The sequence below is a fragment of the Oryctolagus cuniculus genome (assembly GCF_964237555.1).
Source record: "Oryctolagus cuniculus chromosome 17 unlocalized genomic scaffold, mOryCun1.1 SUPER_17_unloc_1, whole genome shotgun sequence".
Classification (NCBI taxonomy): domain Eukaryota; kingdom Metazoa; phylum Chordata; class Mammalia; order Lagomorpha; family Leporidae; genus Oryctolagus; species Oryctolagus cuniculus.
In genome coordinates, this window is record NW_027208202.1 from 1,276,994 (window position 1) to 1,349,082 (window position 72,089).

Below are 72,089 nucleotides of genomic sequence, written 5' to 3' on the forward strand. Positions count from 1 at the left end.
AGTCTGTCTGCTTCTCCTTGGGCTCCTGCAGCTTTTCCATAAGAAAACCATTCTGTAATATGTTGATGGTCATGAGGCACATTACACCCTGGGTGGTGAGGGGCCCCCAGAAGGGGGTGATCCCTAGCTTGAGAAGTGAAGAGAGCAACCCGCACCTCTGCTTGGGGCAGGGAAAAGGAAAATAGGACAACACGCATGAGTGTGAATGCTTTCTCCTTGAGTCCTTGGCTGATGGAGGGAAGGACACTCAAAAGCCCTGCTGCTGGCAGTGCCACACTCAGACTGGCAGCCCTCAGCCTCCAGAGCCTGGTGCACTCACCACCATTATCAGCCTGGAAGAGGGGCCAGGAGCTCTGGTTCTGGAACTCTCACCAGGTATTGCAGAGCTCTCTGACCAGTGGCTCCTTCAGCTGCCCCGTGGCCGTGTCCAGCTCATAACCAGCAGGATGCAGCACCACTGCTTCTTCCCCGCCTCTCATGTAGTCACGGCACCCAGGGGCTGCCTGCCCAGTTCCACTGTAGCATGGGCAGCTTGGGCAGCGTGGTCAGCAGCACTCAGAGGTTCCTCTCCTTGCCCTCTACCCAGCTCCAGGGCTTGAGTCAGAGGGCATTTGTGCCTCTGGTCAGGTTTGTGGTTTCTGGCCACTGCCTGTGGATCTTGGCAGCAAAGCCATGATTAGAGGTGGATCTGCAAAGTGGCTCTGAGATTTTCATATTCTGGGTGGTACTGGGTGCACAGAGGCCCTCTCCTCTTGGCCACATCAAAGTGAAGCCCAATGCAGGGTTGGGCTTCAGTGGTGCATTGGCTTTGGGAGGTGGGTTGGCCTGGGGAACACAGGACACGCCCTGGACTGTCAGCCACCTTGTGGGCCAGCCACCTCAGAGGCTGGAGCTGAGGCACCAAGGTCAGCAGTGTGGTCCAGGCTCTGAGATTAGATCCAACAACTCTCAGGTCTGCCATGGTATCTGGGCCTCCCAGCAGGTCCCTGCAGCTGGGGGATGCCTCATCTTGCCAGACCCTGCCTACAGATTTTCCTATGTGCCAAAGTCTGTGTTGCAAGACAGGGTCCTGGTGTCTCCCTGCTCCATGCCTGGCCATTTTCTTGAATGGATTTACTGATGTGTACATGGCTCTTTAATTTTCTGGTTTTGTGTTGATCTGAAACCATGTGCTATGGAATTACAGGGATTTATTATACTTACCCAGAGTAACTGAAATGCAGATTGTAAAAATTCACCCAAATATTTATTTTAAACACACAATTCAAGATTTTAGATGGTTTCCTTTTTAGATATTTAAGAACAATTTTGGTAGCAACTTTGTTTTGACAAAAATACACTTTGAAATTTCCATCCCGCACAAATTGATATAGTATAAAATGGGTGTTGTGGCTGATGTTCTCATTTGTTTGCTGCTGACATTGTAAGTTCATGAAAACTGAGCATTTCAAGTGGTAAAACCCACTGGATTCTGTAAGAGATGGAACTCACTTGTGCTTTTCATTCCTTTCCAGCAGATGTCTCCCAGACTTGTTTCCATTACAGAAAAGATTCCTTTCATGCTTCATTTTATGTTTGCAGGTGAGAATTCAGCTTTTGCTTTACAAATACATCGCTCCTGGTAAGGGCCAATAAAGGAAGGAATGGATAAATACTGAGATCCCTTTCCATGCCAGCTTAGTAAAATAGAAATAAACAGAAAATCAATGTCAGTTAAGAAATTTTTTCCCAATGCAATGAGGTTTTTATATATATTACATAAATATACTTATATGCATATATATGGTATATTTTATTTATACACATATATTTACACACATAAATTTATATACATGAATTATATTTTATATATGTATATACATATTATATATAATAAGAGAACAAGCAGTTGGCCAAAGCAAATACAGTGCTGATCTCAAGTGATGGGTTCAGAGTGCTAACTTGTGCTTTATATCTCAACATATCAACTGTACTCTTTTGTATGCATCAAATGTTACATAAGAATGTAAAATTAAAGCAACAAGAAAACAGTTAGTTTATGTGTTTGGTGTTTACAAAACAGGAGTAACTATAAGAGAAGTAAGCATTAGTAATATGGAGAAGTACAAATTTATTATTTATGAATGGTTCAAAGAATTATAAAGCCCACTATTAATAGGATAACCACACATGTGAATTATCACTTAGCTACATGGAGTGAAATGGAAGTTACATATTTATATTAAAATACACATTCAAACACTTAATAGTCTCTCTCAAGTGCTCACCATACACTGCTTCAAAAGCAGGAGGCATGAAGCTGTACAATTTAGAATACACATAACACACATAAATATCTCAAGCATAAAAACTGTACCTAATTTGCCATAATAAATTTTCTTTCTCCAAATATTTAGGTTTCAACTCAAGAAAAGCAAATATTGAACACCAATGATTTCATACTATGAAAATATAAACAGGTTAACAACAGTTGTAAAAATCCTGAAAAATGTGGAGTTTATGGAATGAAAAATTCATTTCATAAAAAAGGTCATAGCAGTTCTATTTCATTATGGCTCTCAAGTTTTAAGAATTAAAATTTGCTACATGCAAGCTGCAAGTTAAGCCAGAACAAACATGTGAAAACATCTAAAGACATTTGTAGTTTGTACTATGAAGTTCACAATTTAAAGAGGTTTAAATTGTTAAAAATACAAACATAAAGGAGAGGTCAACTTAGTGTCATAGCAAAGCCACCATCTATGATATCTGCAATGCATATGGGTGCCAGTTTGTATCTTGGCTGCCCCAGTTCTTTTTTCTACATATTTTTAAGATTTATTTATTTTATTTATTTATTTTTTTGACAGGCAGAGTGGACAGTGAGAGAGAGAGACAGAGAGAAAGGTCTTCCTTTTGCTGTTAGTTCACCCTCCAATGGCTGCCACGGCCAGCGCACGGCAGCCAGTGCACGGCGCTGATCCGAAGCCAGGAGCCAGGTGCTTCTCCTAGTCTCCCATGGGGTGCAGGGCCCAAGGACTTGGGCCATCCTCCACTGCACTCCCTGGCCACGGCAGAGAGCTGGCCTGGAAGAGAGGCAACTGGTACAGAATCCGTGCCCCAACTGGGACTAGAACCCGGTGTGCCAGCGCCGCAAGGTGGAGGATTAGCCTAGTGAGCCGTGACACCGGCCAAGATTTATTTATTTATTTAAGAGGCAGAGTTACAGAGAGAGAGGTCTTTTGTCCACTGGTTCATTCCCCAAATGGCCACAATGGTCAGAATTGGGATGATCCCAAGCTAGGATCTAAGATCTTCCTCTGGGTCTCCCAAGTGTATGCAGGGGCCCAAGCACATGGGCCATCTTTCATTGCCTTTTCTGGTCATCAGCAGAGAACTGGATGGGAAGTGAAGCAGCCAGGAATTGAACTGGTGCCCATATGAGATGCCTGTCCTGCAGGTGGAGACATAACCTCCTATGCCATATCCCCTGCCCCCTGACTACTCCACTGCTGATTCAGCTCCTTGATAATGGCTAAGGAAAACAGTAAAAGATGATTCCAGTGATTGGGCCCCTGCCACCCATGTGGCAGCCACTCATTCTGAAGGAGATCTTGGCTCCTGGCTTCAGCCAGGCCCAGCTCTAACCAGTGCAGCCATCAGAGGAGTGAAAAAGTGGGTGGAAGCTCTCTCTCTCTGTCTCTCCCTCTCTCTCTCTGTATCTTTCAAATAAACAAATAAACTTTAATAAAAACATACAGATGACCAAAATTAATTATTAATCAGTTATCATTGTTTCATATTGATAATGATATTGGTCATAATGACCATGCTTTATTGAAAAACAATAACTGGGTTGACAAACATGAAGAAGTTTATTCTCATACACTGTTGGTAAATTAAATGGGTGCATTAGTAAGATATGCTCAAATTTGAAATATATCATCCTTTCTACCTTGTAACTATTTCCCTCGAATTTGATCCTAAAGAAAATAAGAAATATTATGCATTAATATTCACATCTATGTTAAAGCCATTTATAATGTATTATATATAACATAATGGGACAATATATGTAATATAAAAAGGCCTACATTGCTTAAAATATTTCATACATATATTACATGTGTAACTAAGAACATTAAGGATACTGCAAAATCATTAAGTTGTAGGTAGTCTAATAGCCAATCAATAAAATAATGTATAATGCATTCATTTTCAAAATGAGGATAGATCTACAGTATACTGATTATTACACCATTACCATATATTTAAAGCCTTTGGTTTGATGACACATCTTAATAAATTTAGTTAATATTTGAGATATCTATTGATGTACAAAGAAAAGCCCCATGCTACTCTGGCTTTCTGATCTGTTTGTAAAAAGTGACTAATCATGAGATTTTTGGGTTTGGCTCCCAGCACATTAATGCTCAAATGATAGACACTCAAATTATTGTGACTATTGTTGAGGGATTGTGTACAATGTTCCATACTCTGTAACATTTCTGAATGATGGATAAAACCTTTTAAAACATATCAAAGGGTCTTTGATCTTCTAAGCCTAGTTCTGGCAAACCTTTTTGTAAAGAGCCAGAAAGTAAATACCTTATGCTTTATGTACCATAATATCTCTGTTGTTGCCTAAAATATGTATAGGCTATAAGTAAATAGATGTGGTTATATTCCAACAAAAATTTATTTATAAAAACAGCGAGGAGCTGGATTTGGCCCACAGGGATTATTAATGAAGTGAATCTTCCTGTTCAGAATACCATGCATGCATGCCATTACCCATTTCAAAGACAACAATGTGTGCAACACAGCATTTTTCAAGAGGGAGTTGAAGTAAAATTTCAAAACTCTAATTACAAAATAGGTTACTTTTTACATTTTCCTCTTATTTTATAAACAATTCAAAATTTGTTATGATTAAGAACTTTTATCTTTGACTAGTATAGAATTATATGATGTGTACCAAGCCTTTGAGATTTTTCAATCTTTCTGTGGTATTAGAAGTCTAAACAAAATGATAACTAGTACACATACTACATATATGGGAATTGTCAAGAGGTCCTTTTTTTCTCTAACTTTAGAAATGTATCATTTAGTGCCTTGGTCTGCCTTTTAGTGCTACATATTCATTTCACAGTTTAAAAACTGTGAACTGTTGCAAATATAATTCATAATTATTATTTAAGGATTAGAAAACACAGATGAAGGAAAATTTGATCATGTATGACTATGTCACTCAGCAGTAATACCTTTACTCACTGCCTTAAATATCACCTCCCTTTACTCCAGTAATTTCCAATCCCAGGATCCTGTCAAAGCTTGTTCTCTCCAAGTTAACACTTATTTCTATAAAACTAGAGGTCATTTCTTCAATGTCATTTTATGTAACCTGTCAGTAGTGTTGTTCTGAACACAAAATTCTTCTCCAAAATAGCTTCCTCTTTCATTTTTCAAAATATCTTTCTGTCTAGGGAGTGATTTTATTTCCCTTGTCAAATATTAGTTGGTTGCCAATATATGAGTTCATTTCTGGGGTTTCTCTTCTGTCTCATTGGTCAACATGTCTTTTTTTGTTCCAGACCAGGCTGTTTTAATAATAACAGCCCTCTAGTATGCCTTGAAATCTGGTATTGTGATGCCTCAAGCTTCACTTTTATTTAAGATTGCTTTAAGCATTTGGGGTCTTCTATTTTTCCATATGAATTTTAGGATCATGTTTTTTATAATTGTGAAGAATGTCCTTGGTGTCTTGATTGGGATTGCTTTGGATCTATCAATTACTTGGGGTAGTATGATATTTTGATATTAATTTTTCCAATCTATGAACATGTGAGATTTTCCCAATTTTTGTGTCTTTTATTTCTTTTTTCTTTTTTTTAAGACTGTGTTTATTTATTTGGGATGTAGATTTATAAATAATGAGAGGGAGAGACAGAGAGAGGTCTTCCATCTGCTGGTTGACTCTCCAAATGGCCACAACAGCCAGAGCTGTGCTGATCTGAAGCCAGGAGCCAGAGTTTCTTCCAGGCCTCCCATATGGGTACAGGGGCCCAAGGACTTGGGCTGTCTTCTACTGCTTTTCCAGGCAATAGTAGAGAGCTGGATTGGAAGTGGAACAGCCAAGACTCGAATCAGAGCCCATCTGGGATGCCAGCACTTTGGGTTGTGGCTTTACCTGCTACACCACACTGCCAGCCCTTCTAATAGTCTTTTGGTTTCTCTATATGAAGAATTATATCAACTGCAAACAGGGATTATTTTACTTCCTCCTTATCACTTTGATTTTTTTCTTGCCTAATGTCTCTGACTAAAACTTCCAGAAGTATATTGAAAATAATGGTGAAAATGGTTGTCATTAGCTCCAGATTTAGTGGAATTTCTCCCAGCTTTTCCCCATTCAATATGATGCTGCCTGTGGTTTAGTCATATATTGCTTTGATTGTGTCAAGGTGTGTTTCTTCTATACCCAATTTTTAAAGATTTTTATCATGAAAGGATGTCATATTTTGTCAAATGTTTATCTGCATCTATTGAGATAATCATATGGCTTTATCTTTCATTTTGTTGATTTTAAATAACACATTTATTGATTTACATATGTAAATCTGCATCCCTGCAATAAATTCTACCTTGGGTAGATAATCTTGTTGATGTATTGCTGGACTCTATTTGATACTATTTTATTGAGAATTTTTGCATCAGGATCCACTAGGGATATTGGCGTATAGTTCTTTTTTATTGCATCTCTCTGCTTTTGTAATTAAGGTAATGCTGGTCTCAAAGAATGAGTTTGGATTGATTCTATCCCTTTCAATTGTTTTGAATAAGAGTGGGGATTGGTCCTTCCTTTAAATTTTGGTAGAATTCAGTCTCTTCAGGGCTGGCACTGTGTGTGGCATAGAAGGTTAAGCCTTCACTTGCAGTTTATGCATCCTATATGGATGCCGATTCAAGCCCCAGCTGTTTCACTTCCAATCACCTTTGTGCTAATTCACATTAGGCCCTTGCACCCATGTGGAAGAGCCAGAAGAGCCTCCAGGCTCCTGGCTTTGATCTGTCCCAGCCCTGGCAGTTGCAGCCAAACAATTTGGGGAGAGAATTAGTAGATCTCTCTCTGTCTCTCTCGCTGTGTGTATGTCTCTCTCTCTGTCTCCCTCTCTTTTTCTCTCTGCATCTCTGCCTTTTAAATAAATAAATAAGAAAGTACTTTAAAAATGAATTCAGCCTCTTCTACAATGGTATTTGGAAAGTTGGATTTTCACATGCTGAAGTTTGAAACCAGTTTGATCCAACTCACAATGGATCAAGCATCTAAACCTGATACCCAAAACATCACATTACTAGAGAAAAACATAGAGGAAAGTCTATAACACATCAGCCTAGGCAAACAATTCTAGGGTAAGATCCCAGAAGCAGATGAAATTACATCATGCAAGAAGTTGCTGTGCAAAAAATGAAATAACAAAATGAAGAGGTAATCAACAGAATGGGAGAAAATATTTGCAAAATATGCATCCAATAAAGGATTAATATCCAGAATACATAAGGAGCTCAAGAAATTTAACAACAAAACACACTCTAGTTAACAAATGGACAAATTGCATGAACAAGCATTTTTCAAAGGAAGAAATAAAAATGGCCAACAGACATGAACAAAAATTCAGGATCACTAGTCATCAGGGAAATAAAAGTAAAAATCACAAAGAGCCTACATGCTAGGGTAATTTATCCTTTTTGTTCAATTATAGATTATATTTTTTGTCATATCTAGGAAATCTTCACTTAATTTAAACTCACAAAAATCTTCTATGATTTTTTCCTGCAAGTATTATAGTTTTCATACTGCAGTTAGATATGTCATGAATTTTTTCCATTTTTGTTAGTGGAAATTTCTTTTGGAAATTAATATCATATTGTGCCAGCACAATAATTGAAAAGACTATACTTTCTCCCCTGCATTGCAATTGTGACTCTGTAGAAAACCTGTTCACTGTGTTTCAATCTTTTATGGATCTTCTTTTGTGTTCCATTTTTCTGTCACACTTTAGATTAGTATAAATTCATAATTCTTGTAGTCATCTCTCCAATTTTATTATTTTTTTCAGAGTTACTTTCCCATGAGCTGATATCAGCATGTTATTTTAAAAAATAATCAGATTGCTTGCTGGGAAGGGGATTGAGATTTTGTTGAGTCTATAAGGTAATGTTAAGATAAATCCTGATTTTTTTTGAGTAAAATGTCTCTTTCCACTTAGAAATATTTAATTTCATATGAATATTAAGTTGTTTTTGTAGATCTGTCAATATTTCATCAGATATATATTTTATATTTTAAATGAAATAGTGGTGATTCTAAAATTTTGATTACTATTGCTGGTATATAGAAATGTATTTTATTTTTCTGTATTGATTTTTTTATCTTCTAGTTTTACTAAACTCATTTGTTGCTCATTACAATTTTGGCTTATGCATCAGAATTTTTGTATAGAGCAAAGGTTGTCAGTTGTTTCCTCTCTTAAACTACTGTCTTACTAATGATAGTAAATGTTTCTGATTTGTAACAATACAATTTTTGTGACAACTTTTTTATCACTTTAGTATTAAAGCATCCATAGATAAGTAAATTAATGAGCATATCTGTGTTCCAATAAAACTTTATTACTAAAGCCTAAAGCTGGCCTACAAGTGAGAGTTTGAAGATGGAGAATTTGCACTCCTATTATGTGGTCATTGTTGTGAATAGAGATCCTCACTTCTTCCTTTCAACTTGATTGCTTTTATTTATTTTTATTGCCTCAGCATACTGACTAGAATCTTAACTACAACGCTGAATAACAGTAGTGAAAACAAATTATTATCTTGTTTCTGATATTAAAGGTAAAGTATTTTAATTTCTGTCATTAATTATGTTTTCTGGAGTTTGTTATCCATGCTCTTTCTTATGCTGATGAAGTCCTCTTGTATTTTAAGTTTCCTGAGATTTGTGAAGTCAGGAAAGATTAAGTTTGTCAAAGGCCTCTATCCACTGAGGAGTTATAGGGACTGGACACCCCTACCCAGCCATGGATAGACTAGGAAAGCTGCCTCAGGCCTTGGGAAGGGCAGAAACCAGTGACAGGAACTCAGATTCCATCTTGAGACCTACCTTTACTCTGACTGAAGTTATCCCATCTCACAGGCACTCACCTGCATGTTCAGGACATGAAACAGGATGAGGTATTTAATATTGATGGCTCACATGAGCCAAGTCCCACCTACGTTAGCCACAGAAAATTTTTTCACCAAAAAGCTCGTGTGTTCAGAACCTTAAACAAAGACCCCCTGCCTAGCAACCATATGTCACAATGTGGGCCAAAGATGTTCTGCCCTTTGGAATACAGGCCAATGGTCCAGCCAAATGTAGACCCAAGTAGAGGGTGCAGTCCTAAAACAGGAACCTCTGCATGTCCCCCACAAAAAAAAAAGCATCCCATGGATAGTGGTAAAGGCTAAAACTGAAAACTCAAAAACAGGCTCACTCCTCTGGTAATGGACTCCCAGCTTTGAGCCCCTCCTCTCTCTCAGGAGTCTGTACTCCTTTCTATGCAATAAATCCACTTGTGCTTTGCACACTCTTGGACTCAGCCCTTTATTTCTATACTGAGAGAGAGTCTTGCACCAGGGTGTCCGGCATCCCCAATAGGAGTGAAATAACAGTAACCCTGCAGTTTTTCTCTTTCATATTATTAATACCATAATAAATCTAATCATTGTGTTAGTGTTAAACAAGCCCTGCATTCCTGGAATATATCCCATTTGTTTAGTCATTTATTTAGCTTATTGATTGAATTTGATGTCCTAAATTTTTTTCTTCATATTATCCTTTATTGATCAAAACTTCCAAACAAAGGTAGCCTCTCCCTAAAACTGCCCCCCTCTGCTGCCATGGCACCTGCCCTTACCCCTGTCTCAGCTACCACAGTGCAGAGCAGAAACTGTCCCAGGGCCCTGCAGCCCTATGAGTTCGTTAAGTAGCAGCTTAACAATGTTAGCTGAACGAGTAGGTGGTGCTCCCAGGGCTGCCTGCCACAAGCCAGCATCTCCCATGATTATCTTCAAAATCCAGAAAATGAGCACTCGCTCAGGTCTGGCGAAGGGCGAGGACTCTCCTCCTCTGAGACAAGCGTGGCATCTGGGTCTGCACACCAGCAGCTGCCCCACTGCCTCGGTAGCATGCATGGGCTGCTCCCCACCCCAAGCTGGAACTGCACCTCTGCCCTTCACCCCATCTTCAGAGACCACACACACATAACCACTCAAGTCTGCTGGGGGCAACTAATAAGGCAGGGGACTCGCTTTGGGGCATCAAAGGTCAAAGAGGAAGAGCATCATATCTGGTTGGCTCATGCACTGCTGGATACTTTCCAGATGGGTGACAGCCACGGCGCAGGCCTCCTCGGCAAAGCGGTGGCGTCCCTCCTCAGTCAACTTCCAGAAGCAGGAGCGGGATGGGGTGATGGCCGCGACCTGCATACTGACCGGCACTTTCTCAAAGCTGTCTCGGAAACACAGGTTGTGGCGGATGGTGTTCTTCCAGCCTTCCGGAGCCATTCGGAAAAACGGAAAGTGTTGTCGAGTGAAACTGTAGATCTGCTGCATGTTGAGGCCACGGGGGGAACTGTTTCTTAATGCCAGGGCAATTAGGTGGAAGTAATTGAGAGGGGCCAGGGCCAGAGCCTCCCCTCCTGGCTGCTGGCTTGCTGAAGCCTCCGGCTCTGGAGGGGGGCCCTTTTGTGAGGGGACAGGAGAGCCACACAGGAGCTGTCATCCTGGTCCTCGGCCTCCTCCTCTTCCATGAGCTCCCAGCTGCTGGGGGAAGATGAAAAGTGCTTTGGTGACGGAGACTGCTCGGGGAGGAAGGCGACAGTGCGCTGGCCCCGCAGCCTCTGGGGAGCAGGCATCTTCCTGATGGCAGGGCAGCTGAAGGCGAGGGACCACGCCTGCCGGTTCCTCCTTCTCGCTAGCCCCTTGGGCTTCCAGTTTTCCCGGTGGGTACACGATGTTGGGGTTCACCCACATCCACAGGTTGGGCTCAACCTCTGGACCATCTCTGTCAGCATGGGGCTTCTTCTCCAAAGGTAACCTTGGTGGTTCGACTATTTGAAGCCTGTACCTGGCAAGGTTCTGCTCGGCCACAGGCAGGTGCGATGTGGTGAAGGCCAGAAAGGCCTTGTTCCTCATGTCCCAGTCCAGCAGTCCCGGAACCTGGCCATGGAGGCTGGCCAAGACGTCAAGCTGCTGGAGTTTGAGGTCCACCTTTAGGAGAGTGCGGCACGCCCAGCCACGCACGAGGCGAGCCGAGAGAGACTGATGTCCCAAATTTTTAACACATTTTATCTTTAGCGATATCTTAGGTTCATATTAAAATTAAGAGGAAGGTACAGAGATTTTCCAAAAATATCTGCTGCCACAGTGGCATAGTCACTCCTCTTATTAATATGAACCTGACCAGTGTAGTATAGTTGTTATGATTACATTTGATACATCATTAACACCTCAAATCCATAATTGACACTAGGATTTTGTATTGAAAACTTTATGAATTCATGCAAAGTTAGAATAATGTGTGTCCATCATTTTATTATGCAGCATTTCATTACTCTAAAATCTTATCTGCCTAGTCACCCATTTCTTCCCTCTACAATCCTGTCAACAACTAATCTTTTTACTAGATTCATAATTGTGCCATTCTGAAATGTCACATAGTGATGAGCATGTATAATTGTTCGTGTCAACTTCTTTTACTTGGTAATACACCAAAGATTCCTCTGTGTGTTTTCATGATTTGTTAGCTCATTTCCTTTTAGCAACAAACTATTTTTGTATGATACAACACAGTTCATTCATACATTCACCCATATGAGAATATCTTGATTATTTCAAAATTTGGTTGGATTTTTACATTATTGCTCATGAGGAAAGTTGATTTTTTCAATCACTGTGTTTGTTTTTCAGGATAATATTTTCATTATAGGATTAGTTCAGATGTATTCCTCCTCATCTTTTGAAAAGCATGTAGAATTATATTTTTTATTTCCTTCTAAAACACTTGGAAGAATGCATCAGTGTAGGTATCTGGGCCAGGTGATGCTTTCTAGGAAGATTTGTAACTCTGACTGTATTTTGCTTTATAGATATTAGTTAATACAGGTGGTGAATTTCTTCTTGACTGAGTTTATCTTTCAAGGAACTTGTCTATTTTATTTATGTTAGCATGATTCTTCATGAAAATCTGTATTAATATCTCAAGAATTTGTACTAATATCACATTATTTCATCATTAATAATTTGTGCATTTTCACTTTTTCTTGATCAACCTGAGTGGATAGATGTTTATCACCTTCACTATTTCCACACATGGTTTTGTTACAGTGGCTTTTCCCATTTTTTCCTCAGTTTTACTGAAGTTTTTCTTCTGTCACAATGAAGTTGGTCATGAAAGCAGGCTGGTGTGCAGGTGTTGAGAGAGACAAGCACATTTAGGTTGCTTGGCTCAGGGTCAGTGGTGCGGCTTTTTGACCTTCATGACCTCGAGGCCATGCTCGCTGCCATGTCCTGCACCGTGCAGTGCTGTGGGTCATGCTTGGTGCTGAGATTAATTCTAGGCAGCCAAGGGGTGAGCTGAGTTATGCATGAGGCTGAGGCCTCACAGCCAGCAAGGTTCAGGAGGCGATCACACGTGGGCAATCTTCTGATAGCAACAAGAAGTACACCAGAGGTGTACTCGCTGGCCTTGGTGGACATGGTCTTTCAGGGAGCCACCTGGACCTCACAGCCACAGGTCCCTTTACCCAGGAGTGACTCCAGCCCCAGGCTCCACCTCTTTCCCTGTGGGGCTGGCTTTGTTCTTCTCAGTGGTACTGGTGACCCTGTTCCTGGAACAGAGCTCGGGGAGCTGTGCCAGGGTTGAGGTGGTTAAGGCCAGAGGTGCCTTGGGGTCCCTGTGGGAGGTGTTGCAACTCCTGGGGCTAAAGTTTACTGATTGTATCTTGGTTGCTGTAGTTGATTGGGATGGCTCTAGGAAGTTATCATAGCCTTTGCAGCTTATAAACCAAAGAAATCACCACAGATCTTAAAGTAAGAGTCTCAGGATGCAGCCCTGACAGGGTTGAGGGCCTCTTGGGTGCCTGCTTCCTGGTTCCTAGATGGCTTTTCCCAGAATCCTCAAGTGGATAAAGGGTAAAGATTCTCACTGTGTCTGTTTTATAAGCCTCTGATCCTGCCTGAGCACCTTACAGCTTTATCAGGCAATAACACCATCCATGATTATGTTTTGGCATTTAAATGGTATGTTCAGATCACAGCAGATACTTGTTTTCACTCTCTACTTGGTGCTGAGACTTTAAGTTGCTCCTCTTTTTCTAGTGTCTTTAGTTGGAAATCAAGTTCATTGATTTCAGACTAATATCACGGGCTTCAAAATTTTTCATTGTGTTTTTTCTTTAAAAAAGCTTCTGAACCCCTTTCTACAGACATTTAACACTAAAACTTTTCATTAATGTGCCCTGATAGCTACATTAAACAAGTTCTCTTATGTTGTATTCAATTCAGTTAAATACTTTCTGTCTACTTGCTCTTGGACTCAGGTTTATTGCAATGTGTGCTACTTACTTTCCAAGTATTTGAATATTTTCCTGATTCCTGTTTGTGTTATTTCTTTCTGATTTGACTGGTTTGTATTCATAGAGCAAAACATATCATTTGATTTTATCCTTTTATTAGTGTATGTTTTATGCTCTGTGACATCCACTTTGGTAAGTGTTCTATGGTTACTTGAGAGTAGTGTTTTGAATTGGATATTCTTACTGCATTTCTTCTTGTTCTGTCATTTGCTGAATGAGAAGTACTAGAATCTCAAATGATATTTCTAATTTTTTAAACTATCTTACTTTATAGCATGCATTTGACTTTATTAGATGCATAAATATTTAGAATTATTATATCTTCTTCAGCATTTAAATGGTATGTTCAGATCACAGCAGATACTTATTTTCACTCTCTACTTGGTGCTGAGACTTTAAGTCGCTCCTCTTTTTCTAGTGTCTTTAGTTGGAAATAATTTTGAAATAAATTTTTAATTGCTTATGGGAGTATGGCTATGAAATTAACCTTGGTAAGGCTCATGTTCTTCACTTTTCAGTTTTTAAGTGTTAGTGTGGTACTTACATATTATTGTAGTTCAGCTTATCTGAAATCAAACTGGTGTAATTTCATAGTTTATTATTCGATTCTGCCTTATTTAGATTAATAAATTATTTTATGATTTAGTTTATATCTAATTCAGAAGGAATTATTAACTACAACTCTTTGTTTTGCTATGATACAGCTGTTTTACCTATGATAGTATATGATTTTAATTCATTAGAGTCCATCTGGAAGTAACTATACTACATTATATGTGATACAATAAAAACATAATATACTTTAAGTCTAGGAAAAGTTGCCATTTTTTCCTTCAGAACTTTCCTATGTCTCCATTTGGCAGGCTATCTGTATTCACTTGAAGTTTTATCAAAGATCGTCACAGTCTCAAACTTATGCATTTTTGTGATATATAATTTACATTAATGCCTATCCAGTACAGTGACGATTTCTGACACTGTAATTATCTTTATGAGTGTTAAGTTAGTTTTAAAAAAATATCTTCCACACTTCTACTTATCATTTTTGAGATTTACTTTTTGATCAGTTAAGCACCTTAAATACAGTTTGATCTTTTCTAGTCTTGCTTTCATGATTTGTTGGGTGGAGCAGAACCACGCTCAGCCTATGTCTAAATTCCTAGTCCTAAGGAAAAACCTTTTCTCATTACTCTAATCATTGTCCCATGACTTGGGAGTTTTTCAGTCTGGCTGCTGAGAATGGATGTTTAATCTCAGCTCTCTATGGGCACAAGGAAGAATTTCCTCTAATCTTTATAGATGTCACACCCACAGTCTTCATTTTTTTTTCTAGTGGGCATGCACTGTTTATGACTCCACTAAACATCAAACAAGGCCATCCAAATGTCTCCAGTGTTCGTTCTCATTACTCTGTTCCTCTCCAGATTTCCCTATGATAGCTCACTGACATGATGTTCCAGAATACCCAGCTTTATCACATCAATACAGAGAGTCTGTACACTCCACCTCAGTTCCCTCTCCCTGTGACAGGGCATGGAATCTCTCTGTTAGGAGCTGCAGAATTTGAGAGTTTATTTTTCTTTTATCTTTCATATATTGTGTTCTTTGCCTCAGGCCCTTTATTATGAAAATCGGTGATAAATGCTGGTTTTCTCTTTAGTGTCTGATTGTCTCATGTAAGGAGTTAAAGAACAATTTTTACTTCATCTTGGCTACAAGTAAATTTCAGCTGAGCTTCAGCATGTGGTATACACTGGTTGGAATATTCTTCATTTTTTTCTTAACTGCTATGTTTTAATCCTTTATGTCTCAGTCTACTCATGTTATCTTCAGGAAAATGTTCCCTTGACCCAGTGTGGATTGAATTTTATTATGTGATCATTAAATTGTTATCTTACTAAATCCATCTAAATTCAGAGTTGTAATTATATTTTAATTTCCTCTCCACTAGACTCTAATCCAAATAATAACAGAAAATTTGTTTTATTTGCAGAGCCTAGTACAATAATGTCTTACACAGTGTGGGTTTTCAATATGTATTTGTACACTGCATGAATTTGTGGGAAAAAGAACACATGTTTATATAAACATATTCATACATATTTCTCTCATTTTATTCTTCATATTATTTCAGAATATTGAAAATCCAGGCTGCATTTTTTCATATGCAATATTATAATAACTTTCTTAAAAATTGCTATAGAGTGCTTACTGTGAAAATTAAATTTATTAAAAATTAGAGAAATACAAAAATCTCTACATTAAGATAAATGAAATTACTTAGGCCATCAAGAGTTAGGTGGGATCAAAAATGCTATATTTTGAGGTATTATCTCTTTGCATTTCCTAAAATATCCTGAAACAGAGTGACAAAAATGTAGACACACACACACACAGAGAGAGAGAGAGAGACAGAGAGGGAGAGAGAGGGAGAGAGAGAGCACTCATCCACTGATAAACTCCCCTAAATACCTGATGCCTGCAAAATGTTGGGGGCAGAACAAGAATCAACAAAAATAATTGGGAGCTCAATCTATGTTTCCCACATGATGGCAGGAACTCAATTACTTGAGCCATAACTAGTATATCCCAGGTCTTTATTGATAGAAAGTTGGAGTCAGGAGACAGAGCCAGGAATTCAACACATTTTCTTCAAATTTGAACATGAACATTTTAACTACAGGTCAAATGCTCACCCTTGATGTATTCACTTTATATTAAAAGTACTTAAATTTTTATCACTAATATGCATTTTGGTAATTTACAGAGGAGAAAATGTTGTGTTCAGGGATGTGAAATTCTTAAATTGTGACTACAGTGAGTAAAACTGTCATTTGATAAGAACCATAATAAAGTGACTATGTATATATATTATATATAGTACTGTATATATTTTTTATTTTTTGACAGGCAGAGTGGACAGTGAGAGAGAGAGACAGAGTGAAAGGTCTTCCTTTGCCATTGGTTCACCCTCCAATGGCCACCGCGGCCAGCGCACTGCACTGATTTGATGGCAGGAGCCAGGTACTTATCCTGGTCTCCCATGGGGTGCAGGGCCCAAGCACTTGGGCCATCCTCCACTGCACTCCCTGGCCACAGCAGAGAGCTGGCCTGGAAGAAGGGCAACTGGGACAGAATCTGGCACCCTGACTGGATTTAGAACCTGGTGTGCCGGTGCCACAAGGCAGAGGATTAGCCTAGTGAGCCGTGGTGCCAGCCAGTACTGTATATTATGTACACATATATAATGGATTTTAGAGAAAAGTAGTCCATTTCAGTTACACAATAATGAAAAATTTAACAATTTTCAAATAAACATAAATGAATTTCATGCCAATTCCAATGATAATGATAAAGTAAATGTACTATATCTAGAGTTATATTTTTGAAATTCAAAATTAAACAATTTTAAAATCACCTGGAGCTCCAAAAATGGCAAAAATATATCACCTGAAAAGGGAATTGAATATGGTGGCAAAAGAGTGTTCTGAGAACCTATGAACAGGAAAGTTGCCAGGAGTTCATAAAATTTATGATGAAGTTGATTATGTAACAGTGAAAAAGCAAATCAAGGTAATGTGATGCTCATAGTATGATGATCAGCCTATAGGAGAATACTGATAATGTATATAGGTGATAGTAGTAAATGAAAATAAGTTAAAAGGAATGCACACATTATGATATAAATTATAGTATTTTACTATAAGTAGTATTCAGCATTATAATATAGGAGCCATAGTAGGGTTTCCATCAGATATAAAGGAACTTATTCAGCAATAGTCCAATCATTACAACTGAAAAAATAAGATGTAAAAGTAAATGTTGGGTCAGCACTATGGTGCACTAGATTAGTCCATTGCCTGCAGTGCCAACATCCATATGGGCACTAGTTCTAGTTCTGGCTGCTCCTCTTCAAGCCCATCTCTCTGCTATGGCCTGAAAAAGCAGTAGAAGATGGCCCAAGCACTTGTGCTCCTGTACCTGTGTGGGAGACCTAGAAGAAGCTCCTGGCTCCTGGTTTCAGGTTGACCTCGCTCCAGCCATTGTTCTTAGCAAGAGATGATTAATTTTAGAAAGGGCAATGGTGACAAAGTTATTGTAGGGGCCACATGTACAAAGGCCTGTGGTTGGGAGGAAGTCAAAAGAAGACTTAGAATTTTTTTTAACAAATAGTTATTTATTTATTTGAACAGCAGAGTTACAGAGAGGCAGAGGCAGAGAGACAGAGAGAGTTCTTCCATCTGCTGGTTCTCTCCCCCAGATGGCCAGAATCCAGGACCTTCTTCAAAGTCTTCCACACAGGCACAGGACCGCTAGGACTTGGCCCATCCTCTACTACTTTGACAGCCTGTAGCAGAGAGCTGGATCAGAAGTGGAGGAGCTGACACTCAAACTGGCACCCACATGGGATGCTGGCACTGCAGGTGGCAGCTCTACCTGCCATGCTGTTGTGCCAGCCCCAAAGACCTAGGATCTTGAGTGAGTAAAGAAGACCAGCAGTAGTCAGCGTGGGAAGTGACCAAAGTGCCAGGGATGCCAGCATCTCTGCCAGGATGCCTGCCCAATCCTCTTGTCAGGGCAGCAGGACACCTAGAGCATTGGAAGATTTTGCAAGGACAGAGGTGGCACTCTCACCACAGACAACTGCAAGGTAGAACCGCAGCTCTGCAGCCCAGAGGGTCTTGGAGCACATGCCGGCAGAGCTGTGCTTTTGACATCTGCAATAACAAGAAACGTACAAAGACAGAGTGCCTGGGGTCCAATGGCTGACACCAGGAAAAAATCAAGCAGGACACCTTCAGAACACACCAGAAACACCATGTCTATTATGGGCTCCCAGAGCTATTAAAAGAATTGAATACAGAGCCAGAGAAATACTGCTTTGTGACTGTTCTACCCATTAACTGGAGCTCTCTGGAAACACAGGTGCATCCAGCCTCAACAACCCTGTTGAAAAGCTACACATACTCCCATCTTCTAACACAACTGGTTTGTTTGCCAAGAACAGGACCTGTTTGGGTCCTGGTCCAAGTGAGAAAGGCTCTCAGTGTTTCCCTGATTTTTGCCCCATGCGTTAACTAGGAATCACTCTAAACTCTGGGCCCACTCATGTGCCTCTTTACCATCTGGCTCCTGCATTCCTTCCACTATTCAGGGCAGGAGTTTTTATATGCAGCATGGTGGTCACTAGAATTGCTGGCCACAGTTTTCTATCTTTCATTTATTCCAGATATGTGGGATACTTTCTGATCTCTGTATGGAGGTGGGACACTGTGAAACCTGCTCTGACCAATAAGTTTTAAGTGGGAATGTTATGTGACAGGAGGGAAAAAAGGAAACACACTGTCCCATAACTTATGGGATTCAGCCCAAACTTTCCTGAATAGGAAGTCCAAGGCAATGAGAGTCTGCATAAAAAAGAAAGACTTCGAATAGACAACTGAGCATTACCACTATAGGAAGGAGCAAAAAGAACAGTCAACAAATTTAGCAAACAATTAACAGCAAGGATTAGAAAATGATAAAAGAAACATGAAAAACAATAGAAAGAAAAGATTGACATAACTAAATGCTTTTTAAAACATTTATCTAAAATGCAGATATGTGTATATATATGTGTGTGTATATATGTATATGTATATGTATATGTATATGTATATGGGGAGGGACAGAACAGATACAGAAATATCATCCAACTATGATTTATTCCCTTAATGTCCATAAATACTAGGGCTGAGCCAGGCCAAAAGCAGGAGTGAGAAACTCATCCAGGCCTTCCATGTGGATGGTAGGTGTCCAATTGATCCATCACCTGCTGTTTCCCATTGTGCAATTAGCAGGAAGATGGAATCAGGAATACACCCAGGACTCAAATCCAAACTTACTCCAATATAGGATGAAGGCAGCTTTTTATTTTTTATTTTATATATTTATACATATATATACTTGTTGACAGGTAGAGTTATAGGCAGTGAGAGAGAGACAGAGAGAAAAGTCTCCCTTCCATTGGTTCACTCCCCAAATGGCCACTATGCCCGGCACTGCACCAATCTGAAGCCAGAAGCCAGGTGCTTCTTCCTGGTCTCCCATGCAGGTATAGGGGCCCAAGCACTTGGGCCATCCTTCACTGCCTTCCTGGGCCACAGCAGAGAGCTGGACTGGAAGAGGAGGAACCAGGACTAGAACCCAGCACCCATATGAGATGCTGGCACAGCGGGCAGAGGATTAACCAGGTGAACCACATCGCCGGCCCCTGAAGGCATCTTAAATGGCATCCTAATTGCTAACCAAAGTACCTGATCCAAAGTTTTTCTTTCAAAAAGATAATTAATGAAACCTTATCCAGAATAACAAAGAAAAGAAGTGTGAAGACCAAAAAATATTCATAAGTAAGAAGGGTGACATTACAACTGATGCCACAGGAATACAAAAGATTATAAGAGAATGCTATGACTCTGGCCTCAGAATCAGCCCTAAAGGCACTCGGATCTGGCTGAAAAGCCCATGAGAGTATTTCAGGCATGGAAAGCCAAGACACTCTGGCAAAAAGATCTCTGTGAGTGAGATCCCAGTGGAAAGAACAGGTCTTCAAAGAGGGAGGTGCCTTTCTCTGAAGGGAGGAGAGAACCTCCACTTTGACTATGACCTTGTCTAAACAAGATAAGAGTCGGAGAACTCAAGGGGCTTCCATAGCCTTGGAAACTCATGACTGGTGCATAGGGAGATTACTGATGCCATAAACAGGAGTGTCAATTTGTAAAGTCAACAACAGGAGTCACTGTGCACTTACTCCTCATGTAGGATCTCTGTCCTTAATGTGCTGTACACTGAGGCTTAATGCTATAATGAGTACTCAAACAGTATATTTCACTTTGTGTTTCTATGGGGGTGCAAACGATTGAAATCTTTACTTAATGTACACTAAACTGATCTTCTGTAAAAAAAAAAGAAGAAGAAATTATCAATTCCCAACTTGACTCTCACTGGGATTAAACATGACAATAGGTCTGATCTGATTTCATCATCATTTAAAAAAAATCATCTATTATTTTTCACTTTATGTTTCTGTGTGGGAACAAACTGTTGAAATCCTTACTTAAGGTATACTAAGCTGATCTTCTGTATATTAAGAGAATCGAAAATGAATCTTGATGTGAATGGAAGGGGAGAGGGAGTGGGAAAGGGGAGGGTTGTGGGTGGGAGGGACGGTATGGGGGGGAAAGCCATTGTAACCCATGAGTCGTACTTTGGAAATTTATATTCCTTAAATAAAAGATAAAAAAAAAACACTAAGAGGAAAAAAAAAAAAAGAGAATGCTATGGATGAACATGCACAGACAAATCTGATAATCCAGAGGAAATGGATGAATCCCTAGGAATATGCAAACTAACAAAACTGAGCTAGTTAGAAATAGAAAATATCAACAGACACTAACCAGCAAAGACATTAAACAAATAATAAAATAGATCCAATTAAAGTAAATCTAAAACCTGTACACTTACCTACTGGATTCTACAAACTACATAAATAAGAAATTATAACAATTCTATAATTCTTCTGTGAGACAAAGAGGAGAAAACACTCCAAAGCTCATTTTATGAGACCAGCTATTCTGATTCAAAACCCAAGTTACAGGCTGATATTGTCATGTAGCAAGTTAAGCCCCCACTTGCTGTGCTGATATTCATAAGAGAAGAAAGCTACAGGCCAGCATCCTTGACAGATACAGAGGGAACATTCTGGACAACGTCTGAACAAACCAAATTCAACAGCACATTGAAAAAGATGCTCAAGCCAGATTTCCAGAAATGCAAGGATAACTCACCATGTGTAAATCAATTAACATAAAGTTAGCATAATAAAGACAAAACACATGATTACCTCAAAAAGGCAAAAAAAGATATATTTAGCAGAATTAGTTTTTCTCATAAGAACTTTAAAAAAATTAGCTACAGAAGTACCTTAACAGGTTCCACTAGCTCCACCTTCCCTGCTCTCTGGACATTCATTCTCCCATACTCACCATTTCTTGGTTTCCTCTTCACAGAGAGAGAGACACTGTGCCACCCCAGACTGCTCTGTGCAACTGAGCCTGGTTACACCTGTTACATGAAGATCCCCCATGGTTACATAATATGCCCCCACCCCTTCACACCTGATTGGACAGTTTGAAAACCCAATGGCCATGTATGACATCACAAATGCTGTAGCCAATCAGCAACCACCCTAGCAAGGTAGTGGGGGCAGTCATTAGGAGTTATGCCAGGTTGGAGGAGTGAGCCACCAGCCCTCAAGTCTGAAGCTGGCTCAGACCTGAAGCTGATGTAGGGGACTCAACAGTTCCATGTTCTGGCATGTATCTTGTGATGTAGAGCTTGCAATGGACTTGCAATAATCCTGCTTTGGTCGAGTTACAATGTACTAGCCATGAACACTTATTATTTTTTAATTGGTGCGTATATATTGTCATTTTAGCAATTGCTTAAGCATGAAGTAGGTTGTTCAGCTTTAACAGATACTGTTCACAGATTCCTAAATAAGTTTCACCAATTTACTGTGCTACCGGCAGCACTGCATTGTTCCAGTTGCTTCATCCCTACAATACTTCTAATATTTTCATCATTATAGTGGTATCTTTTTGTTTCCATATTTGCTTTATTCTTCATTCAATGTAATAACACAGAAGTTTGTACAAGCAACTATTAAAATGTTAATACTACTTTAAAAGAACAGGTCTTCAAAGAAGGAGGTACCTTTCTCTGAAGGGAGGAGAGAACCTCCACTTTGAATATGACCTTGTCTAAACAAGATAAGAGTCGGAGAACTCAAGGGGCTTCCATAGCCTTGGAAACTCATGACTGGTGCATAGGGAGATTACTGATGCCATAAACAGGAGTGTCAATTTGTAAAGTCAACAACAGGAGTCACTGTGCACTTACTCCTCATGTAGGATCTCTGTCCTTAATGTGCTGTACATTGAGGCTTAATGCTATAATGAGTACTCAAACAGTATATTTCGCTTTGTGTTTCTATGGGGGTGCAAACTGTTGAAATCTTTACTTAATGTATACTAAACTGATCTTCTGTAAAAAAAAAAAAAAAGAAGAAGAAATTATCAATTCCCAACTTGACTCTCACTGGGATTAAACATGACAATAGGTCTGATCTGATTTCATCATCATTTAAAAAAAATCATCTATTATTTTTCACTTTATGTTTGTGTGGGAGCAAACTGTTGAAGTCTTTACTTAATGTATGCTAAACTGATCTTCTGTATATAAAGAGAATCGAAAATGAATCCTCATGTGAATGGAAGGGGAGAGGGAGTGGGAAAGGGGAGGGATGCGGGTGGGAGAGACGATATGGGGGGAAGCCATTGTAATCCATAAGCCGTACTTTGGAAATTTATATTCATTAAATAAAAGTTAAAAAATTTTAATACCACTTTAATTTTTTTCACTTAAAAATATAAACTAGAGATTACTGCATAATAGTGTAAATGTTCCTTGCTTTTTAACAGTATATTTGAATTAACAGAAACTCCAAATTTAATGAAATTCAGCTAATCATTACTTTTCTAACTTAGCAATCTTTATTTTTTATTTTTTAACATTTATTTAGTAAATACAAATTTCCAAAGTACAGTTTATGGATTACAATGGCTTTTCCCCCCAATAACTTCCCTCCCATCTCCCACTCCCTCTCCCATTCCATTCACATCAAGATTCATTTTCAATTCCCATTCCATTCACATCAAGATTCATTTTCAATTATCTTTATATACAGAAGATCAATTTAGTATATATTAAGTAAAGATTTCATCAGTTTGCACCACACAGAACATAAAGTGTAAAATACTGTTTCAGTACTAGTTATAGCATTAATTCACATTGGACAACACATTAAGGACAGAGATCCTACATGAGGAGTAAGTGCACAGTGACTCCTGTTGTTGACTTAACAAATTGACACTCTTGTTTATGGTGTCAGTATACACCCTAGGCTCTAGTCATGAGTTGCCAAGGCTATGAAAGCCTTTTGAGTTCGCCGACTTTGATCTTATTCCGACAGGGTCATGGTCAAAGTGGAAGTTCTCTCCTCCCTTCAGAGAAAGGTACCTCCTTCTTTGATGGCCCATTCTTTCTACTGGGATCTCACTCACAGAGATCTTTCATTTAGTTTTTTTTTTTCTTTTTTTTTTTTTCAGAGTGTCTTGGCTTTCCATGCCTAAAATACTCTCATGGGCTTTTCAGCCAGATCCGAATGCCTTCAGGGCTGATTCTGAGGCCAAAGTGCTGTTTAGGGCATCTGCCATTCTATGAGTCTGCTATGTATCCCACTTCCCATGTTGGATCATTCTCTATCAATTAGTATTAGCAGACACTAGTCTTGTTTATGTGATCCCTTTGACTCTTAGACCTATCAGTATGATCAATTGTGAACTGAAATTGATCACTTGGACTAGTGAGATGGCATTGGTACATGCCACCTTGATGGGATTGTATTGGAATACCTTGGCACATTTCTAACTCCACCGTTTGGAGCAAGTCAGCTTGAGCATGTCCCAAATTGTACATCTCCTCCCTCTCTTATTCCCCCTCTTATATTTAACAGGGATCACTTTTCAGTTAAATTTAAACACCTAAGAATAGTTGTGTGTTAATTACAGAGTTCAACCAATAGTATTAAGTAGAACAAAAAATACTAATACTACAATATATATTTTTCTACAAACTTTCTAATAATCACAATAGCCTTGGGATACGTTTGCTTAAAACTTTCACATCCTTAACTACTTAAAAATTCATAATAACTAGGACCAGCATCCTAGTGTAACTGGAAAAGCCACAGCTTGCAACACTGGAATCCCATATGGTCATCGGTTCAAGTCCCACCTGTTCCACGCCCTATGCAGCTCCCTATTGGTGGCCCTGGAAAAGCAGTAGAAGATGGTCTAAGGGTATGGACTCCTGCCACCAATGTGGGAGATCCAGATGAAACTCCTGGCTTCATCCCAGCCCATCCCTGGCCACTGCTGCCATTTGCAAAGTGAATCAGCAAATAGAAGATCTCTCACTCTCTCTCTTCTTTTTCTGTTTCTGCCTCTCTCTTTGTAACTGCCTTTCAAATTCATAAGAAAATCTTTAAAAAATACAGTGTAACTAGATTTTCCTCCTTCAGTGTAATTCTGAAACAAAATGACTCATAAATTACATTTAAGCAAAGTGAGAAATATGGCCCTTTTGATGGCAGCAAAACAAAGAAGCTCCTGCCTCTCCCTAAGTGGATGTCAAGGCAAGTGTTTAGAAGAACAAGAAAACAACACTGAAAGGTATCCACAGCCACCCATGATGGAGAGACAAGGAGAGAGGGAGAGAAAGGAAGAGCGAGGGGGGAGAGAGAAAAAGAGAGAGGAAGGAAGGGAGAAAGAGCAGAGAAGGAGAAATAGTAGTAGTGGTGGTGGTGGTGGTAGTAGAAGTAGAGGAGGACAAAGAGGAAGTAGAGGAATAGGGAGAGGAGGAAAAGAAAAAAAAGTAGGGAGAGAAGAAGGAAGGAAGGGATGAAGAAAAACAAATAAAACAGTGTAACTCCAGAGGAAGCCCAAAGATCCTTGAAAGTGCATCTCCAGGAGAAACAAGTTTGATCAGCATGTCATAAATTCCCCCTGACAACAGAGCCTGCCATGAGGAAGACAGAAGGCCACACACACTTGCATTTGTCTAGATGTCAAGGCCAGCTATCACCAGATCAGACAAGCTGTGAAGCAACTCTGACTAGGATGTGGCCAAGGTGAACATCCTGATCAGGCTGATGGAGAGAAGAAAGCATTTAATCAAACAGCTCTGGATTATGATTCTTGGATGTTGACAGCAAAATTGGGATCATCTAAACTTGGTCCAGAGGACTAATTAGAAATAACCAATTTCATCATTAACCCAAAAGCAATAAAAATACAGCAGAGAGTAAGTTTGAGAATGTCTTCTAGATCATGGTAAAGGATTTAAGTTTAGTTCTGAGATAATGACAATCAGAAGATTCTGTAAGTGGAATGACAGGTTTTAATTTCATCTGAAAGCAAATTACTCTATTTTCTATAATGACAATAAAATCAGATAGAGATAATTGAAAAACAGAAAATTATGCAATTGAAGTAAAGACAACAACCAATAATAAAAATGGTGATTACATGGACCAGAGTGTTAGGAAAGGAGAGGGTCAAAAATTGTCATATATGAGAAGTATTTCAAAGACAGCAACAAGGAGGCATTATGTATTAATTAGTTTATGTGAAAGGAAGAGAGAGAAAAGGTGGTTGATGAGTTGATGAGGATCGCTATGATTATTTAGAGTTGAACAATTGAAAATCGAAATTCTCAGCTATTGAGATGAATGTCAGATTAGAGAATGTTCTTATTAAACATTTAAATGGGTTATTGTACAGCAGATTAATAGAAGTGAGTAAAAAGAAGAGGTCCAGATAAATATATAAATTTAGTATTTATTGGTACATAGCTAATTTTGTTTAATTTTATTATTTTAAGTATTTATTTATTATTTGAAATGCAGAGTGACAGAGAAAGAGACAGAAAATGAGTGAGAGAGAGAGAGCTCTTTTTTTAAAGATTTATTTATTTATTTGAAAGTCAGAGCTACCCAGAGAGAGAGGAGATAGAGACAGAGAGTAAAGATGTTTTGCATCTGCTGGTTCACTCCCCAATTGGCTGCAATGGCTGGAGCAGTGCTGATCTGAAGCCAGGAGCCAGGAGATTCTTCCAGGTCTCCCAAACGGTGCAGGGGTCCAAGGACTTGGGCCATCTTCTACTGCTTTCCCTGGTCATAGCAGAGAGCTGGATCAGAAGTGGAGCAGCTGGGATTTGAACCAGTGCCCATATGGCAAGCCAGCACTGCAGGCAGCAGCTTTACCTGCTACACCATAGCACTGGCCCTGCTGTTAATCTGCTGATTTACTCCCCAAATAGGCGTAAGAGTTAGGTCTGGCCTAGGCTTAAGCCAGGAGCCAGGAATTCCATTGTCCCACATGCGTAGTGGGGGCCCAAGCATTTGGGCCATTTTCCATTGTCTACACAGGTGCATTAGAAGGGAGATGTATTCGAAGCAGAGCAGCAGGGATTCAAATCAGCACTCCTACACAGGAGGATGGCATTGCCAGTAGCAGCTTACCATATTGTGTCACAACACAACACTGGCCCCTATTTTCATTATTGGAAAAAAAATAAACTTAAATAAAAATTGTAAGTATGTATCAGATAGCAGGAGGAGGCTGTCCACCAGCAGGGCATCCGGGCAGTCTTCAGCTCTCTTGTGCCCCGGGGAGGAACTGCACACATCAGCCCCAGAGCCTCAGCAGCAGCAAGGAGCAGGCTGGGGACCACTGGACTGCCTGGGATTCCTGACCCAGCCCCGAGGAAGAGACGAGACCCCCAGGCCTGGGCTGCTGCGATGGAGCGAGTGAGGCAGTGGGAGATCCGCCTGCTGGCCGTGCAGCATGAGCTGGCCATCCAGGAGGAGTGAGTGCCTGGCCCCAGGCCGGGGGTGGGGCCCCACTCGGCTGTGCCCTCCTTGGGCTGGCCCCAGGTCCACTCCCCCTCACCAGTGAGGTGTGGGAGGTGAGACAGGGCCCTGCGTGTTGTCATGTGCTCCAGGATGAGGCTGCAGGCCTGGATGGGGCCTGGTGCTCACCTCGGGGACGTCTCTGCTGTCACAGCCTGGGTTTCCTTCCCTGAAGACAGACGCGACCCCTGCACGAGGGCGGCCAGCTGTCCGGTTCCCGGGGTCCTCTGAGAGGGCGGGGAGCTGGAGCCGTGGGCTTCCCCGGCTCCAGTCCTTCAAACCCTCAGATCCTTGGGACCAGAGGGGAGGCTGTTGCAGTGAAGAAACACAAACCCCAGGGCACCGCAGCTGACCGGGCCTGGGACAGACGTGGCACCCTGGGCTTTGTGCTGAGGGAGGGGTGTGCAGGGCCCAGCTGCTGTGCCCAGGGTGGACTTGGAGCTGGAGCCTAGCTCCATGAATGATGTGAGGAGGAGGAGACAGCCCGCTGGAGCCCCAGCGTCGCCTCCCACTTTTTCTTGTGAGGATCCACATCTCCCCTGCTCACCGAAAGGGCTGCCATTTGCTTTCTGCGGATGAGAGAGTGAGGTTCCAGGCCAGGCTGGCTGCTTCCTGCAACCCCGCTCCGTGTGTCTGCACGTGGGCTGGCTCCTCGGGCACAGGATCAAGGCCGATGGCAGAGTGGAGTCATAGCGCAACCCCATGGGAAACCTCAGCCTGGACTGAGAAATAGGCGCCAAGTCCCTCTGCGCAGGTCCCAGCCCAAGAGCCCCTCTCTGGGGAAACTCCCACCCCCTCCACAGGGAGCCAGCTAGGGGCAGTGGCGAGTGAGACCACGCTCCTAGGGCTGAGCCTCTCTCTTGGGCTGGCGGCTCCAGAGGCCGTGGATGTCCCTCCAGTGCCTGGGCTGTGTCTGCTGTGTCATAGGAACCCTCACAGCTCCAAGTTCTCCCTGCACAACTGTTCACTTTCTTCTCTTTTGTAACAGTTATGAATTGTCAAGTTACAAAACTGATGTATTAAAACGGTAAATTTGCTTTCAAATGAGATTTAAAGTATAAAGTAGCAGAAAAACTGTAAGTGCATAACAGAGGTGCAGACTTCAAAGTAATTCTTCCCAATCCTTGTTAAAAATAAAACTTCTCATGAGAACTGTTTCCAAAAAAAAAAAAAAAGTCAGAAATCAAGAATTCCATCAAGGTTCCCACATGTGTAGCAGGAACCCAAATACCGGGTTGTTACCTGCAACTTCACAGGCACAAAGCCAGAAAGCTGAGCCAAACATGTGAAATAGCCTGAATTTAAACCAGGCGCTACAATATTGGGTGCAGGCATCCCAAGTGATAGCATAATCCACTTTACCACAATGTCTACCCTTATAGATGACATATAAAACCATGAGAATTGAAGATAGTATTCATGCACTGAATTGAGTACAGAGAAAAAAAATGAAAATAAACACAGGAGTATTTCAAAGGAAACGGGTTTTATATAAGGAGCAAAATTAGAAGATGAGATTGGAGATAGCTAAAGAAAGAGAAAAATTAAGTAAATATGGAGATTCCGGATGTTAGGTTCAGAGTATATTTTGGGAAGGCTATAACTACTAGCTGATTTCACTGCTAGTAACAGGTTGAAAAAGGAGAGCTGATAATTGCCAATTTGACTCTGCAATGGTTATGTAGAACATTGGTGACCTGGAATAGAACAATTTTGGTAGAATGACAGAGAAGCACATGACGTGAATACATGCAAAGAAAGTGGTGAGAGGGAAAATCAAATCCAGCAAGTTAAAACATTTCCAGTTAATCTGTTGTTAAGGAATTAGAGAAATGAGATTAGTAAAAGAAGGTGTTAATGGATGTTGTGGGCAAATTTTTAAAGAGACTCTCATGACACACAGTTCCTGGTATTTATGCCACTATATAAACCTCTCCTAATGCTTGTGAAATGCTTCAAACTTATAGTTATGATAAAAGTGAGGGGTTGTCGCTCACCTTATTCCCTCATATTATAAACGATTCTATTGCTTACAGATTCTTTCTAAAGTTACCTAAATACCCAAGTAGGCTTTTAAACAGGCTGATCCAAGGTGAGCACTTAATGAGAACCCTGCCATGGCTAGCTTCTTGATTGCTGCTTTGCAAATGGCCAGCTCCCTCATACCCCGATCTGCTGACACAAAGAGTTTGTGAAATAACAAATTTATAAAACATAAGCTTCTGAGTTTGTGATAATTTGTGTATTTCATAGAAAAATGAAAAAATAAGGTTGAGAGTTTTTTCATTTTCCCTTTTAGCACGAGATGAATTACTAGAAAATCACATGTATCAAAACAACAATATTATTATGAAAGAAAGAGGAAATCCAGGAGTATAGTGAAAAGTCAGAACAACTGCAAAAATCTACTCAGTTAATCTATAGAAACTAGGAGAGGAAATCAGAGTATAAATTTTGATATTTGGATAGATGTGATGACAGGAATCTGAAATTTTCATTATACATAATTTTCATTTTTTTGTGTCTCCATGAAATCTCATGTTTTCTCAAAGCATCATATAGGTGCAATGGATGCCTCATCTATTCTGTCCCCATATGTTGCACCTCCAAAACTCACATGGCCCTTTATTCTATGCCTTTTATACTTTCTATCCCAAGTCAAACAACTGCCTGGATCCTACTGCTAAACAGCATTTAAAAAAATAGTAAAAATGCTCTGAAATAGCAAAAGTGATAGATAAAAATATTTAACTTCATCAAGTAGACCAGCATAGGACAGGAAAAGGAGTCTAGGACTTTTCAGGTATGATGAGATGCTATTGAAGAGTTTTGAATATCTTTTTTGAATATCAAGATATATTTATATTAAATCATATCAGGCTGCTTGCTATTATTGAACAGGATAGATGTGTTGGACAACAATTCTACTGTTTATGGTCTTTATGGTCTCTGTATTTGCTAGGAATAACAGAGAAATTATGCACCTATAATGTAGAAAAGAGTAGACGGTATCCAAAAATAAAGGAACGTGGGAGAATGGAGTGTGTTGAGGACAAATAGACAAAAACCTGAAACTTTGAGGCAAGACAAATAATAAAGAAATCTGGGTTTGCATTTGACTTTATTTATTTTGATTTTGAAGAAGGAAAAGGAGGAGAAAGTTATGAAAATTTCTGATAAAGCAATAAAGAATATATTAAGTATGAGTGGTTGTAACTGATCATAATATAATGAAGAAAAATTAATGAAATACCTGCATATTCTAAAGTATAAAATATATAGAATAAAGAACAGCATTGACAAGAACAGATAGAACTGGTATCAAGATGGCATGTATTGGCTGTTTTTTATTATATTCTGTAAGACTAAAAGGTGACATTATTGCTGCACATTTCATGACTTTTAAAGGCATCAATTACTGTGCTGGCTAGTTTTTCATAAGGAGATGCACTTTACTAATTAATGTTTTTCAGCAAATATAGTATCTAAATTTAAGCTTTTTTAAATGTGACAACATAGAAAAGAAGAATCCTTGTTTTGGCTATTACATGTATGAGCTTAAAAACTGACATTCCATGGGGCTGGCGCTGTGGCGCAGAGGGTTAATGCCCTGGCCTGAAGCACCAGCACCCCATATGGGTGCAGGTTCTAGTCCTGGTTGCTCCTCTTCCAATCCAGCTCTCTGCTTTGGCCTGGGAAAGCAGTAGAAGATGGCCCAGGTCCTTGGGCCCCTGCACCCATGTGGGAGACCTGGAGGAAGCTCCTGGATCCTGGCTCTTGGCTTCGGATTGGCACAGCTCCAGCCATTGCAGCCAATTGGGGTGTGAATCAGTGGATGAAAGACCTCTCTCTCTCTCTTTCTCTCTCTCTGTCTTTCTCTCTGCCTCTCCTCACTCTGTAGGTCCTTCAAATAAATAAATTATCTTTTTCAAAAATTGACATTCTTGATTTTCTGAGAAGAGAGATTTGGAATAAATTGAAAACCAACAACTTTTCTCATAACCATCAGAGAACAGAGATCACAGGACAAATGTGCTTCTTGAAATCTAAAGAGACAGAGCATACTGAAAACAACCACTGAGATCAGTTTATCTGAGGAAGAAGATACTGGAGGTTTACACTGATAAGAACACTTTATGACAATTTTGGTGAATTGATGGAAGCTAATTGTAGATTGGCTTGAGACTGAAAACTCCTTTGAGCCACAGTCTTGGGGTACTCCACATTTTTGTGAATTTCAGTTCCAGGAACCACATCAATTTCTCACAGTAAAAAGATGAGAAAGGTCTTTATTCAAGCAGCAGGAAGGGGGAAACAACCATTTTGAAATATGCTTCAAAGTTTCTTCATGACAAGCTCCTCCTTCCCAAGAGAAAATAAGTTTATCAGGACCCCATGAACCTGGAGAATGGCAATGAACCAATTCCAAATCGCCTTAGTCTTATTGTGTCACCCATAAAGATAAACAAAAAAATCCAACAATTGCAAAGATCAAATCTCCAGAATTCAATAACATCATGGAAAACTTTGTGGCCAGCGCTGTGGCTCACTAGGCTAATCCTCCGCCTTGCGGCCCCAGCACACCGGGTTCTAGTCCCCGTCGGGGTGCCAGATTCTTTCCCAGTTGCCCCTCTTCCAGGCCAGCTCTCTGCTGTGGCCAGGGAATGCAGTGGAGGATGGCCCAAGTGCTTGGGCCCTGCACCCCATGGGAGGCCAGGAGAAGCACCTGGCTCCTGCCTGTGGATCAGCGCGGTGCGCCAGCCGCAGTGCACTGGCCATGGTGGCCATTGGAGGGTGAACCAATGGCAAAGGAAGACCTTTCTCTCTGTCTCTCTCACTGTCCACTCTGCCTGTCAAAAAAAAAAAAAAGAAAACTTTGCTCAGCCATATTTTATGTCACATCAACAGGACTCTTCTGGTAGAGCAATAATGAGTAAAAATGAAGAGTTATGAACAGATACAGTATTTAAGAAAAAATTCTTGGGATGAACAAAAAGGATTAATCAGGGAAAAAGGCTAATGAAACCAATGAATAATATGAAGTAGAAGAAACAAATTTACATGTTAGTTCCACATATTAAAAAAAATTATAACTCATATTAAAAGCCAAGAGTAATCTCAGTTTGAAAAGATAAAGTAAGAAATAGGACCAGATCTTGTTTTTGGAAATTATTAGATAAGAAATACGTAATAAATACAACTACATGTTAAGGACTGAAATGAAAACATGTTTACAAATGCAAAGACAGTGGGTAATGTAAGCAGAGACATGATAATGTTAACAAAGAATCAGCAGAAAATACTGAACATCTAAATCACTATACACAAATTTTTAAAAAATGCCTTGTTTTAGGTTTATAAGTAGACTGCACTCAGTCAAGTGGTGAAAAATATCAGTGAGTTTGAGACATGCCAACAGAAATATCCAAAAGACTGAAAATGGGTGAAGTTTTCCCAAATTAAAGACAGATTCTGAACTATGGATCCAGGAAGCTTACAGAACACCAATCAGGATAAAAGGTCTGCAAATTAACACAAGGTCAAGTCACATTAAACTGTAGAAAACCCTAAGTAAAGTGAAAATCTTTAAATAAATTGGAAGAAATGATTACATTAACCTTAAAGGAGGCAGGGGGATGGAATGTATTGGATTTCTCTTCAGAAGCCATGTAAGCAAGGAGTGAAATATTTAAACCATTGAAAGAAGAAGACTTAGAAATTTATGGATAATGAAATTACTCTTCAGAAAGTATAAAAAGACATTATATGGCAAGAAAGTAGGGGAGGTTTATCATAAAATAAGTTATCCAGAGAAAAGAAAATTAGTACAGGTCATAAAACAAAGATTTACATAAATGAACAGTGTCAAGGAGGAAATAAATGAAAGTAAAAATAAATTTTTATTTCTTCTATCCTTAATTGACCTAAATGATAACACTTCAAATTATAACAGAAGAAACAGGTGATTTTAGTATATACATAAATGAAATGAATGGCATTAATATTATCAGAGATATGAGAGAGGATAATGTTGATAATCTCCTGATATGTGACATTTAGACTATCCAGGATATAGCATAGTGTTATTTAAAAGTGCACTTAGACTAGGCATTTTTGCATATCAAAAATTCTAGGGCAATCCCTAAAAATAATTTTTAAAGAAGTGTATTTGTTAAAGTAGAAGAAAGAAAATATACTTACAAAATAAACAAAACCTGAGAAAGCAGAAATGAGATAAAGACAGAAAAGGGAAACAAAGAACATTAATAATGAATAGAAAAGAATCACAAACAGACAGGAATTAAACAATGCCAATAATCACTATAAATGTGACTATTCTATCAGCTTAAAGACATGGACAACCACAGGATAAGGAGACAGAAAAACAAGATCCTCCTACATGTTGTCTCTAACAAAAGCCCTTTAAATATAAGGACACAGATGAAAAGAGAAAGGGCACAATAACACTAACCTAAAAAGCACAACACTGGAATATCTATGCTAATTTCAAACAAAGGATATTTCAAGGCCAGGTAAATTATCAGACATATTAAATAATGATAAAGGGGTTATGTCCTATAAGACAAAAGTCTCTTTAGTATGTTGGTAGCTTATATCAGAGCATCAAAATACATGAGGCCAAAACTGAGAGAACTACAAGGAAGAATAGACATCATATTATATTTGGAGACTTCCAAACATGTATTTTAGTAATTTATAGATCCCGCAGGTTCAAACTCAGAAAGTATATTTGAAATGAACAGGATAATTAATCAAAAAGATTGAATTAACATTCATGTAATATTTCATCCACCAACAGCAGAACATTCATTCTTCTCATCTTCACATGGATAATGGAAAAAGATAAACCAAATTTTGGTGAATAAAACATACCTTAATAAATTAATGAAATAGAAACTATTCAGTTTATCAGTTGATGATGATTTAAACTTGAAATTAGTATTTGAAATACAGTCAGAAAAATCTCAGTATATGTGGAGATTAACAACACATTTCTAAATAATACTTCTAAATGGGTTAAAAAGTATTAAGGACAGGCCAGCACTGTGGTATAATGGGTAAAAGCCACCGACTGCAACACTGGCATCCCATCTATGTGCCAGTTGAACTCCCGGCTGCTTCCCTTCTGATCCAGATTCCTGCTAATGTGCCTCGGAAAAGAGCAAAAATTAGCCCAGTCCTTGGGCCCCTGCACACACATGGGAGTCCGAAATGAAGCCCCCACCTCCTGGCCCAGTTCTGGCCATTGCAGCCATTAGGGGATTGAACCAGAGGATGGATGGTCTCTCTCTCTTTCTCTCTCTGTCTCCCTCTCTCTCTGCCTCTCCCTCTCTATAACTCTTTCAAATAAAAAATTTAAAAAGAAAGAATTAAGGAAAGAAAAAAGCAAACAGTCACAATAGCAACAAATATAATAAAATACTCAGTAATATTATTAACCAAAGAGACGAAACATTTCTATACTGACAATTTCAAAATATCAATGATTTGGAAGAATTATTTTCATTAAAAGCAAAATGAAATATAAACTGATCTATGCAATACCTACAAGAAGATTGATATCATTTATATAAATACAGGAAACAATTCTAAAGTTCATATGGAACCAAAATATAATATAATGAGCACACAAACTTGAGTAAACACTGGAGGAAGATATAATTCTTCTTGATTTAAAAATGCCTTTGCCTGTGGTGCCAACATTTGATCTCCTCCCTGCTGATCCTCTTCAAATCCAGCTCTGTGCCATTGCCTCAGAAAACAGTGGAAGATGGCCCAAGTGCTTGGGCCCCTGCACCCACATGGGAGACCCAAAAAAAGGTAATGTCTCCTGGCTGTGGATCAACACAACTATGGCCATTATGGCCATCTGGGGAGTGAACCAAAGGATAGAAGACTTTTCTCTCTATCTCTCCTCTTTGTCTGTAACTCTAACTCTCAAATAAAGAAATAAAAAAATTTAAAAATGATTACAGGCTGGTGCCATGGCTCAATAGGCTAATCCTCCACCTGCGGCACTGGCACACCAGGTTCTAGTCCTGGTCAGGGCACTGGATTCTGTCCCAGTTGCCCCTTTTCCAGTCCAGTTCTCTGCTGTGGCCAGGGAGTGCAGTGGAGGATGGCCCAAGTGCTTTGGCCCTGCACCTGCATGGGAGACCAAGAGAAGCACCTGGCTCCTGCCTTCAGATCAGCGCAGTGTGCCGGCCGTAGTGGCCATTGGGGGGTGAATCAACGGTAAAGGAAGACCTTTCTCTCTCTCTCTCTCTCTCTCTCTCTCTCACTGTCTACTCCGCCTATCCAAAAAAAAATGATTACAATGCTACAGTAATTAAAACAATATAGTATTGGCCTAAACAGACTACAGAACAGAATAGAGATCCCCAAAATAAGTCCATGCACATACAGTGAATTGGTCTTCAAAAAGAAGCTACTGCCATCCACATGACAGATTGGATGAAGTCCCTGACTCCTGGCTCTTGCACTCTCTCCTTCCTTCCCTCTCTCCCCTTGTCTCTGTCATTCTGCCTTTCCAGCAAATAAAACAAATCTTAAGAAAATGATTCTAGAAGGTATGCATGGAGAAAACTTAACATTAATCATGGCAAATATTTTTGGATATGACTGCAAAAGCATTGGACTAAAAGCAAGAATAGACAAGTGGGATTACATCAAACTAAAAAGCTTCTTCACAAAATAGGCAGTGATCATAGATTTAAAAGGCACTCTGCAGACTGGGCAAACATATTTCCAAATGCTACATATAATAAAATGTTAAAATCCAAAACATATGAGATATTAAAGTTTAAAAGTTAAGCAACCTAATGTCAAATGGATAAATACCCAATTAAAAATGGCTTCACAGGGAGACAGAAATACTCTGAAAAGCCCTGTAAAACTAGAGAAATTGAAGTAATAGTTGTTAATATCATCCCAAAGCATAAAGCAACAGATCCAAATCGTTTTACTAGTGAATTATATAAAATGCTAAAATGAAGAAATATACTATTTCTCTGCAATCTCTTCCAAAACAAAGAAGCAGAGGGGACACCTCCTAATTCATTTTATGCAGTCAGTGTCACTAAAACCAAACCTCATAAAATCATAACATGAAAGAAAACTCAGCCTAAACTCTTATGAATATAGGTCTAAAATCCCCAACCAACTATTAGCAAATTAAATATAGTTGACATCATACATAAGGTAAGAAACTAGCTTTCTCCACCATTAAGAACAAAGCATGACTACTACTTCAGAACTTTTCTATTCAACATCATATTGTTAAACCTAGCTAGTGTGGTAAGAACTAAAAAGGATACCAAAGAGATAGAGTTGTAGGGAAGCAACTAAGTGGTTTCACAGATGATAGTACAATCTATCTCCAAAATTCCTAGGTATTGAGAAAAAAAATTCTGAACTAACACACTTAAAGCCAAATTTCAGGCTAAAACATTAACATACAAACATCAATTGTTTTTATTTATACTTAGAATATATGATTGATGATACAATATCATTTAATTAGTATAAAATTAAATATTTAGATACAAAATACATAGAAGATGTTCAAGTGCAATATCAGAAAACTCTCAAACATAATAAGCTATATAAATAAACTCTGGGGCCAGCACTGTGGCACAGCAGGTTAAGCCACCACCTGCAGTGCCAGCATCCCATATGGACACTAGTTCCTGTCCCAGTGGCTCCACTTCTGATCCAGCTCTCTGTTGTGGTCTGGGAAAGCAGTAGAAGATGGCCCAAGTCCCTGGGCCCATGTACCCACATAGGACACCCAGAAGATGCTTATGGCTCCTGGCTCAGGATTGGCCCAGCTTCAGGCCATTGGAGCCATTTGGGGAGTGAATCAGTGGATGGAAGACTCTCTCTCTCTCTCTCTCTGCCTCTCTGTAACTTTGCCTTTCAAATAAATAAATAAATAAATCTTGAAAAATGTAAATTCAGAGATATTTCTAGCTGAAGTCTGGGAACATTCATTAATTCTTCCCAATCTGATCTCAAAAGTCAACAAAATCTGTATTTTTCCAAGCAAACTATTTTTTAAATATCAACAAAATGATTCTAGAAATTATTTGGAAATAAAGACAGAATAGTCAGCAAAATACATAAAATGAAGAAGAAATGTGGAAGACTAATGATACAGGAATTCAAGATTACTGTAAAGTTAGTGCCATAAAGACAGCATGGTATTAGTGAAAAAATAGCCATAGAGGTCAATAAGTTGGAAAAATATTGCAGAATTAGAACTTCATAAATATAATCAACATAATTTTTACAAAGGAACAAAGGCAATCCAATAGAGAAAGAATAGATTTTTCACCAAAGAGGTTCTAGCAAAAGTAGATGAACCTATTTAAAAAAATTATTCTAGGGGCTGGCCCCATGGCTCACTTGGTTAATCCACATGCGGTGCTGGCACCAGCTTCTAGTCCTGGTTGCTCCTCTTCCAGTCCAGCTCTCTGCTGTGGCCCGGGAAGGCAGTGGAGGATGGCCCAAGTGCTTGGGCTCTTGCACCTGCATCAGAGGCCAGGAAGAAGTACCTGGCTCCTGGCTTTGGATCAGCATAGCTCTGGTCGTGGCGGCCATTTGGGGGGTGAACCAACAGAAGGAAGAACTTTCTCTTTGTCTCTCTCTCTGTCTCTCACTGTCTAACTCTATCTGTCAAATAAAATTTAAAAAATTATTCTAGATGTTGACCTCACACCTTTCAAAAAAATTAACTCAAAATGGATGGCACACTTAAGTGTGAGGAAAGTATAAAATTCCTAGAAGACAACATTTGGAGAAAACCTAACAAATGGTGGTTTTAGTGGCAAATTTTTATTCAGTTGCTTATCATTTTATTTATTTATTTGAGAGAGACACAGAAAAAGGTAAAAAGACAAATAGACAAATAGCTCCTATCTACTGGTTCATGTCTTGGATGCCTACAACAGCCAGTCAGAATTCAACTTGGAGTTCCAATGTGTGGCAGGAACCCAACTGGTTGAGTTATCACTATTGCCTGCAGCTGTCTGTATTGGCAGTAAGCTGGAATCAGAAGGAACTAGGTTGCAAACTCAGACACACCAGTCCAAGGCATAGACATCTTAACTGCTAGGCCAAAACCCCTATCATTGGTAAAAGTTTTTGGATACAACAAAAGCATAATCTATCAAAATGCTATAATTTAATAAATAAAATGCTTGTAGTTTGCAAAAGATCTGATAAGCAAAATGAAGAATACAGCCACCAATTGGAGATTCATTTGCAAAATAGACTATCAGATTTAAAAATGTATATCAAAAACCTCTTAAAACTTGGCAATAAGACAAAAGCTCTGCTAAAATGACCAAAGAATCTGGATAAACACTTTAACAAGGGATAAGTGCAAATTATATTCTATGACCACAAGCCAAATACAAATGAACTATCACACCGAAGTATCAGGAAAACACTGAAGTTCGTAGCAACTCAGTAGGACACATTTCTGTAAAACTGAGTCCAAGACTTAATAGACATTAGAAGTTATAAATGCTGAATGAAAATACAACATAAGAGAATCTATGTAATGTATCTTTAGACACTAAAGAAAAAAATAGCAGTAAATGTCTGTAAGGGATTTTCTTTCTTTTTTTTTTGACAGGCAGAGTGGACAGTGAGAGAGAGAGAGAGAGAGAGAGAGAAAGGTCTTCCTTTGCTGTTGGTTCACCCTCCAATGGCCGCCGCGGCTGGTGCACTGCAGCTGGTGCACCGCGCTGATCTGATGGCAGGAGCCAGGTGCTTCTCCTGGTCTCCCATGGGGTGCAGGGCCCAAGGACTTGGGCCATCCTCCACTGCACTCCCTGGCCACAGCAGAGAGCTGGCCTGGAAGAGGGGCAACCGGGACAGAATCCGGCACCCCAACCGGGACTAGAACCCGGTGTGCCTGTGCCGCAAGGCGGAAGATTAGCCTAGTGAGCCACGGCACCGGCCTGTAAGGGATTTTCACAAGTTCTTTATACAAACACACCTTGGGGACAGAGCTATGGCATAGCAGGTAAAGCTGCAGCCTGCAGTGCCAGCTCCCCATATGGGTGTCAGTTTGAGTCCCGCTGCTCCACTTCCCATCCAGCTCAGGTGCTTGGGCCCCTGCACCCATGTCAGAGACTCCAAAGAAGCTCCTGGCTTCTCAATTCTGATCCACACAGCTCCGGCTGTTGCAGCCAGTTGGGAGTGAATCAGCAGATAGAAGACCTCTCTCTCTCTGCCTCTCCTTCTCTCTTCATGTAATTCGTTTACATAAGTAAATAAATCTTTTAAAAACCACATTAAAAAGAGAATTGAATTTTCTCTGAAATTTTTGAAGCCCCCTCACATAAGAATTGTCTCAAATCAATTACCTTGATTTCCACCTAAGGAAACTAGAAAAAGAGCAAATTAAACCCCAAACAACAGGTAGAACACGAAGATAAATGTCTGCTGTGGTCTGATCAGAGCACTAAACGCTGACAGGTGATCAAGTGGGAATGGGGTTATCACCAGGTGAGGCTGTGAGGTGACCAGGTGCATTCAGCAACCTCACAAAACAGATCCAGTGTGCGTCTTTTCCATTTATCCCCTTGAAAATTCTGGGAATGTCCATCCAGACACCAGACACCAGACCCTGATGCACCCCAAATTGCCAGGCCCATCATCTGAGACCCCCACTTCTGCATCCGCTGTGAGCCCATTTCTGTGGTTCATAAACTACTAGGGCTATGATAGCTCCCCAGAGCAGTCCAAGTAAACTGCAGCATCAACGATAAATTCAAGGATGTGGTCCCAGAAGTGGTGCCCCCAGCATGGAGAACTAGGTCAGCCCCGTGGGGACTGCAGCCTGGCCCTGGGTGGCTCCGGCGCCTGTGGAGAGGAGGCCCCCTAATGGTTATGTCTTATGGGGCTTGTGTACTGCAGAGTATAAAACAAAGACAGGAAGTTGGGGTGCCCTTCAGCCTCTGCGTCACTTGTCCTATGGCGGGAGAATGAACCACTTTTGATGCCCACACAGAGACCTGTTACGACTGTGCAATGCTGGCTTTGAGGCCTCTGCCCTACATATTTCTTGGGTCATCCCCTGGCTGCTGAGAATTCACCACACAGCTAAGGACACCCCAGCACTGCACACTGCAGCGCAGAGTCTGTCAGCAAGTAGTGCATCCCCATGAAGAATCTGCACCAGTGCCACTCAGCCACGCAACCCACGCAAATGTGCCTGTCTGTCCCCACATATGCACATAACCCAGTGTGTAGCCACTTTTATTGGGAAATGTGAAAAAAGTCAATAAAACTTGAAAAAAATAGGAAAAAAAACAATGTAACAAAACTCTGTGTGGAAATTAATAAAGATAATTAACATCTATCCTGGCCAGTTAGGTTGATCAGAATAAAACAAAAAGACATAGTATTAACAGAGAAAATTACCAATAAATAAATAAATCTTCTTAAAAAAGAAAATGGATTAGAGAGGATACAAATGTTGTACATAGAGAAGATAATTCATCAACAGTGCCAACACAGAAGCATGCTGAAGCAATGGAACAGAACACATGCTGAAAATCTAGAGTTAAAACACTTTAAGTGAAAAATATACTTGAACATATATATTTATGCAGTGCAAAATGTATTTAAGAAAATCACCCATGACATTCTAAACTTAGACATGTTCTTATGAAATTACTGAACATATAAAGCAAAGGAAAATACTATGGTTATCTAGAAAGCTAGGGATGAGGAAAATGAATGGTAATGAGGGGTTTCAAGTGATTTGAAACTACAGAAAGAAAAATGTTTGAAACTATAAAACTCCTCTTACACAGATGTGCCTAATGAGAATCTTCTTAAAACTTCCACTTGACAAAGGCATTTATAAATTTTGTTAAATTTTTCTGTAAGATAAAAGCCATGTCTTTAACATGGTATCAAGGACACCAAGTTCTTAAGGATTAGGATTAATTTGATTTTTTATTTATTGAAAAAGAGAGAGAGAAAAGACAGAGAAGGAAACAGAGACCCAAATGGCCACAATGGCCAGCACTGTCCCAGGTCAAAACCAGGAATGTGGAACTCCACCCAGGATTCCCACATGGCTGGCAGAAACCCAACCACATGGACCATCTGCTACCATCCCAGACAAATTGCTAGGGAGTTGTATTGGAATCAGAGAATCTAGGATTCAAACGGGCACTTAGATATGCAATGCCTGCATTGCATGCAGTGGCTTAAGCCAGTAGAACACAACACCAGCCCCAGATTATTTTAATTTCACATCTGGATCATTCAATGATTTTCTATGAAATTCTACAATAGAAAAATATTTATCTTTCAGATTATCCAGATCCAAACACCCACAGCATATTATTAGAGGAATGGGTGTCATATTTCTTAAAATGTCAGTGCCCTGAAAGCCACCCTAGAAATAATGGTATTTAGGTACAAGGCCAGATTCTGGTAATTTAGATGTAATTTTTACTAAACTCCTTTCAATTGAAAAGATCCCTATTGATAAAGCAAGAATCTAGGCTAAATGATTTTAATTCTGGAAAAATCTGTGTTTTTTTTCTTTATTTTTCTTCATTTATTTGACAGAGTTAGACAGTGAGGGAGAGAGACAAAGAGAAAAGGTCTTCCTTCCATTGGTTCACCCCCAAATGGCCACTATGGCCAGAGCTACACCAATCCGAAGCCCGGAGCCAGGTGTTTCCTCCTGGTCTCCCATGCACGGACCCAAGCATTTGGGCCATCCTCCACTGCCCTCCAGGACCACAGCTGAGAGCTGGACTGCAAGAGGAACAACTGGGACTAAAACCCGATGCCTAAATGGGATGCCAGCACCACAGGCAGAGGATTAGCTAAGCGAGCCATGGGGCCGGACCCAAAATCTGTTTTTTTTTAATTATATTTAAGGTATGCAATCTTCACATATTTCATATATACAGATTTTGGAACATATTTTAAGTCAATTGATACAGTAAGGCTGTTAGTTATTCATGAGGCCATTTCCATGGCTTAAATCCCCACACACAAGCCAACTCTCTCCCGTTCACTATCTTTTCAGTAACTGTTCTCCATAGTTTTCATTTTAAAATAAATGGCAAAAACAGTAGGATGCATGAATTCTCCTTAATAATATAAACAATCAATTAGGGAAAGTGGCTTATAAGGCAAAAGCTCTAAACATGATAGGATAATGAATTTGTATTCTGTGAAAACTGTCAATCACAGGATACCAGGAAGTTTTACTAACAGGATGCTTCAAATGTAAATAGCCGCAAAATATTGTTTGCAAAGGTTAGATTTGTCTCTGAAGTTTAAGAATTATAATGATGATTACAATGTAAAATATAAAAACTGGTTTTTAAGACTTTAAAATAATAATTTCTGAATTAATGCAATATATTTTTCTATTCAATAAAAGAGAAACATAGAAAAATTATGGAGGCCCATACAGAAAATGATACAAAGTGATTCCAGTTAAGAATACGCAACATCAAGCACCTGCATTGTAGCACTGCTGGTTAAGCTACCACCTGTGATGCTGGCATCCTCTGTTGGAGCTGGTTTGGGTGTCTAGTGACTCACTTGTAATCCAGCTCCCTGCTAATGTTAATTCTAATTCATCCAGCAGCAGAGGTTGGCCCAAGTATGTGGGCCCCTGTCACCCCAATGGGAGACTCAGATCAGGTTCCAGGCTCCTGGCTACAGCCTGGACCAACCAAAAAAAATTGTGGTAATTTGGGGCAATACATCAGAAGTTGGAAGATCTCTCTCTCTCTCTCTCTCTCTCTCTCTCTTTCTCTCTCTCTCTGCTTTTCAAATAAAATATATTGGTAACAAAAAAAGGAAAAGCAACCTCAAAAACTGTGAAAATCATTTGTGACCTTTCAAAAATATTTATTTGTAAGTCAGAGTTAGAGAGACACACACACAGAGAGAGATATCTTCTATGCACTGGTTTACTCCCCAAATGGCTGAAACAGCTGAGTCTGGGCCAGGCCAAAGCCAGGAGCCAGGAGTTTCTCTCAGGTCTCCCACATGTAGGTAGGGTCCCAAGGACCCAGACCATTCTCCTCTACTTTCCCCAGATACATCACCAGGGAGCTGATGGGACTTAAACTGGCACTCATGTGGGATGTGGGCACTGCAGATGGTGGCATAATCTGCTGCATCAAGCACTTCCCCCTATTTATTTTTGAGGCAGAGCTGCAGAGAAAGAGAGAGAGAGAGAGAGATCTTACATTCTCTGGTTCACCCCCAATTGGCTGCAGTATCTGGAATGGGACTGGGTCAGCCTTAAGCCAGGAGCCAATGGTTTCATCCTGGTCTCTCACATAGGTGCAGGGTCTCAAGCACTTGTGTCATCCTCTGATGCGTTCCTGGGTGCATTAGCATCAGCTGGATTGGATTTGGGGAATGAACCAGTGGATGGAATACTGTCTCTGTATCTCCCTCTCTCTGTAACTTGGCCTCTCATATAAATAAATAAACTAATTCCAATTCATGTTAACTATTTAAACCAACTGAAAAAACTGGATTCCTCCCAAACTCCTGTTAAGCAGTTAGCATGATCTTAATTATAAAATCAGAAAAAGATACAAAGAAAATGAACTGTAGACCAATATCTCTGATGAGTGTTCATGCATACATCCTCAACAAATTACTATCCAATAGAATCCATCACCACATCAGAAAGATCACTCACCCAGACCAAGTGTGATTTATCCATCATATGCAGGGATTGTTTAATATGCACAAATCAATAAATGTGATACATCATATTAGCGAATTGAAGAATGAAGACCATATGTATGATTATCTCAATAGCTGCAGAGAAAGCATTTGATGAAACACAAAATCCTTTCATGATAAAATTTTAAGCAAACTGTGTATAGAGGGAGCATTTCTCAACACAATCATGATAATATATGACAAATAAACAGTCACCATAATACTTTTGGGTAAAAAGTTGGAAGCATTTTCATTGAGATCCAGAACCAGACAAGGATGTCCACTTTCACCACTACTATTCAATACAATTCTGGAAGCTTTAGCCAGAGCCATTAGACAAAAAGAAAGAAAAGGTGTAAAATTGGGAAAGGAAGACATCAGATTATCCTTGTTTGTGGATTATATGATCTGATACATAGGAAAACCAAAAGAATCCACTAAAGGTTATTGGAATCCATAAGAGAAATTTGCAAAGTTACAGAATATAAAATCAACACATAAATATCAAAAGCTTTTATATACATAAACAATGTAATAGCTGAAATATAACTTATAACATCAGTCTCATTCACAATAGCTACAAAGAATTAAATCTGTTGAAGCAAGAATACAAAGATTTCTCCAATGAAAGTTACATGAGGAAATAAATAGAAAAGAATCAAAATTGGAAAAATCTTCCATGTCCATGCATTGGAAGAAATAATTTATCAAAATCTCCATACTGCCAAAACAATTTACGGATTCAATGCAATCCCAATCAAAATGCTGAAACATTTTTCTCAGATGTGCATAAAATCAACCTAAAAGTCTTACAAAATCATGAGACCAAAGTAACCAAAGCAATCATAAACATTAAAAGTAAAGCTGGAGGCATCACAATATCAGATTTCAAGAAGTATTACAGGGCAATTATAATCAAATCAGTTTGGTATTGACACAAAATTAGACAGGTCAACCAATGGAACAGACTAGAGACTCCAGAAATTAACTAATGCATCTACAACCAAGAAATCTTTGACAATTGACCTAAAATCACTTGCTGCAGAAAGGACATTCTTTTCAACAAATGATGTTGGAAAAATTGGATCTCTGTATACATGAGTATGAAACAAGAACACCTATCTTATTCCCTACATAAAATCATATCTAGTGAATCAAGGACTTAAATCTGAGACCTGAAACCACCAAATTACTCAAGGAAAACTAAGGCCAAACACTACAAGACATTGGCTCATGCAAAGGCTTCTTGGAAAACACTTCAGAAACACAGACAAAAAAGGCACTCATAGACAAATGAGATTACATGAAGCTAGGAAGCTTCTACACTGGAAAGGAAATGCTCAACAAATTAAAGAGGAAATCAACAGAAAGGGATAAAATATTTGCAAACTATAAATTCCATAGAGGAATAATGCCAGGATATATAAAGAGCTCAAGAAACTCAACAACAACAAAAAACAAGCAATCCAGTTAAGAAATGGGCTAAAGATATAAACGGATTTTTCAAAGGATGGAATACAAATGGCCAACAGACACATGGAAAGATGCTCAGGGTCACTTCCCATCAGGAAAATGCATATAAAATCCATAATGAGGTTTTACTTCACAACAATTAGAATGAGTATCATACAAAAATCAAACAACAACAAATTGTGGTGAGAATGTGATGAAAAAGGAACTTTAATCCACTGTTGATGGGAATGCAAATTAGTGCAGCCAACATTTGAAGACAGTATTGAGATTCCTCAGAAATCTGTAAATAGATCTCCCATATGAACAACAATCCCAGTCCTGGTTATTTGCCCAAAGAGAATGAAATCAGCTTATGTAAAATTATCTGTACCCTCTGTTTATTGCATCTCAATGCACAATACCTAAGATATGGAATTAACCCAGATGTCCATCAACTGATAACTATGAAATTGTGAGATGCACACACACTCACACACTCACACACACACACACAATGTAATTAAAAATGAAATTTTTAATTAAACATTTTAATGAAAAAAATTTTATTAAAAATTGAAATCCTTTTTTTTGCCAGAAACTAGATGAAACTGGAGACTATTATGATTACTGAAATAAGCCAGCCCCATAAAAGTAAATAGCATATGTTACCCTCATTTGTTATGGCTAATACAGAGTAAAAAATGTAGTGCGTATGATCAAAATTGATATTTTTACATTTGATTTTTTCAGTCCTGGTCTATACTCTTGAGGAACAGTATTTTTTTTTGGTTGATTTTTGTTGTTGTTGTTATTTTACTGACTTACAACTTGTTACTGGGTGAATTCTTTATTTAGTGGAGGGTTAAGCTTGTGTATAAAGTAAATTAAAAGTATGTCGTTGTAAAAATTAAGGGGAAAATAAGAAAGAAAGGAGGAGTGTCGCTCCCCCTCTTTGCGGAGGAACGACACTAAACCCTGCCTAGGCTTCATATCCGAGTCACGGCACCATTATGTCGCTCCCCCTCTTCGCGGAGGAACGACACTAGACCCTGCGTTGTTCTTTTATATGCTCGGCCCTCCAGGGGTTTGCTGCTGGTTCTTTCCGGGTTGGCTACCGACCCTTCCAGCTCCGTGGAAGGGCGGTTCCCCCTGCCACTTTCCCCACTTCCGAGGGGGAGCGGCACACCGCCGGCCGGCTCTCTCGGGGGCTGCTCAGGTGTTCCTTCAGATAGATGTTCCTGGTGCATGTTGTCTCTCTCCTCCTTTATAGTCCTCTTCCACCAATCCCAACTCTGCTACCCACACGCCGAGTACACTGCTCTCCTCCAGTCAGGAGCAGGATCAGCTCCTGCAGTTTGTCAAGTTGGTGAGAGGCAGCTGCGTAGAAGTTTACTCCTCCCCAGCACTATATCGTGGGAGAGCAGATGCATAGAATAGATCTTAATTTCAGTAACTTAGCCTAGTCTCAGTTGCTCCCCACAGTTCCCCCTTTCTTTTTATTTTTTGGCATTGATACGCACCTGTTTTCAGTGCCCTGCAGCACACGCTCTGCTCTGCTCCACTAGAGTTGCCCACAGGTGCTTACAAACCCTACCAATCAGGCAAACCGAATCCGGGTCCTCTCTTTGCCATGTTGTGAGGAGGTTTTTAGGTGCTGATGCGTGCCTGTGTTCGGTGCCCTGCAGTGCATGCTCTGCTCTGCTAGAACTGCCTGCAGGTGCTTACAAGCCCTACCAATCAGGCAAACCGAATCCAAGCCCTCTCATTGCCGTCTTGTGGGGAGACTTATTGGTGTTGATAACGTGCCTGTCTTAGGTGACCTGCAGCTGCCCACAGGTGCTTATTGTCTTACTAATCAGGCAGACCGAATCCAAGCTCTCTCATTGCCGTGTTGTGGGGAGGCCTTATTTTTCTCTATTTCTCTACCTCCAGGCATTCCTATCTCTCCTATTTTACTTCTATCTGCCAGCATTCCTATTTCTCTCACTTTACTTCTAAACTTCTGTTTCTCTCATCCCCGCGGCTTCCCGGTGCCCGCCCCGAGGCTGCTTCTCGGTGCCTTGCCCCGCAGTGGCTTCCTGGCTCTGCGCGGCTTCCCGGCTTCATGCGCGCTCCGCGGTCTCTACGCCCTTCGCGCCTGCACCACAGCCTCCACGCTAGCCCCACGTTCCCTATCTATTCGCACCCCATGCGCTCTCCCCACTTGTGCCCCGTGCGCTCTCTCTGCGCACGGCGGCTTCCACGAATCACACAGCCTAGCTCACGTTTCTGCCACTGGTATTCAGTCTAAGTTCCCCAGGCTAACCTGGCGAATTCAACCTAGCTCACGTCTCCACTTTGGTTTGGCTTCCCGTCTTTTGCTCCCTGGGCAAATCTGACGGATTCCAACCTAGCTTACGCGTCTCCGCCTCTGATTTTAGCTTTTCGCCTTTTGCTCCCCGGGCTGACTTGACAAATCCCAAGCTAGTTTACGTCTCCGCCTCAGCCTGCCCCCGCGGCTTTATTTTCCCTAACATTTTTCTCTACCGGTATGTTTCCCTAAGTTTTCTTCCAACAATATTCCTCCCTCATTTCACCTGGCTTCTCCCCATAGTCCATATCCAAGTCTGTTTGTTCTAGCTTTCACTTTCACTTTTAATCTCCTAGCTTCCCCGCCATAGTCCGCATCCGAGTCTATGTTTCTTTCAGCTTTCACTTTCGCTTTCAATCCTAACTTCTTTCCCACAGTCTGTATCCGAGTCTATGCCTAGGCTTTCAATAGCTTCTTCCGGCACCTTTTCCATCTGGCTTTTCCCTAGGCTCTTTGCTAGTCTCTCTCTCCGGTATTTTCCCACTTCTTCCCGTTTCTTCCCTCCTAGGTTTCCTATCCGAGTCACGGCACCATTATGCCTCCTAGGCTTCCTATCCGAGTCACGGCACCATATGTCGCTCCCCCTCTTCATGGAGGAGCAACACTGAACCCTGCCTAGATTTCCTATCTGAGTCACAGCACCATTATGTCGCTCCCCCTCTTCGCGGAGGAATGACACTAAACCCTGCCTAGGCTTCATATCCGAATCACGGCACCATTATGTCGCTCCCCCTCTTCGTGGAGGAACGACGCTAGACCCTGCGTTGTTCTTTTATATGCTCGGCCCTCCAGGGGTTTGCTGCTGGTTCTTCCCGGGTTGGCTACCAACCCTTCCAGCTCCGTGGAAGGGCGGTTCCCCCTGCCACTTTCCCCACTTCCGAGGGGGAGCGGCACACCGCCGGCCGGCTCTCTCGGGGGCTGCTCAGGTGTTCCTTCAGATAGATGTTCCTGGTGCATGTTGTCTCTCTCCTCTTTTATAGTCCTCTTCCACCAATCCCAACTCTGCTACCCACACGCTGAGTACGCTGCTCTCCTCCAATCAGGAGCAGGATCAGCTCCCGCAGTTTGTCAAGTTGGTGAGAGGCAGCTGCATAGAAGTTTACTCCTCCCCAGCGCTATATCGTGGGAGAGCAGATGCATAGAATAGATCTTAATTCCAGTAACTTAGCCTAGTCTCAGTTGCTCCCCACAGAGGAGGGAGGGAGGGAGAGACAGAGAGAAAAAGAGTAGATTGGGAAGTATCATTATTCTCTTAACACCATATATGTGAAATATATGAAATTTGTTCAATTCATTTAAATTTTTTAAAGATTTTTAGATTTATTTCAAAGAGTTGCAGAGAGAGAGAGAGAGCTATCTTGCACCCACTGGTTCACTCCCCAATGGGCCACAACAGCTGGGGCTGGGCCTATCCAAAACCAGGAGCCTGGAGCTTCTTCCAGGTCTCCTACAGGGATGCAGGGGCCCAAGGACTTGGGCTTTCTTCTAATGCTTTCCCAGGCCACAGCAGGGAGCTGGATCAGAAGTGGAACAGCCAGGTCTTGAACCACCACCCACATGGGATGGCGGAACTGCACATGGCAGTGTTACCTGCTATGCCACAGTGCTGGGCCCTCCATTCATTTATATAAAAATTATTATATAATTGTTAAAGGAAGTATTGAAATGAAGATATATAATTGGGCAATGAACTTAGGAAATTAAATTCAAGCACACATAATAAAAAATTAGTGCAAAACAATAGTGAGATGGCATTTTAATGACTCAATTGATGATTCTTTTATAATTTTCCAATACCTCTTATTACTAAGCATTTTCTCAAAAAAAAAAAATGACTGTTATACCACTTTGGTAGGTAGCTAAATTACTGCTGCCTTTTCTGTAGGGAAGTTTAGCATTATTTATTATAACCCTTAAATGTCCCTATTCTGGGACCCAGTAATTAATCTCAAGCTTAGTAATTCAACTTACATAAAGCAGTCTAATCTTAAAACCAGACATATGACTTATGAAGAGTGTTTACTATAATTATTCATCATAGAAAATTGTTAAAGCTTAAGAGGTCAAAAGGAGAGGTTAATATTTTCAGCCAATTCAAATCATGAATTTTTTTAACTTTTATTTAGTGAATATAAATTTCCAAAGTACAGCTTATGGATTACAATGGCTTCCCCCCATAAATTCCCTCCCACCTGCAACCCTCCGCTTTCCCACTCCCTTTCCCATTCCATTCACATCAAGATTCATTTTCAATTCTGTTTATATACAGAAGATCAGTTTAGTATATATTAAATAAAGATTTCAACAGTTTGCACCCACACAGAAACAAAAAGTGAAAAATACTGTTTGAGTACTAGTTATAGCATTAAATCACAATGTACAGCACATTAAGGACAGAGATCCTACATGAGGAGTAAGTGCACAGTGACTCCTGCTGTTGACTTAACAAATTGACACTCTTGTTTATGGCATCAGTAATCACCCTAGGCTCTTGTCATGAGTTGCCAAGGCTATGGAAGCCTTTTGATTTCAACAACTCTGATCTTATTTAAACAAGGCCATGGTCAAAGTGGAAGTTCTCTCCTTCCTTCAGAGAAAGGTACCTCCTTCTTTGATGACCCGTTCTTTCCACTGGGATCTCACTCACGGAGATCTTTCATGAAAAAAAAAAATGACCCAAATCACGAACTTTAAGAAGAATAATTAACAACATGAAGGGAAAAACACGTTACACATCATTGAGTAGGAAATGTAGACTACAAAATGCCATGTCTATTTTGGTCATGGTTTTGTTTGTAGAAGTATACATCTATATGCATGTATCTTTATGTACATGTTAAGTGACTGAATACGGAAGGAGATTCGATCTCTTCCCATGACTTATACTAAATTTTCTGAATGTTCTGTGATGCACATATAATGATTACATGTAAACAGAGACACATTTTTAGAATGAAATTAAGGAAAATCTTCAACATATTTATACACTTTAAAGGCAGTTATAGAGACAGTGAAGAAGAGAGAGATCTTCCATCTGATGGTCCACTCTCCAAATGGCCACGATGGCCAAGACTGGGCCATGCTGAAGCCAGAAGCCAAGAACTCTATCCACTCTAATATATTAGGATATTTTAAAATGAGAAAATAGGATTTCTTTCTAATCTCATAGATAAGAATGATAATCAAAATGAAAGTATCTACAATGTTTCATTTTGCTTTAAATATTTGTCAAATTATATATTTAAATATTGCTCAAATTGGTAATTTTTTAAACTACCAATATGCAATATTGTTTGTATACACAATTCTAAAAGAATAATGATATATCCTTCTCTCTCTCCCACTCTTCTTCCTTGTATTTTTCTTTGGTTTTTGAGATAACATTTTAAATACACTTCGCAATAAAAAAAGTCTTAATACTTTACCAAAAAAAAGTTTAACAAATAAAATGCAAAAAGACCCTAGTTTAGTAGGAATATAGTGAATGGCTATAAACAATATTTAAAAATGAAGACATTAAATGAGAAACTAATATGTGTCCTAATTCCTTTACAAAAAGTCTCATGGGAAATCTTTCATTATTTACCAAATATCAGTAATATCAGTGCAAAAACATCTATTATATGATCTCTTTAAAAAAGCATTGTGTGTAATAAAGTAGAACTTTTCTCAAGTTTTCTTGACAGTCTCACATAAAAACTGTTTAATAAATTTAAACAGTTTCAACCTTCTTGTAAATTTTAGAAATCAGTAGGCATTCTACACTGTTTCTAGTTAATAATTGCACATACTAGAACTACTGGGGTATTTCCTAGAAAGCTACACAGAAAGGCCAGGTCCTGGAACTGAGACCCTGTTTCTCACATGGGAAGAAAGGAGAACTGAGGACCCCATAGATGACAGTTCCTCACGTGCATGAACCCCATACACACAGCACTGCTGCTCCCTAGTGACCACTCTGTCCCCACTGCACAATCGGGGAGATGCGGGGCTGCAACCACTCAGCTTTCCACAGATGGCTCTGGGGATGAGACTTCTCTGCTAACAGGAAAGGGGCAGGGTGCCTGGGTCCAGGGTGCCAGTCAAGGAACCCAGGGAAGTGCTGTGCTGACAGCGAGATGAAGCCCAATGTTCCACAGATGACCTCTGGGAGTCCACGTCCTGCCAGAAGGTACCACCAGCTTCCCCTTCCCCGACTCTGGACACCTGGCCACACACACTCACCATTCCCAGGCATCCGAGATAGGCTGTGTTGCGGTGGACAAGGTCAGCTAACAGCGGATACCACACTAGCTCCTGAGTCTCCCAGCAGCAGAGGCCCCTCCTTGGACCTCTCTCCTCCAGGAATTTGGAACTCTACGGTGTAACAATCCAGTGTGATTTTGTGGCAGTGACATCACCGCACCTGATTGGACAGCTCACATAGCCGTCAGCACGCAGGACCCAGCATATGCAACAAATCAGCATCTTTACAGCAGGGACATGAAACTCCAGGCTGCTTCAGATGGTAGAGAGGTGAGGCCTGGGTTCTGGGGCCAAGGGCCTCCTCTAGGCTGCACCCTTTCACCAGCGGGATCCTGCCACCTGCTGGGACCCTCCTGCCTCCTCATGGGTCTTCCTGGGAGAATCCCACCTGGAGGCTGCAGTAACTTGCTTAGGGTGAATTAGAGTATATTGGCTATTTATTGGCTTTGGTGTTTTACATTTTCTTCATATTTCAGACTCATTTCAATGTGGGGTTTTTAATGCTGATATTTGAATGTTTCTACATATTACATAATTCAATCCTTTTTTAACCTCTCTACTGTACTTATTTGTTTTCTATTCTACCTCTTGCCCATTGATATTATTTTATGTTTGTTTCTTGCTAGTGCTTAATAATTAGTGGATTTTATACATTAATCTTTCCAGTAATATTGTTGAGTTTGTGTATCAGTTGTATTATTTTTAGATTTTATGAATTATCTATGTATTTAAGGGCCATCCTATATAATTATGTGTGTATATGTACACACATGTATTTATATATAGAATTTTTTCCTTAGAAATTGATCTTTACACATTGTGTTTCCTTTTTGCCACTTTATTTCCTTGACTACATTTCCAATAGGAAGTTAAAAAGAAATAGTAGTGCCCTCCTGGTTGAGGCTTACTTCCAGGGAAAAAGTTCTCAATGATCCTGTATTAGTTGTGCTAGTTCTTTTAATCTTGTCAAATCTTAGGAGTAAATCTTGATATGATTGAAGAATTTAGTTTCTGCTTATTTGTTTGATGGATAGCAAGTTTTTTCACTGGATGTTGAACTTTATTAAATGTTTTCACATGTAACCTAAACAATCATGTGATTTTCTTTTTGTATTTTTTACCTACTTGGGTGACTTCTTTGGGAATCTCGACAATTCTGGGAATCTCGACAACTCTCATATTTTTACTGTCTCTTGCTTGTAATCGTCTTACTTGGTTTTCCTATGTGATTTCATTTATTATAATAATACTTTGCTTAGAATATTTCTATCTCTTTATGAAAGGTATGCTTTTAAAAAATTACTTCACGTACTGGTACACATGCATCATCATTAATGTAATCTTCCTTTCCAAAAATAAATTAAAAAATATTCTGTGCTTATTTCCACTTTGCACAGGTCTGGCAAGCATGTTTGTTTTTTCTTCCCTAGAAGTTTGGAATATACCTGTAAACATGGACCAGAAATTTTGATTGTTTAACTTTTTTTGTTGGTTGGTTTCCGTTTTAAAATGTGATTCAACTTACTTGGTTTATGTAGGAGTTTTCCTATTTCATGTTATGTTCGTGTTTTGGGAATTTCATTTTCAAAATATAGTGGATTTTGATGTGTGTAGTCTGATTTTACTCCTAAGAATTTGACACATTTCCTTTAGTAGGTTGGCAAAGGCTATAATTTTTACTAAATAATGTGTTTTAATGCCTGAAATAGGCTATTTATGTGATTTTTACCTTTGTTTCCTTAATTGCTTTTATTAGTTTTAATAACTTTGTTAACATTTCTTTAAAAATCATTATATCTTTGTTTATTTGCTTGTGATATTTATTTTTATAGCATTTAATAATGTTTGCTATTATCTTTTTCTTGATTGAATTCAATATTTTTTGAGTCTTTTTATAATTCTTAATGAGGAAGCTGTAAGGACTGCTTCTCAGTGTTTTATTCTAACATAATCATAGAAGGCTATGAATTATCTCTAAGCATTGATTTACTGCACTCTCTTTTTCCCTAGTGTGTTTTCATTCCCTATATGAATAGGCCCTGCTTGTCTCCAAGTGTCCCCAATCCAATGTATTTGCAGCCATCACAGGCTGCATGTGTCTTCATTTCTGTACCTGAAACCCATGTTCTGATTGGTAAATTAGTGCTTGATCCATTAGAGACCCATTCTTTACACTTTTATATGCATGTAATCAGAGCATAGCAACTACACCTTTCATGCTTTCAAAAGGGTTGTGGCCCCTCAAGAAATATCACATCATGGGGCTGGCACTATGGCACAGAGGGTTAAAGCCCTGGCCTGAAGTGCCAGCATCCCGTATGGGTGCTGGTTCAAGTCCCAGCTGCTCTACTTCCAATTGAGCTCTCTGCTGTAGCCTGGGAAAGCAATAGAAGATTGCCTAAGTCTTTGGGATGCTGCACCCATGGGAGAGACCCAAAAGAAGTTCCTGGCTCCCAACTTCAGAATGGCTCAGCTCCTGCTGCTGCAGCCATTTGGGGAGTGAACCCACAGATGGAAGACCACTCTCTTTGTCTCTACCTCTCTCTGTAACTCTGTCTTTCAAATAAATAAAATTAATCTTTAGAAAAAGAGAAATATTGCATCCTCAAAGAGCAATATCTCTCCTGATTTCTTTTAGAAGAGCAGGTAAAATTTCTGAGACATTCCAAGGTAGACATTTCCTTATGTACTGCCAACTACATGTTTTGTACACTTCTAAATCAATTTTTCAAAAGAAACAAAATTACTGTGACTGTCAGAATTTTTCCTTTATGGGGCTGACTGTTAATTGCCAGCATGTGTTGATGCTAATGAGATTCATATACCTGATTTTTCTATTAATTCACTACACATTCTGGAGTGGCTTGAATGACAGAACTGTTCAATCATAGAGCATATTTAAAGGAGGCAGTACAGCCAATATATATTTTTGGTAAAAATACATTAAGTTTTTTCAATGCTCTGAAGAAAAAAAAAAACACTGTAATTCAATAGATACTAGACCAGGAGAAAAAGGTTGCTTTAGATAGAATAGTTTGAACATTTCCATTCATGGGTAATAGTTGAGGTTAAAACATAATGTGGTATGATCTTCAATAAGGAAGCAAGGAAGAGAACATTTAAGCTGAGAAAACAAACAGCAAACTTAAAGAACTTGATGAGGGGCAGAAAATGTGGGTGTATAATCAAAGGATAGAAGTTGATACTTTTATAGTTAGTGACACATTAAGCCAGTGATTATAGAGTAGAATGAAAATGTGTCTTTGCAAAACTCTAAAAAAAAAAGAAAGGAGGGAGGAAGGAGGGGGATTGAGGGAAGGAGGATGGAAGGGTAGTCAGGAAGTATGGGTATCATAAAATTGTACATGAAAATACATTGAATCTACTTTCTAATATATTAATAAAATTAAAACAAAAATTTTAAACATTGATTGACTTGGAGGATGGAGATAAAAGTGAAACATGGTGAATATAGTTAATAACAATGAATAATATTCTCCAAAATTGTTGAGAAAATAGATTTAAGTAGTTCTAACTCAAAATATGTGCAAGGTGATATGTATGGTGATATTTATGTTGTCACTTTCCTTAGCCATTCCATAATGTATACCTATCTTAAAAAATATATACAGTGATACTTCAAAAATTCTTATAAAATGAAACAAATTATTTTGGTTCAGAAAAACTTAAAATTCATATATAGATTTTGAAACACTTATTTTCATTGAGTTTTTTGAACGTCCCTTTATTTGCATGGATTTCAAGTTTTCATGCACCAAAATAAATGTATTTTATATTCCATTTTCTTCAATCTTTTTGAAGTACCCATTGTATATAATAAATGAATATATAGTGTTTGTATTTTAGTTGTTAACTAAAATGCTTTTGTCAGATGAATAGATAATAAAGATCAGAAAATATTGGTATATTTTAAGCCTGGAAGTCTCTTTTTAGTCTCTGCTGTTTTAAAAAGTTCACTTATCTTGCTGAGACTGGATAGTAGCTGGATAAGAATAAATAGTAAGATCCAGTTAGGAGACTAATTTGGTTGAATGTTCCATCACTGACTTAGCTAATCATTTTCTGATGGCATTGTGAATGTTGTCCTCAATTTCTCCTATTTATTTGTTGATTGATTGCTATTACAAGCAACAGTGTGAATAACATCCTGTGCAGATGTCTTTGTAGTCTATTCTTTTTGTTTCCTTAGGATAAACCCCTAGAAATGAAATTACTTTGTCAAATAGTGTGATCAATCTAGTCTCTCATCACACAAGGCATCCTAACCTTTGGAGTAATGGTGCTTGAGCTGTGGTCACTTGGAAAAAGATAAAGTAGTCATTATTGTTATGGAAAAAATTGAGCCTGTCTTTCAACTAGAAACTATAGTTTGAATATTACTAACAGCCACAGCTGACAAGGGCAGTTTTTCTCTTCCCTAAAATGTTACTGTGGTAATGTAAAATTGAAGATAGAAGTGTACTTAAAGGTATTTTGTGAAGCCTATACATGTATAGACTTCACAATAGTAAGTATAACTAATTGGACTGATAGTTAACTGTTTGATGGAAGTGCAAATAACAAAGTATCCTCACACCCTATGTTAAGAGGAATAATCATGATACAATAAAGGCAGCAGTTTGTCATCAATTCATTAGTTAATTTGAGAAGCTTTTATATGTCGCTTGAGCAAAGTGGTCAGATTTAGAAAGATGAAGCCCGTAGCTAAATTTGAATTTCTGCTAAACAATGTAATTTTTGGTTTGATGATGTTCCACGTGGTATTAGGGTGTCCTGCATTTTATCTGGCAAACCTACCCTTCTAGTATGTGTATCACATACTGCAAATACATATTATCTTTCAGTGAAACATGTTTAACTTAAGCCTGTAAAACTTAGCTTTAAAACTATGTTTCTGAAGGATTTTCAGGTGCTAGAGCAAAACATTCAAGGACAACCTAAGAGGATCCAGAGAAAAAGATGACAATGAGGTGAGTTTGGGGCAACTGACCTTGTTTCCATTAGATCAAGGAAATATTAGAGGGAGTGTGAAGACTAAATGAAAGAAATGGCCAAAGACAAGACCCAGTCACTTTCCCTACTTCTTTTCTTGGACATGTCTGACATATGGAAAAATCAAAATAATCATTGCTTATTAAATTGGACAGAAATGTGTTGCTGAACAACAATAAATACTCTTGAAATCAGGTAACTGTGATGCTCATAGAATGTTCTTTTATTAGAAAAAATGGAATACTCTGTTTTCATGATGAGCTCTGAGATGATGAGTCTTAAAATTGATAGAAAATATGGACTATAAAAACCATACCTGGATTTAAATATTTTTGCAAGAATACTTATCTTTTAATTCCATATTTCCAAAATCTTCTCAATGTGCCACTGTTTAGGCTAAGTAATCTCCCATGAATCCCATGATGTTTTTGTACCATCCAGTATTCACAGTCTGTTCTTACTTATTTTAAGGTTGTACATTATGAATAAAAATAAATAACACAGCACATCTGTGGTTGTTTAATTCTGGACTTTTTCCATAAAGATTAATTTATTTATTTGAAATGCAAAGTTAGAGAAGAAGAGAGATATCTTCCGTCTACTACTTTACTCCCCGAATGGCCAAATGGCTGGAGATGTGCTAATCTGAAAACAAGAGCGAGAGGCTTCTGGGTCTCCCATGTGGATGCAGGGGATCAACACTTGAGCAATCTTCCACCTGTTTTCTAGGTCCATTAACAGGGAGCTGGATCAGAAGTGGAGCAGCTGGGATTCAACCTAGTGCCCATATGGGATGTCAGCCTTACAAGCCACAACTTTAACCATAACGCCACTATGCCAACCCCAAAATTTTGGACTATTAAACACAAATTGCACTGATTGGAAACTAAAGATGTTTGTTATCTATTCACTCATAGACTTGTTACTGTTTACCAATAAGCCCAGAGTGCCCAACTTTACTGTTTAGATTGCCTGTCTACACTGAGGTACATGCATTGCCAGCTGTCACTTCCTTGTAAAATTTGATTATACTTATAAGCAAAGCAAAAGAATACCAGCACTGGTCAAAGATGTGAAATTTAAAATAAATATATAAACCTTCAAATGCACAACAGTCCACAGTTTCTTATGGTATCATGCTGTAAATTTTCAAAACATCAAGAGCCAACAAGAATAAAATGAACACTGAGATAAAAATAAAATACTTAGCAATTCTGCTAATGAAATGTTAACATTTTAGTTACCAATTAACTTCTTTCAAATTGTGACTCAAGCACACAGACCTCCATAACTACCTTAATAAACACGTAGAAATCTAGAATCTTATGTAGTGAAGTGCTAATCTACCCCAGGTTTCATTGGAAAAGAGAAAGTATGGCAATCTTTAAGATTCACACTGATTTATCATACTAAGGGGGAAAGACAGCCAAGGCTAAACAGTCTAAATGAGGAAAACTCTGTATATTGTGACTTTACATCATAAATTTTACAGCTGTTCTTATGGATAATCCCAACATACATAATTTATCTTTCATTTTCTTTGATTTAATTTTCCAAATGAGGGCAAAATGTAGTCAATAAGCTTTTTGAAAGGCATTACAGAATCTATTAACCAATAGTGCATGGCAGTATAATCTAGACATTCATTTCTCCAAGTTGGGACAATGAAGATATTTAACTAGCAAGTGGTTTGAATCAGGATTTCTAGAACTCATTAAAACCACTTCAGAAGAAATATTTGCCTAAAATTTATTTTTTGTTATTCTGTCAAATAAGATGAAACCATAAAGAAAAAGAGTACTTTAAACTCATGTCCATTCTCACAGTGTTCTAAATTCTTCACTCTGGTTCTAAAGTAATATTGCATCAAAATTTATTTTTGGGCTCCATAAATACTCAGAATGTAAGTCAATGCACAGAGATTTAATTAGCCATATTGACAATTTTAAAAGTACTGGAAATAAACTACTGGGGATGGGGTGTAGCAGATAATATGGTTAAAATAGTCTTAGATTGGTCCTGTATATAATTCAGATTCATCAAAAGGCATACATGCAAAGCTGTAAACTAAACCTTAAAGCTATACTTGTTTATTTCCTTATATGTGATTTTAATATTCTTTGAATTTTATTTTAAGAACAAATCTTTTGAAGGCATATACTCATTCTAGTACTTGTGTGTTTAATATTTATGGTTCTCACGACATTCAGAATTTTCAGATCCCTCTTTGAGCAGTTTTTTATTGCCTTCTCATCCAAGTTAGCTGGAAAGATCCACACTTAATTTTTCCCATCATTATGGTTTCTGGTCTATAATATTTTGCTTTTTTAGTAACTTAGATTTTATTATAGCATCCAGAATTTTTATTTTATTTTTATTTTTTATTCATTTTCACTTTATCTGAATGGGAAAGACAGGGAGATCTCCTATCAGCTGGTACACTCCCCCAAATATGTGTAACAGCCAGGAATGAACAAAACTGGAGTCAAGAACTTGAAACTGGCTCAGTCTTCCATGTGGGTGAAAAAGATCCAGGTATGTGAGTCATCACTTGCTACTTCCTAGGGTGCACATTGCTATGGCAAGGGATAGAAAACAAAGGAGCTGGGACTCAAAGCATGTACTCCAATATGGAATGCCCATACCCAAAGTGGCATCTTAACTTCTGTGCCAATCACCTGCCCAAAGTTCTTACAAATATATAGTGAACTAATTTGTGAGCTTAATCAAGAGGGAATGCACAATTGAAATTACAAAAATTGAATAAAAGACACTACTTCTTGTGCTTTCAGTGATGAATATTAAGAGTTCAGTATAGTATAGCAAAAAGTTCTTACTGTCTGCATGCAGGTGCTGGTCATAGAGGTGTTGGATGGAGTATTTGGGTACCTTTTAAAATATAAAAGTAAAGTCTATTTCCAGTTATCCACTATAGTTTCATTTTAGCCATGTGATTCAGTCCTGGTAAACAGGATGTGGTCAGAGGTAATCATTTCTGAATCTGATACTTCAAAGATGAAATCCTCTCTTCCTTGTCTTATAACCAAATAACCTATCATCAGCTAGGTTCTCAAGGTGGCTCAGCGGTGAAGTGGAACTGCTCTATATACAGCACTTCTAGGCCTTCTGGGTAGTTGTATACTTGGTCAGAAAGTTCACCATGAGATAAAGGCACAAAGAGTCGGGTAAAGTGTCTTCTCTTTCTTGGAGGAATTTTTAAAGAGGGATGTGGTTACCTGAGCAGAAAGACTCAAGGTGCCCTGAGCCATAAGCTGCAGGAACGATGTGGGGGGAAAAGCAAGGCAGTGACACCAGCTGGGCAGCAGTGGTGGCGGTGGCCGGAGAGAAATGGAGCAGCGCGGGCAGAAGAAGAAAGGCACCGGCCTGGTGAGGAAGAGGGTTCCTCCGTGTCACACCTCAGAGCACCACAGCGAGAAAGATGAGAAGAGGCAGAGAAGGAAACGACCAGAGAGAAAAAAGGGAAACACGATGGCCACGAGGGGAGACAGAGTATGGTCATCACCTGCCTCCCAGTATAATTAGTATGAAGATGGAGAAGCAGAGGTGGGACTTATCCCCAGCACTCTGCTGTTGTATGTGACATCCAAAGTGGTGTCTTTGTCTGTTGCACCTCAAACCAGCTACTCTTCAAATGTTTTGTAGTACATGCATACTTTGATGTTACTATATCTCTGACATTCCAGATGTGACTTATTACCCACACAGGATCTACTTACCCTATGTCAGTAAATATCTCCTCAAAAGGACTAAATATGTATATGGCCAATACACATAGCCACAAAAAATATTTTTTTAAAAAGGTAAGAAGTAGTACCTCAGGTCCAAAATTCCCAACATTGAAGTCGTCATCCTGAGGAGAAATTTGATGGGATGCCTTTAAGAGAAAAGCTGAAATCAGCTAAGAATGTTAAAGAGTAGCAGGTTTTCTGTAAGGTTCATTTATGCTGGTGGGGCCTAGGAAGAAGTAACTCACAAAAGTCATAAGCACATGCACTTGTTTCCGAGCAGAGATCTACAACGAGGAAGCTCCACTGGGAGGAGAATCCAATGTGGATGTTGGCAAAACTAAAATCAAGGTAAAGAGAAAGTTCTAACATATGGTGAAAAAATAGCAGAAAGGAAGCTTCCACAAAATAGAGCAGAGCCATGTTTTAGTACAATTCATAAACTCATACGAAACTTTAGAATACAATGCCAGAAGATTCTTCCCTGCCTGTCCCCTAACAACCTACACAGACACCTCCCCATAAAACAGCATAGAGCCATTGTGCTCCAACATGAACATGGAATAGGCACAGTTGCAATCCACCCACAGAGCAACAGAGAATAGAAAATCAAATTGAAGGCCGGCACCGTGGCTCAATAGGCTAATCCTCTGCCTTGTGGTGCCGGCACACCAGGTTCTAGTCCCAACTGGGGTGCCAGATTCTGTCCTGGTTGCCCCTCTTCCAGGCCAGCTCTCTGCTGTGCCAGGGAGTGCAGTGGAGGATGGTCCAAGTGCTTGGGCCCTGCACTCCATGGGAGACCAGGAGAAGCACCTGGCTCCTGCCTTCGGATCAGCGTGCTGCACCGGCTGCAGTGCACCAGCCACTGTGGCCATTGGAGGGTGAACCAATGGCAAAAAAGGAAGACCTTTCTCTCTGTCTCTCTTTCTCACTGTCCACTCTGCCTGTTAAAAAATTTAAAAAAAAGAAAAAAAGAAAAACAAATTGAAGACACAGGAAAGACATGATTACCAAACAGCAAAAACAAAAATATAGCATTAATAAATGATCTGACATAAATAAAACATTAGATTGTGATATAACAAATTTCTCAGAATCAGAACAATTCAAGTATGAATAATAATTAGATTATTATGTAAATACCCAAATGAAAAACAATTGGAATTCAGTAAAAATGAATTAGAGGAGAAAAAAATGACTGTCGGGAAAGAATTAAATAGGTAATACAAGAGTGATACATTAAGAGAAGGTAATGTAAGAATGAACATTAAAAAACAGATTTGAGTGGAAACAAAGGATTTACACAGTCAGACAAGGTAATTCAGCAATGGTGACAACACAGAAGCAAGCTAAAGCAATGGAAAAGAACACATGCTGAACATCTAGAACTAAAACACACTTTAAGTGCAAAATTTGTTTATACAGAGTAATGTGTTTAATCACCCCCAGAACATTCAAAATTACACTAGCCCCTGAAGAGGAAAATGAATGGTAACAGGGGTTTCACATTATCTTAAACTACAGAAAGAAGAATGTGAAAACATAAAACATCTCTTGTAGATGTGCTAAATGAGAATCTTTTTAAAAATTCCACTTGACAAACACTTACAAATTTTATTCTTTTTTTCTGTAAGATAAAAGCCATGTCTTTGATGTGGTATAAAGGACACAAATATACTAACACACTTACCAACTAGGATAAATTTGACATTTTTAAATTTTTTGAAATGGAGAGAGAGAGAGAGAGAGAGATATTTCTCTTCCATCTGCTGATTGACTACCCAAATGGCCATAATGGCTAGCATTGCTCCAGGTCAAAACCAGAAATGTGGAACTCCATTCAGGTCTCCTAGATGGGTGGCAGGAGCTCAACAATATGGGCCATCTTCTACTTTCTAGGCATATTACTAGGGAGTTGTATTGGAAGCAGATGATCTAGAAGTCAAACTGACACTCAGATATGGGATGCCTGCATTGCAAACAGTGGCTTAACACCAACCCCAGATTATTTTGACTTGACAGCTGGTCATTCAGTATATCTTCCAGCTATGAAATTCTACAACAGAAAAGTATTTATCTTTGACTATCCAGAGCCAAACACTTATGGCATATTATTAGAAAATTGTCCTGATGGTTGATGTAAAATGTAATACTTTATCCATTTTAGTATTTTTTTGTTCTAGTACCATTGGTTGAACTCTGTAATTAACACACAATTATTCTTAGGTGTTTAAATTTTAACTGAAAAGTGATCCCTGTTAGGAATTTGGAAAACATTATGCTGAGTGAAATAAGCCAATCCCAAAGGGACAAATACCACTTGTTCTCCCTGATAGCTGACAACTAAATGAGCACCAAAGTGGAAACCTGTTAAAGTGAAATTAACACTATGAGAAATGGTGAATTGATCAGCCCTTGCCCTGACTGTTGATGAGCAACTTAATATATTATCCCTCTTAGTATTTTTTTGTTTATTCTACTTAATACTTTTGGTTGAATACTGTAATCAATACACAATTCTTCTTAAGTGCTGAAACTTAACTGAAAAGTGATCGCTGTTAAATATAATAGTGGGAATAAGAGAGGGAAGAGATGTGCAATTCGGGACATGCTCAAGCTGACTTACCTCAAACAGTAGAGTTAGAAACATACCAGGGGATTCCAATTCAATCCCATCAAGGTGGCATGTACCAATACCATCTTACTAGTCCCAGTGATCAATTTCAGTTCACAATTGATCATAATGATAGGACTAAGAACCAAAGGGAGCACATAAACAAGAATAGTGTCTGCAAATACTAGCTGATAGAATAAAAAAAGGAGAGAACGATCCAACGTGGGAAGTAAGATACACAGCAGACCCATAGAATGGCAGATGTCCTAAACAGCACTCTGGCCTCAGAATCAGCCCTTAAGGCATGAGGATCCAGCTGAAAAGCCCATGAGAGTACTTCAGGCATGGAAAGCCAAGACACTCTAGAAAAAAAATATGACTTAAATGAAAGACCTCTGTGAGTGAGATCCCAGTGGAAAGAACGGGTCATCAAAGAAGGAGGCACCTTTCTCTGAAGGGAGGAGAGAACTTCCACTTTGACCATGGCCTTGTCTAAATAAGATCAGAGTCGGTGAAATCAAAAGGCTTCCATAGCCTTGGCAACTCATGACAAGAGCCTAGGGTGGGGGCGGAGCCAAGATGGTGGAATAGTGAGGGCGCGCACTGATAGTCTGGGAAAATTTAGTTTAATAAAAGGGGAGTTATGGTAGCCTCAGAAAAAAGAACCAGGAGAATATTGCAAAGGAATATTCAGAGGAAACTCTTCTGGATCGAGTGGCTGTGAATCGGAGGACCTACTGGGAGAACAAGGTTGCCCACCACGTGGAAGCCAAGCCGCGGGACCGAGCCGCGGAAGCCGCAGGGTCTGCGCGCCAGTGCTCGAAGGGGAGTGCGTGCCACACAGACAACAGCGGGGAGACTTGGGACGTCCAGGGCTCCAAGTCCACACATCGGTGCTGGAAGGGGAGGAAGAACCAAGCAGAGCTCTCAGCCCGCACCCATCTCAGGCCTCCAAGGCTCCTCCAACAGCAGGCAGTCCACTTCACATGGACATAGTATAAAATAAAAAAAAAAAAAACACGAAAAGTGACGCAAGAAGAATTAACTATGCCAAATAACAAAAACAGAAATCGAGGGAACAAGATCAACATGACACTATGATGCCTCCAAATAAACAAAACACCCCAAACCAAGATTATGAAGATGATGAGATAGAAGAAATGCAAAATACGGATTTCAAAAAATTTATGATAAGAACATTTAGAAGTTTTCAAAAGCAAATCCTTGAACTACAGAAATCCTTACTGGACAAGATTGAAAATCTCTCTCGTGAAAATGAAATTTTAAGGAAGAATCTAAATGAAACTCAGAAACTAGTACAACAGGAAAGTGTGATAGTGAAGAGAAATCAAAATGAAATGAAGAGCTCAATAGATCAAATGACAAACACATTAGAAAGCCTTAAAAACAGAATGGGTGAAGCAGAAGAGAGAATATCAGACTTAGAAGATAGAGCACAGGAAAACATACAGTCAAACCAAAGAAAAGAAGAGGAAATTAGAAATCTAAAAAATATTGTTGGGAATCTACAGGATACTATTAAAAAAAAACAACATTCGAGTTCTAGGAGATCCTGAAGGCATGGAGAGGGAGAAAAGATTAGAAGGCCTTTTTTAGTGAGATACTAGCAGAGAACTTTCCAGGTTTGGAGAAGGACAGAGAAATCCTAGTACAGGAAGCTCATAGAACCCCCAATAAACATGACCAAAAGAGATCCTCACCACGACACGTGGTAATTAAACTTACCACAGTGAAACATAAAGAAAAGATCCTAAAATGTGCAAGAGAGAAATGTCAGATTAGTCTCAGAGGATCTCCAATCAGACTCACAGCAGACTTCTCATCAGAAACACTACAGGCTAGGAGGGAATGGCGAGACATAGCACAGGTGCTAAGAGAGAAAAATTGCCAGCCCAGAATATTATATCCTGCAAAGCTATCATTTGTGAATGAAGGTGAAATAAAGACCTTTCATAGCAAACAGAAATTGAAAGACTTTGTGGCCAATCGTCCGGCCCTGCAAAAGATGCTTAAAGATGTGCTACACTCAGAAACACAGAAACACGGCTATTAATATGAAAGAAGGGAAAGGAAGAACACCTACCAGTAAAAGAGCATGGGAAGCTCAAAGCATATACTAGAAAATATCTCCAGAAAAATGGCAGGGCAAAGTCACTACATATCAATAGTCACATTGAACATTAATGGTCTGAATTTTTTAGTTAAAAGACACCATTTGGCTGACTGGCTCAAAGAACACAACCCAACTATTTGTTGCCTACAAGAGACACATCTCTCTAACAAAGAGGCATGCAGACTGAAAGTGAAAGGTTGGAAAAAGATATTCCATGCCAACAGAAACCAAAAAAAAGCAGGTGTAGCCATATTAATATCAGACAAAATAAACTTTAATACAAAAACTGTTAAGAGAGACAAAGAGGGACACTATATAATGATTAAGGGTTCAATTCAACAGGAAGATGTAACTATTATAAATGTATACGCACCTAATTACACAGCATTGGTCTATTTAAAAGATATGTTAAGGGACTTAAAGGGAGATTTAGATTCCAATACAATAGTACTGGGGGACTTCAATACTCCACTCTCAGAAATAGACAGATCATCCGGACAGAAGATCAACAAGGAAACAGCAGATTTAATTGACACTATTGCCCAAATGGATCTAACAGATATATACAGAACTTTCAACCCTACATCTACAGACTTCACATTCTTCTCAGCAGTGCATGGAACCTTCTCTAGGATTGATCACATACTAGGCCATAAAGCAAGTCTCAGCAAATTTAAAAGAATTAGAATCATACCATGCAGCTTCTCAGACCACAGCGGAATGAAGCTGGAAATTAGCAATTCAGGAAACCCCAGAAAGTATGCAAACACATGGAGACTGAACAATATGCTCCTGAATGAACACTGGGTCATTCAAGAAATCAAAAGAGAAATCAAAAACTTTCTGGAAGTAAATGAAGACAACAACACAACATATCAAAACTTATGGGATACAGCAAAAGCAGTATTGAGAGGCAAATTTATAGCAATAGGTGCCTATATCAAGAAATTAGAAAGCTACCAAATAAATGAGCTTTCAGCGCATCTCAAGGACCTAGAAAAACTGCAGCAATCCAGACCCAAATCTAGTAGGAGAAGAGAAATAATTAAAACCAGAGACGAAATCAACAGGATTGAATCCAAAAAAACACTACAAAAAATCAGCCAAGCGAGAAGCTGGTTTTTTGAAAAAATAAACAAAATTGACACCCCATTGGCCCAACTAACTAAAAGAAGAAGAGAAAAGACCCAAATCAATAAAATCAGAGATGAAAAAGGAAATGTAACAACAGACACCACAGAAATAAAAAGAATCATCAGAAATTACTACAAGGACCTCTATGCCAGCAAACAGGAAAACCTATCAGAAATGGATAGTTTCCTGGACACATGCAATCTACCTAAATTGAACCATGAAGACATAGAAAACCTAAACAGACACATAACTGAGACAGAAATTGAAACAGTAATTAAGGCCCTCCCAACAAAGAAAAGCCCAGGACCAGATGGATTCACTGCTGAATTCTACCAGACAATTAAAGAAGAACTAATCCCATTTCTTCTCAAACTATTCAGAACAATCGAAAAAGAGGGAATCCTCCCAAATTCTTTCTATGAAGCCAGCATCACCTTAATTCCTAAGCCAGAGAAAGATGCAGCACTGAAAGAAAATTACAGACCAATATCCCTGATGAACATAGACGCAAAAATCCTCAATAAAATTCTCGCCAATAGAATACAACAACACATCAGGAAAATCATCCACCCAGACCAAGTGGGATTCATCCCTGGTATGCAGGGATGGTTAACATTTGCAAATCAATCAATATGATTCACCACATTAACAGACTGCAAAAGAAAAACCATATGATTATCTCAATTGATGTAGAGAAAGCATTTGATAAAATTCAACACCCTTTCATGATGAAAACTCTAAGCAAATTGGGTATAGAAGGAACATTCCTCAATATAATCAAAGCAATTTATAAAAAACCCACAGCCAGCATCCTATTGAATGGGGAAAAGTTGGAAGCATTTCCACTGAAATCTGGCACCAGGCAGGGATGCCCACTCTCACCACTGCTATTCAATATAGTTCTGGAGGTTCTAGCCAGAGCCATCAGACAAGAAAAAGAAATCAAAGGAATACAAATCGAGAAGGAAGAAGTCAAACTATCCCTCTTTGCAGACGATATGATTCTGTACTTAGAGGATCCAAAGAACTCTACTAAGAGACTATTGAAACTCATAGAGGAGTTTGGCAAAGTGGCAGGATATAAAATCAATGCACAAAAATCAACAGCCTTTGTATACACAAGCAATGCCATGACTGAGAAAGAACTGCTAAGATCAATCTCATTCACAATAGCTACAAAAACAATCAAATACCTTGGAATAAACTTAACCAAGGACGTTAAAGATCTCTACGATGAAAATTACAAAACCTTAAAGAAAGAAATAGAAGAGGATACCAAAAAATGGAAAAATGTTCCATGCTCATGGATTGGAAGAATCAACATCATCAAAATGTCCATTCTCCCAAAAGCAATTTATAGATTCAATGCAATACCAATCAAGATACCAAAGACATTCTTCTCAGATCTAGAAAAAATGATGCTGAAATTCATATGGAGGCACAAGAGACCTCGAATAGCTAAAGCAATCTTGGACAACAAAAACAAAGCCAGAGGCATCACAATACCAGATTTCAGGACATACTACAGGGCAGTTGTAATCAAAACAGCATGGTACTGGTACAGAAACAGATGGATAGACCAATGGAACAGAATTGAAACACCAGAAATCAACCCAAACATCTACAGCCAACTTATATTTGACCAAGGATCTAAAACCAATTCCTGGAGCAAAGACAGTCTATTCAATAAATGGTGCTAGGAAAACTGGATTTCCACGTGCAGAATCATGAAGCAAGACCCCTACCTTACACCTTACACAAAAATCCACTCAACATGGATTAAAGACCTAAATCTACGTCCTGACACCATCAAGTTACTAGAGAACATTGGAGAAACCCTTCAAGATATTGGCACAGGCAAAGAATTTCTGGAAAAGACCCGGGAGGCACAGGCAGTCAAAGCCAAGATTAACTATTGGGATTGCATCAAATTGAGAAGTTTCTGTACTGCAAAAAAAACAGTAGGAGAGTGAAGAGACAACCGACAGAATGGGAAAAAAATATTTGCAAACTATGCAACAGATAAAGGGTTAATAACCAGAATCTACAAAGAGATCAAGAAACTCCACAAAAACAAAACCAACAACCCACTTAAGAGATGGGCCAAGGACCTCAATAGATATTTTTCAAAAGAGGAAATCCAAATGGCCAACAGGCACATGAAAAAATGTTCAAGGTCATTAGCAATCAGGGAAATGCAAATCAAAACCACAATGAGGTTCCACCTCACCCCAGTTAGAATGGCTCACATGCAGAAATCTACCAACAACAGATGCTGGCGAGGATGTGGGGAAAAAGGGACACTAACCCACTGTTGGTGGGAATGCAAACTGGTCAAGCCACTATGGAAGTCAGTCTGGAGATTCCTCAGAAACCTGAAGATAACCCTACTGTTCGACCCAGCCATCCCACTCCTTGGAATTTACCCAAAGGAGTTTAAATTGCCAAAAAAAAGCGGTCTGCAGCCTAATGTTTATTGCAGCACAATTCACAATAGCCAAGACCTGGAACCAACCTAAATGCCCATCAACGGTAGACTGGATAAAGAAATTATGGGATATATATTCTTTAGAATACTATACCGCAGTAAGAAACAACGAAATCCAGTCATTTGCAACAAAATGGAGGAATCTGGAGCACATCATGCTGAGTGAAGTAAGCCAGTCCCAAAGGGACAAATACCATATCTTCTCCCTGATCGGTGACAACTGACTGAACACCAAAAAGGAAACCTCCTGAAGTGAAATGGACACTATGAGAAATGGTGACTTGATCAGCATAGCCTTGACTGTTAATGAACAACTTAATACATTATCCTTCTTAGTATTTTTTTGCCTGTTCTACTTAATATGACTGGTTTAATTCTGTAATTAATACACAGTTATTCTTAAGTTTTGAAAATTAACTGAAATTTATCCCTGTTAAACATAAGAGTGGGAATAAGAGAGGGAAGAGATGTACAATTTGGGACATGCTCAAGCTGACTTGCCCCAATTGGTAGTGTTAGAAACATACCAGGGGATTCCAATTCAATCCCATCAAGGTGGCAGGTACCAATGCCATCTCACTATTCCAAGTGATCAATTTCAGTTCACAATTGATCATAATGAAAGGACTAAGAGTCACAGGAAGCACATAAACAAGTCTAGTACCTTCTAACACTAACCGATAGAATAAATAAAGGGGAGAGTGATCCAACATGGGAAGTGAGATACTCAGCAGACTCATAGAATGGCGGATGTCCTAAATAGCACTCTGGCCTCAGAATCAGCCCTAAAGGCACTCGGATCTGGCTGAAAAGCCCATGAGAGTATTTCAGGCATGGAAAGCCAAGACACTCTGGCAAAAAGATCTCTGTGAGTGAGATGCCAGTGGAAAGAACAGGTCTTCAAAGAAGGAGGTACCTTTCTCTGAAGTGAGGAGAGAACCTGCACTTTGACTATGACCTTGTCTAAACAAGATAAGAGTCGGAGAACTCAAGAGGCTTCCATAGCCTTGGAAACTCATGACTGGTGCATAGGGAGATTACTGATGCCATAAACAGGAGTGTCAATTTGTAAAGTCAACAACAGGAGTCACTGTGCACTTACTCCTCATGTAGGATCTCTGTCCTTAATGTGCTGTACACTGAGGCTTAATGCTATAATGAGTACTCAAACAGTATATTTCACTTTGTGTTTCTATGGGGGTGCAAACGGTTGTAATCTTTACTTAATGTAAACTAAACTGATCTTCTGTAAAAAAAAGAAATTATCAACTCCCAACTTGACTCTCACTGGGATTAAACATGACAATAGGTCTGATCTGATTTCATCATTGTTTAAAAATAATCATCTATTATTTTTCACTTTATGTTTCTGTGTGGGAGCAAACTGTTGAAATCCTTACTTAATGTATACTAAGCTGATCTTCTGTATATTAAGATAATCAAAAATGAATCTTGATGTGAATGGAAGGGTGAGGGAGTGGGAAAGGGGAGGGTTGTGGGTGGGAGGGACGGTATGGGGGGAAGCCATTGTAATCCATAAGTCGTATTTTGGAAATTTATATTCATTAAATAAAAGATAATAAAAAAGAGCCTAGGGTGATTACTGATGCCATAAACAAGAGTGTCAATGTGTTAAGTCAACAACAGGAGTCACTGTGCACTTACTCCTCATGTAGGATCTCTGTCCTTAGTGAGCTGTACATTGAGATCTAATACTATAACTAGTACTCAGACAGTATTTTTCACTTTGTGTTTCTCTGTGGGTGCAAACTGTTGAAATCTTTATTTAATATATACTAAACTAATCTTCTGTATATAAACAGAATTGAAAATGAATCTTGATGTGAATGGAAGGGTAGAGGGAGTGGGAAAGTGGAGGGTTGCAGGTGGGAGGGAGTTTGTTTGGGGGAAAGCCATTGTAATCCATAAGCTGTACTTTGGAAATTTATATTCATTAAATAAAAGTTAAAGAAATAAAATTGAGTATCATAATAATTAAAACTTCTGTGTCCTGAAAGCCACTCTAGAAATAATGGTATTTAGGTAAAAACCTTTTTATGTTAATTTAGGTATAAATTTTATTCAATGACTTTCAATTTAAATGACCACTGGTTCTGAAGAAATAATCTAGGCTAAATAACTAATTCCTCTGGAAAAATAGATTTTTCAACTATATTTAAGGTATGCAAGTTTCATGTTTTTCATATATACATATTATAGAACATAGTTTAACTTGATTAAGACAGTAAGGTTGGCCGTTCTTCATGAGGCCATTTCCATGGTTTAAATTCCCAAATATAGGAGGCAAGATGGCGGAATAGGAAGGGAGCACACTGATAGTCCGGGGAGAGATAGTTTAATAAAAGTGGAGATACTGCAGGTCCAAGGAAGAGTAGGGGAGGAAACAGCAGAAAAAACTCTTCCGGAACGCGTGATTCACAGTGGACCTGTGTGGAGAGCATGGGAGCCCACAGTTCGGGACACCAGCGGCAGACTCAACACACCAGCACTGGAACGCGAGGTGAGCCGAACCTCAATAGCCCGAGACACCGGCAGGCAAGTGGAGAGAGGAGACTAGAGGGAATGACCCCCGGGGGGGGAAGTTCACCAGGCTAACTGGAAGAGAGAGAGAGAAAAAAAAAAGGTGACTGGTATGGACACGGGTTTCTCTCTCTCCGCTCACCTCTCAAGGGCCAGCAAGACAAAGAGCAGGCGCCATCTTGGACATACATCATAAGCAGAGGGACCTCAGGTCTGCACCGGCCCTGAGCCTAGCAGAAAAACCTGACTCTGGGCGGGGCGAATTAACAGGAGATTAGGACCTAGTAAATTTGTGGTGCTACTGAACTGAGACTGTGAATAAAGAGACGGTGGGGGAGAGAACTCACGGAATTCATGTGAGTACTCTCCAGAGATGCTACAAT

General features: G+C 39.3%; 1 long non-coding RNA gene and 1 pseudogene across 1 annotated transcript; both read right to left on the reverse strand.

Annotated features, from left to right (window-relative positions):
* Positions 1–1,221: 1,221 nt before the first annotated feature.
* On the reverse strand, positions 1,222–11,214 carry LOC138847831 (forkhead box protein R1 pseudogene; annotated as a pseudogene).
* On the reverse strand, positions 1,222–52,298 carry LOC138847833 (uncharacterized). The gene is made up of 2 exons (XR_011385749.1): positions 52,016–52,298; positions 1,222–3,962 (listed from the first exon to the last, which is right to left on the reverse strand). It is a non-coding gene; the product is annotated as an uncharacterized lncRNA (long non-coding RNA).
* Positions 52,299–72,089: the final 19,791 nt, after the last annotated feature.